This window comes from Alnus glutinosa, chromosome 3 (genome assembly GCF_958979055.1).
Source record: "Alnus glutinosa chromosome 3, dhAlnGlut1.1, whole genome shotgun sequence".
Classification (NCBI taxonomy): Eukaryota; Viridiplantae; Streptophyta; class Magnoliopsida; order Fagales; family Betulaceae; genus Alnus; species Alnus glutinosa.
In genome coordinates this window covers 15,252,636-15,324,343 of record NC_084888.1, presented here as the reverse complement: position 1 = coordinate 15,324,343, position 71,708 = coordinate 15,252,636, and the positions used below count along the sequence as shown (strand labels likewise).

General features: G+C 37.8%; 4 protein-coding genes and 1 pseudogene across 12 annotated transcripts; 4 read left to right on the top strand and 1 right to left on the bottom strand.

The window, feature by feature from the left end:
* The window catches only part of LOC133863217 (GDSL esterase/lipase 4-like), a 5,125-nt pseudogene extending 3,235 nt beyond the window's left edge, over window positions 1–1,890 (top strand).
* Window positions 1,891–12,455: 10,565 nt separating this feature from the next.
* Window positions 12,456–23,246, top strand: LOC133862766 (phosphoinositide phosphatase SAC2-like). Of its 2 annotated transcripts, none has more exons than XM_062298639.1 (16): window positions 12,456–12,986; window positions 13,865–14,069; window positions 14,155–14,320; window positions 15,033–15,255; window positions 16,060–16,136; window positions 16,488–16,675; window positions 16,754–16,851; window positions 17,002–17,135; window positions 17,220–17,348; window positions 17,854–18,220; window positions 18,740–18,861; window positions 18,997–19,110; window positions 20,633–20,812; window positions 21,086–21,262; window positions 22,000–22,101; window positions 22,734–23,246. In XM_062298639.1, the coding sequence occupies exons 1-15, from the start codon at window positions 12,888–12,890 to the stop codon at window positions 22,052–22,054; spliced, it is 2,334 nt and encodes a 777-aa protein (XP_062154623.1). In that variant the 5' UTR covers window positions 12,456–12,887; the 3' UTR covers window positions 22,055–22,101; window positions 22,734–23,246. The 2 variants fall into 2 exon arrangements, with proteins under 2 accessions (XP_062154623.1, XP_062154621.1); XM_062298637.1 differs by having other exon boundaries at window positions 12,458–12,986; window positions 22,011–22,101.
* Window positions 23,247–25,824: 2,578 nt separating this feature from the next.
* LOC133862975 (phosphoinositide phosphatase SAC2-like) lies at window positions 25,825–58,890 on the top strand. Of its 8 annotated transcripts, none has more exons than XM_062298919.1 (17): window positions 25,825–26,013; window positions 26,103–26,305; window positions 41,803–42,007; window positions 42,127–42,292; window positions 43,045–43,267; window positions 43,849–43,925; window positions 44,250–44,440; window positions 44,528–44,625; window positions 45,325–45,464; window positions 45,559–45,684; window positions 46,235–46,589; window positions 47,380–47,501; window positions 47,647–47,727; window positions 56,769–56,987; window positions 57,126–57,178; window positions 57,480–57,516; window positions 58,608–58,890. In XM_062298919.1, the coding sequence occupies exons 2-17, from the start codon at window positions 26,243–26,245 to the stop codon at window positions 58,681–58,683; spliced, it is 2,232 nt and encodes a 743-aa protein (XP_062154903.1). In that variant the 5' UTR covers window positions 25,825–26,013; window positions 26,103–26,242; the 3' UTR covers window positions 58,684–58,890. The 8 variants fall into 8 exon arrangements, with proteins under 8 accessions (XP_062154903.1, XP_062154902.1, XP_062154901.1 ...); XM_062298918.1 differs by having other exon boundaries at window positions 56,769–56,981; window positions 57,126–57,278; window positions 58,608–58,889; XM_062298917.1 differs by having other exon boundaries at window positions 26,136–26,305; window positions 57,126–57,278; window positions 58,608–58,888.
* Window positions 58,891–59,010: 120 nt separating this feature from the next.
* On the bottom strand, window positions 59,011–61,925 carry LOC133862978 (small ribosomal subunit protein uS2-like). Its single transcript, XM_062298922.1, has 5 exons — window positions 61,692–61,925; window positions 60,411–60,673; window positions 59,982–60,179; window positions 59,678–59,891; window positions 59,011–59,291 (listed from the first exon to the last, which is right to left on the bottom strand). Exons 1-5 carry the CDS (start codon window positions 61,834–61,836, stop codon window positions 59,200–59,202), a joined length of 912 nt encoding a protein of 303 aa, XP_062154906.1. The 5' UTR covers window positions 61,837–61,925; the 3' UTR covers window positions 59,011–59,199.
* Window positions 61,926–69,948: 8,023 nt separating this feature from the next.
* LOC133863216 (uncharacterized) lies at window positions 69,949–71,019 on the top strand. The gene is made up of 2 exons (XM_062299182.1): window positions 69,949–70,292; window positions 70,380–71,019. The coding sequence occupies exons 1-2, from the start codon at window positions 69,949–69,951 to the stop codon at window positions 71,017–71,019; spliced, it is 984 nt and encodes a 327-aa protein (XP_062155166.1).
* Window positions 71,020–71,708: the final 689 nt, after the last annotated feature.

Genomic DNA, 71,708 nt, shown 5'->3' with positions numbered 1-71,708 from the left:
TGCTTTTGCAGTTTTTAGCTTCACGCTCGTGAACTTGCAAAAGCAAGAATTCAATTATTATTTTATTTTCTTCTAATAGAAAAGCATAAAACACATGGCGCTTAGGGTGGAGCCGGTTCTAACCGACGTATTATAAATATTGGAATTTGAAATTTTAAGCGTGAATTTAAATGAATTCAGTTTAAACACAAGTTAAATCATAATTATATTTAAATATCCAAATTTTTAAAAATAACCCAAACATGGTAGCAAATTAAAAAACTTTTTCGCTTCGCATCCAAACATACTACGAAACTGACAGTTAAATAGATTCGGAGGGGTCGTAACTTTTCCTGCTTTTTTTTTAATGTTTTATGGATGCCTAGGGCGGTCTATATCTATATCTGGGCATGCATGGACCTGCACTCGAGAGTCAGTAGACACCAGTTAATTATTCACATCGAAATGTGCAGAATGGCTTTTGCTTTAATAATTTACATTATTCTTCTTAAAATAAAGTAAAAAGGTTGAAATGTGCTCTGCCTTTTTATGGGACTCGTTGGGCAAAGCAAAACAGGGCACTTTCAACAGTAACAGTATTGCCCATATTGAACTTGATAATTGATTTCTTTGACATTAATGTTAATTTCTTCAACCAATCAAAATCTGCAGTTCACATATATATATTTTCCAGATAAACCTTAAATTGAGGTGGAGAAGAAGTTAAAGCGGCAACTGGGTGATATAGAACTAGAAGCGAAGAAATTGCTAGCCAAAGCTGTTTATTTGTTTAGCATTGGTGGCAACGATTACATGGCTATCACACTCAACCAGACCAATGCACTTTCTTCTTATTACAAGAAAAAAATACATGGGGCCTGGCCTGTAGGATGCATGCCAGCCACCAAAGCCTCACTGAGGATTACAGGTGATTGCGCCCATGAGCCATCAGTGATAGCAAAAATACACAACATAGCACTACCCATTCTCCTCAAGAAGATACAAAGGCAGCTACCAGCTAGGATTCAAATATGCACTATACGACTACTACACCACCCTGGCAGAAAGAACGCTTTACAGCACTTAATTTGGTAATGTTAATTAGGCATGCATCTTCCTATTCCATAAAATCAAACTATATTTGCTAACGAGTAATGCTATTTAGCAGACTGCTATACGATTGTCATACAACTAGCGTCATCTCTATTGTATGGCGGTAGAGTTGACAATTTTTTAAACGATCCGCGAACCCGACACAAACCCAGTATGAAATTAAAAGAGTTAGAGTTAATGAGCTTAACTCGCTTAATTAAATGAGTATGGTTAGGATTGACCTATATAATCTTATACTTATGTTTCAACACGACTCGCACCCAACAAGCAATATAATGGCAAGCAATTTTTTATATGACCCGCGAACCCGATACGAACCCAATATAAAATTTAAAGAGTTAGGGTTGAGAAGTTTGACCTATTTAATTAAATGTGTCGGGTTAAGATTGGTCTATATAGTATTATACACATGTCTTGGCACAATTCAAACCCAACACACGAACACAAATTGTCATCCCCATATGGCTGTCGTATGACAATATACTAAATAGCATTACTCATTTGCTTTGCTAATAGTATAACTAATCCTTGTTTGTTTACTTGATATTGAATTGAGTAGGTTTCAAGGTTGGGGAAAGTGCATGTTGCGGGAGTGGGGCATACAAAGGGGAGTTAACATGTGGAGGGAAAAATGGGACAGTGAAGTATGAGTTATGCAGCAATCCGACTGAATATGTACGGTTTGATGCAGCTCATCCAACTCAAAGTGCCAACAGACAATTAGCTAAGTTGTTTTGGAGTGGACGTCCAAACATCACAGGGCCTTACAATCTAAAGAAGCTATTTAATATGTTCTAGTGCAGGGACATGGCACAATGTATCCATATTGGCATTTTGGTTCGCTATGAAGACTACAATGTCTCTATTTGGTTTAGCGGTTTCAAGACATGTTGTTTGAAATAATAGCGCTTTAAAATGCAGTTAATAAAAATATAATTTTTAAAAGCACAATTAAGTGTTTGATAAAATTACAGTTCAGCTTTTAAAATCGTGCATATCTTGTCTACGTTTTTAAACCGCCATTTTTTCAGCTTTATTCTCAAATAGGACACTTTACGTAATTTTGTTTAAAATACATATTTGACCTGCAAAATCACAGGGCAAACACATAATTAGTTTCTCAAATAAAAATTTTGTAGCAATATTTTGGTGATGATGCATTATGTACTAGATTCACGAATCAAATTTAAACCAAATCTCAATCCGATGTAAGACTCTATATCCAAGCTCTACTCATTCAAAAACTTCGGGTTGGCGGAATTGAATCAGCGCAGTTGATACAATTGTGTATGTTGCGCCTAACATGTAGAACACTTAGGGCTTGTTTGGGTATGCGAATTTTTTTTTTGTATTATATTCTACTATTTTTTATTATATTCAAAATTGTCTATACCAAAAAAAAAAATTGTTTTTTAAAATTATGTTTGGATGGTTTAAAGAACGTGAGACAAAATTAGAAAAAGTTGGATAAAACTTGAGTAGAATTTTAATTCAAAAAACAACCCCCAACATGTTTTTGAAAAGTAATAAAATATAATAAAAAAACAAGTGTTACCCAAACATGCCCTTTGGATCGTACCATTCTCCATCGAAAAGATGAATAAAACAAGGAGAAACTTACACTCTCGAACTGTCATAACTTTTGCAATGTGTGGTTAAAGTTCAAAAGATTGCAATGTGGGTGTCCTTTCAATCATCTCCTACCATTAGAGTTTTTAGTCAAGAGAGCAACTTCTATAAGATCATGGCATAAAACAAGGCTTTTGTGCCTGCCAATAACAAATTGACACGTCATCGTAAAACAAAAAAACATAAGTGTTGCTGAAACACCAAATCATTTTGCCCCCATTTCCCTCTGAGACAAGTTGAGAAAAAAGAGTTCCAGACGCACCACCACAGCCAGGTCAGACGCTTCCGACACTGCCCAGGCTGGACCACGCCGCCACAGCAGGGTTGGAACATGCCGCCACAGCCAGGCCAACCCAACACCACCAAACTCTACTCCTCCGACGTGGGCCTGGACGTGGAGGAGCACTTTAATCAGCCGTGCTCTTGCCAGTCGATCCGTCTTCCAACGCTACTCCAGTTGTGAGTCGGCTTCCACCTGGGCGGAGTCGAGCAAAGAGCCTTCGTAGAAGATGGACATGATGGTGGAGGAGTAGTGGATGGGTACAATGTTGGGGTTGGAGACGTGGATGGTGAGGATGAGCTCGACGTCATGGATTGGGATGTTGAGCTTGAAGGGTGTGAGGTTGATTAATATCAAATGGAAGGTTGGGTCCTTGGGCTAGAATGAGATCAGAGTTGTCACTACCACAGCCGATGCCGCTCTGATCAGAGCAGGGCCCAACTCTATTGTACTGTTTGTACCATTTTGCCCATGCTCTCTTGATGAAATCACTATCTTCTTCTTCTTTGTACTGCCGACTTAGTTCAGAAATGGAGTTACAGTGAAGGAAAGAGATCTAGGGGTAGGCGGAATATTCTGGGGCTTTCTGGGTTGGATTGGTCAGGGGTGGACAGCTCAATGAAATGACAGGATTTGGTGAGATAGGGTGTTTTCAACCTATAGGGTTTTGGTGTGCTAAACCGATGTGGCATGTTATTGTTGGAGGGCAGAAAATAATCCTTTTATGCCAAGTCCGGATAGAAATTATACTATTTAGTTAAATCAAATAGCTAACAAGTGAATTATCTCTTATCCTACTGTAAAATTTATAAAATTACCAATATAGCCTTAATTAAAAAACTAAAAATGAAAATGAAAAGAAAAGAAAAAAAAAAAAACTGTAAAAAAAGATGACCCACAGCAAGACCGTAGGTCACACACATCATTACCTTTTTATTTTTTATTTTATAAACAGGGTATTTTAGTTATTTTTGCTTTTTTCGATAAGATTTAACAAAAAAAAGACCTAATAGAAGAGGGTGATCAAAAGGGGTAGAACACCTATATTTGAACTTTGAGGATAATTTTGCAAAAATCGTGATGACAATTCAAAGTTAGGGTGTAAGTAAAGTTTCCGCCTAAAACAATAATTATGAGAACTCAAGCTACACGTCATTTTCCTAATTCCTAATTTATTTTTGAGATATTACATAATAGATATCTACTTTTCAAAATCAATCTATACAAATTACAATCATATCACTTCCCTAAACCATCAATTTTTTTTTAATTTTTTTTTTATTTTTGTCAATTTCCCTTCAATATTTTTAACGCGCCAAAACGTAATAAACACAAGAGCCTTAAAAAACAATAATGTTCCCCTTTCACTTAATGCTCCGTTTGTTTCGACGTAAAATGGTTTCAGGGAAGTCATTTTTCTGAAAAATATTTTTCGCCGAAAACATTTTTCGGTGTTTGGCGCGTACAGAAAATCACAAATATTTTTCATATTTTCATTCAATCATATTAACCTATAAAAATTAATTTTTATTCAAAACATATAAATATTAATATAAAAATCATCGATGACAAGATTTGGTCACTGACCGACAAGATTCTGACCATTTTTACCAGATTCTGACTAATATAGCCAGAATTTGAGATAAAGGCCGAAATCCGGACAGTTTCGTCGGAATCTGGAATAGCCGGATTCCGGCCATCTGGCCAGATCCGTCCGACCAGCCGGCCGTTTTGGCCAGAGCCGGCCTGGAACCGGCCTCTCTGGCCAAGGCGGCCGGGATCCGACCTCTCTGGCCAGATCCGACCAGGATCCGGCCTCTCTGGCCAAATCCGGCCGGAATCCGGCTCTTTGGCTAGATCCAGTCAGATGGCCGGAATCCGGCCGGTCTGGCCAGATTCCGGCCAGATTGGTCGCCGGAATCTAGGCTGATCGGATTCCGGCGAAGGTGGCCGGATTCCGTCGCTAGATTCCGGCGACATTAACTGGATGTTGTCGGATTCCGATACCGGCAATATTTCGATTGTGGTCGACTGCTTGAACGTGAACGTCGACTGTGTCGTTTAAAATAGATCGATCGTATCTAGCGTCTTCGGAAAACGATTTACTCTTTTAAAAAGCATAAATCATTTTCCGAAATTTACTAAGCATTTTTGGTCAAACAGAAATCATTTTTCGGTTGATTATTATTTTCGCCCCTACCAAACACCGAAAAATGACGAAATCATTTTTCAAAAATTATTTTACGTCGAAACAAACGGAATATAGTCCACAATGAAAATGACGTCTTATGTCACCAAATATGTCATATGCGTAATAAATAAGCACACGAAAAAGATGACGACTGAAAACAACTACTCATCTCCCGATTGTCCATTAATTAATTTGCCATCCATGAAAAAGAAAGAAAAATCAAAACAAATTAAACAGGAATTACTTCCACTAAACAACCCATCATGGCTTCAACTGCACAAATCCAACACGAAAGGCTAAATTTTATTATATATATATATAGTTTTTTTTTTTATAGATTATATATATATATAGTTGATCAGAAGAGTATGGGATACAGATAGAGATGGGAGTGTGTGAAATGAGACGTATATTTAACTTTTATGAATAATAATGGCTGAAATTCGCAGCATTCCAGATGAGGTGGAGAATCCAACACGTACAAGTTTACCCGACAAAAGATGATTAGAATCATTAGAAAGCCAATCTTTGACAATTTTACACCCACCACTTGATGATTTCCCACGTTCTCAATTATTGGTCTAAATTCTGTCTTTTTCAATCTCACCACAATCAAAACTCACGAAAACAACTCGCTGCCCATAACAAAGCCTTACCTTTGAATCTTTGATATCACCTGCTCCTTTTCTATCATCTTCATTTTTAATTACGACCATAAATTATTAATTTATTATTAATGGTCTTGTCATTTTTCATGCATCACCTCTAGCTTTTCTTTCAAATATTTCAAAATTATCTTATGCTATTTAATATTATTACCATCTGCGCCTTCTTTTATACGCGATATCTTTTTCTATATTCCGTTTATTTCAGTGTAAAATAGTTTTCGTCGTAAAATATTTTCAGATAAATTATTTTTCAAAAAAATATTTTCTGTCGAAATCATTTTTCAGTGTTTGACGCGTACGGAAAATTATAAATACTTTTTATATTTTAATTTAAAAAAATTAAATTTTATTCACAAAATAAAAAATGTTAATATAAAATAATATAAAAATATTTTTTTATATTTGACACATACAAATTCCGGCAAAAGTGGCCGGAATCTAGCCATTTGGGCCGGATTTCGGCCGCTTCGGCAAGATTCCGGCCAGTCTAGCCGGAATCCGGGACTGATCGGTGTCGGAATCTGGCTTGTCGGAATTCGGTGATAGTCAACTGCTTGAACGTATAGATCGACTGCATTATTTAAAAGAGAGTCAACTGCGTCTACCATCTACGGAAAATGATTTACGCTTTTAAAAAGCGTAAATTATTTTCCGAAATTTATTAAGCATTTTTGTCAAACGAAAATCATTTTTCGATTGACCATTATTTTCGCCCCTACCAAACACCGAAAAATACCGAAATCATTTTTCAGAAATCATTTTATGCCGAAACAAACAGAGCATAAATCTATTTTTGAAATAATCATATATTTATGAAAAATAAAAAGCTTTTTGCACAACAGATTATGCATAAATTTGTGTACAACCAATCACGTTGATGAGACCCTTGTGAGTGGGAGGGTCGCACCAATGTGAGTGATTGTACACAATAATCCCTATTTATGAAAGAAAAAAAAATAAGTAGATAGGATAACGTTTTTCTCTAAGATGGGTTGAAGATATTTTTTTCAATCTAGTCTATAAATCACATAATTTTTTAATATTAAAAAAAAAATTATTTTTACATGATAAGGAACAAATGACAATTTTATATACTTAAATCTAATTTTTTTTTTTTAAAAAAAAAAAATAAATTGTTTATATATAAAAGCAATTCATGCTCTTTAATATATTAAAAAAAGTACGTGAGAAGCACATACTATTAAAAAAATTATGTGATTCTCATATGCATGAAGCATGTGTTAATCTTAAAAGTTGGTTTGTAAGAAATTTTTTATGAATTAGTTTATAAAATATTTTCATGAAAAACTTTTATCCATATATATAATGGTTCATAACTGGATCTGTAGTTGCCACGTGTCTTATATACTTAGCGAGTACGAAATGGTCGTGGACAGGTGCGAGTGCAGCAGAGTGCCCTCTCGGATACTCCATGAGCTGATGAATGATTGTTTTGACCTGTCGAAGACACGAGCCACGAGGCGTCGCTGTCGTAGCAAGGGAGCACATTTCACGTGGGTGGAGATGAGAAGTCTACATAAAGCCACGTCCCCCTTCCAGCTGTCTCCAGCTACGTATAGGATCTGGCCACGTTGAAAATGTCAGCCCAGGAAACCTCCTCGTGCGGTCGTGCCCTCTCCATTCTTTCGCAATCGCTACAACCGATTGATCATCCACGTCACCCTTTGTTTCTTTATAACTACTTAATTTTATTATTATTCCTTTCAAAAAAAAAAAAAAAAAAAATTTATTATTATTATTATTTTATTTTTTTTTCTGGTAAAGATAGAAAAAGGTCGTGGAGGGGTATGGCCAACCATGTTAGGTTCTTAAATTCGCCTAAAATGCCTACCTACATTAATTATTTTGTACATGTGCAAAACCTGCATGAATTTATGAGCAAACGATAAGAAAATTGGAAAAAGGTCGTAGTGGGGACGAAAGGTTGTCCAACTAAAGTACGCAAAGTGAAGCTCATTTTTATGGTGTGTTATTATTATTAATTTTTTATTTTTATTTTTTCACAGTGGTTGCTGTTTTTTTTTTTCTCATTTGAGGCTGCTCACCAATATCTTTTGCCCTCAATTACTACTTTGTACTGTCCTTAAAAAGGCCCGACTCTTTTTTGACCCATTGCCTTATGTGTGTTATTACAATTCTCAAATAATAATAAAGCATGTAATATACCGTACAAATTATGCATGCTTTGCAAGGACCATGCAAGCCACATAATGATGGGGTCAAAGCCTATAGGCTACGTATATTGTAAAATTCAATTGCATTTATGCCCCGTTTGTTTTGGTGTAAAATGATTTCTAAAAAATGGTTTCAGTATATTTCGGTGTTTGGTAGGGGCGAAAATAATGGCCAACCGGAAAATGATTTTCGTTTGACCAAAAATGCTTAATAAATTTTGAAAAATGATTTACGCTTTTTAAAAGCGTAAATCATTTTCCGTAAATGGTAGATGCAGTCGATTCTTTTTTAAACAACGCAATTGACCTTTACGTTCAAGCAGTTGACTATTGCCGAATTTCGACAAGTCAGATTCCGACTTCGGTCGGTGCCGGAATTCGACAAATTAAGCCGGAATCTGGGGACGTCCGGCAGATGTCGCCGGATTCCGGGGATATCATGCCGGATTCCGGCCAGACTGGGTGGAATCTAGCCGGATCTCCGGCTATCTTGCCGGATCCGGCCAGAAAGCCGGAGATCCAGCCATCTGGTCGGAATCCTGGACGGATCCGGCTGTTCTGGCCGGGATGCTGTCCGGAGAGGCCGGATCTGGCCAAAACGCCGGATCACCGGCCAGAACAGCCGAACCCCCGACATCTGGCCAGATCCGGTTGTTCTGGCCGAATCTCCGGCTAGCTGGCCGGAAACTGGCCAGGACGGCCGGTTTCCGGTCAACTGGCCGGGATCCGGCCGTTTTGTGTCGGATTCCTGCAAAGTTCGCCGGAATCCGGCGAAAATGGCCGGATTCCGGCAACTTTTGCCGGAATTTGTATATGCCAAATTTTAAAAAATATTTTTATATTATTTTATATTAATATTTTTTATTTTGTGAATAAAATTTAATTTTTTTAAATTAATATGATTAAATTAAAATATAAAAAATATTTGTAATTTTCTATACGCGCCAAACACCGAAAAATGATTTCGACAGAAAATATTTTTCTGAAAAATGACTTCCCCGAAACTATTTTACGACGGAAACTATTTTACGCCGAAACAAACGGGGCATTAGTTTCCTTTCTTTGTTTGCTGCACTTTTGGTATGCATGGAAAGTCATGTTGCATATAAAGCAATCCCAACTAAATTTATTTTAAGATAGAATTTTCATTTAAATTGAGGTGGAGAAAATTAATTCAACCTAATTTAATAAATGGCATTTCTAAAAACATATATTAGTTTAATAGGTTGAATTAAATAAATTTCTTCCGGTTTAATTTAGAAAAAAGAAGTATCCATTAATTTATGGTTTCATCCGGGGGCGGTTCAATAAAAATTTAGGCCTTTTTCAATTTTACAATCTTAATATAATACAATTTTATATTAAATATGAATTAAAATAATTTAATTAGTTCGGTACTAAAATTAACGACATGCGATCGGAACTTGTAACAACAACCAATTAAAATCAATGGTGTCTTAAAGAAATAAAGAATAATAGAACCGATAACTAAAAGACTAGAAGTGATAAAAGAAAATAAGAAGAAAAAAAAATATAAAAAGAAGGGAAAAATACACACACCTCGTCAAACTACTACTCAATTATCAATGCAAAAAAAAAAAAACTAACAATTATATGTCAGTTACTATCCCTCAAAACTTGCAAGAAGACAAAAATGACCTTAAAATTGTTTTTAATAAGAAAAAATATCTGTATAAATTCAGAAAAAACAAACTATAACTTAAAGAAAAAGGGGGACTTTTTTTTTTTTTTTAAAAAAAAAAAAATTGTATAAAAAAAAGTAATAAAAAAGGGGGGCTCTTTTTCTTTTTTCTTTTTTTGGATTTTTAGTTATATATATATAATTTTAAGATTTTTTTTTTTTTAAAAAAAAAATTATGAAATATTTTTTTGTTATTGAAAATATTGACACAATTGGTAATTTATGAGACATTGAAAATTAAGTGATAGTTTGAGGGAAGTATGTGTACTTTTTCCTTAAAAAAAAGTAAGCCGTGCTTTAAATTTAAATTTTTTGAAGATGTTTTTTAGAATTTAAAATTTAATTTAAAAATGTATTTTTTTGCGACCTTTTATAAACTATAAACTTTAAGCCATGGCCTAATTGGCCTAGGCACATAACCGGCTGTATACATTGAATTATAGAGTTAATAATAAACGGTGTTCATACTCCTAAGACTGGATTGTCCAGCCATATATAATTAATCCAAATGTCCATTATTTGCTAATATAGTTTTTAATTTTAGTAGGAATTGAAAGACTTTTGATTCTTCAGGGAGTCAATCGATCAATTGCATGTTTTGATGTTCACATTGTCTTAAGAAATAACTTAAAATACAAAGTATAATGGCACGGCGTCGTTGTTTATACAAAAATGTACCATTTTACTTGCAGCTTGGTTTAAGTGACAGGGACAGCATATGATTAAGCGATCATGCGTATATAGCGTAATGATGTGTAAGCTTTGCATAATTGAGGAGCCCTTAAACAATTAATACACGTTGTAATTTATAATAAATTCAATTTGGCAAGTTGGCACCACTTATTATGACGGCAATTTGTGAACTACTAATAGTTTATGCATATCCATTACAAAAAGCAAGAAAAAAATGTCATGTCGAATGTCGATGATGGGCATCGCACCCCTTAATAGATTATGAACATCACCATCGATTGGAAACAAAATGTGGTGCTTTTTTTTTTTTTTTTTTGTTGCTGTAGGTGAAATTCTTAAGATGATTGACAGCCAACCTCATTGAGATAACTACAACATCACAAATTTGAGTTCAAAAGTGGTCACCGTTTGATTCCGAATATAGTAAATTCATGTGCAACATTTATAAGGGAAATGTCACAGACTTTTTTTTTTTTTTTTTTTTTTGGAGGTTTGCGCCTTTCGAGAAGGGTTAAGTGACTTTTAGATGTTTGAATTTCTCTATAATCTCTTTATTTTGTCTCTGCTTGCAGCTCTTTCTGACCGTTCTTGGTTACTTTATAAGCCGAATCATTTATTTGATCAATTCACGCTTGTTTTTTTTTGGTTCTTTGCTTTCTACAATAATTTTGGGTTGTTTAGGGCATTTGTTTGGATTGTTTACCTTTTTTGTGTTTTTCTTATGTTCTAATCTCCCCATTTTCCCCTCTCCCATCTTGAATAAAAAAAAATAAAAAAATGAGAGAGAAAGGCCCATATTCTTGTGGTGGTGGAGATGAGGATTCCAGCATAGAAACTTTCGTAAATTCGTATTTTATTTTATTTTTTTAGGTAAAGTAGTAGCATTTCATTTAATAAATTAGAAAAAAAACACATTGTTCAACAAGTATAATATTTATTTATTTTTATTTTTTTGTATGCACCACTTACCATGACCGAAAACTTTTGAAAATAATTTTTACATTTAAAAATCACAAACCTCTACTAAATTCCACAACCTCCCTACCAACATAATATTGAAAAATTATTTTGGAAATCCGTAATTAATTAATTACAAGGTATGAGATGTGCTCCCAATCAAGAGAAGCAACGTATGGTATATTAGTATATTAGTATATTAGTATATTCTCCTCCTCAATATTCGGTCCCCAATTTAATAATATATTCCCCATTACAAGTGAATGATTATTGAAAATAGTCCCCCAACCACAGTGGAAAACAAGATACGAACCATAACTCGCAACCCGATAAACGTTTCACAGAACGCGAGTCAACTCAGAGTTTCACCGGGTCATCTCGGTCCGCATTTCTCATGCTAGCATTCACACGGACAGCAATCATTTTTTATCCCGTAAAAGGTTGCATGAGTTGTTCACATTTAGGAAGATTAGAAATTCTAGAAATTATCAGAATAAATATGTAAATGTAATTATAATACTTTATTATTAAATAATTTTAGAAAACAAAAGAGAGGGAAAAAGTGGATGGATGCAATTATTATACAGTACGAAATTTTTTATACATAAAGAGTGAAAGTGTTTTTTTTTTTTTTTTTTTTTTTTTTTTTTAAAAAAAAGAATTTTGAAGCGATATAAATATAAAAATTATTTTGTATTTTGTATTTTGAATAACGTCTTTTGTTTTTAATTAATTGTTAATTCATTTGTCTTGAAAATAGTCTATACGTCGTTTATTTGAACTGTCTTCAAAATTCAAATCTCGTTTAATACTTTAAGAAATTAGTTTGGATTGTTAATGAGTTTTGGATAATCAGTAATCAGTGACATGATTTGAAAGGGTCAAATAGTGAACCTAATCAGTGACTCGTCCGAGTTAACACAAAAAGAAAAGGAAACAAAACACGAGATTGGAAATTGCTTCTAGATAGAAAACATCGTTATGCGAGTTTGCCAGCATCGATTGTTCACAAAAAAAAAAAAAAACAAAGAAAATAAAGAGAGAGAGAGAGAGAGAGAGAGAGAGGACAAGCAAGAAAAACATATATACGTATACAAAATAAATGTAAAAGAAAAATGTCAATTATTTTCAATTATTTGTGTGGATGCAGTCGCCGAAGCTCTGTGGCCTTCGTTCTCTCTCTGCCTCCATCACGATCTAAAACCGACTCTCTTTGAGCTTCGATTTGAATCGCTTTTGTTTTTGTTCTCCGTCTTTCTATAGCGTCTGTGTCTCATTGTTCGCGTATTTGGGCTTGTATATGTTGTATACAAAGATTGAGCTTTTGCAGTGAAATAGTTTTGTTAGTTTGGAAGTCAAGGATTTGTGTTTTTGTTTTTGTTTTTTTTTTCCTTTTTCGGTGGTTTCTGTATTTTTTTTTTGTTTGTTTGTGTGATTACTGGAAGTGAACCCGGGCTTTTGGGCTCGGGGATCCCGGATCATGGCGATTGAGAAGGAGCTCCAGCTCTGGAGAACTGATGAGGAACACGACCCGAACTCTTCCTACTTGCAGAAATTCCGACTCTACGAGACTCGCTCGGTATATGCATACATACTCTTCAGCATTGGTTTGCGATTCTGATTTGGTTTCTACTGTTTTGTAGCTCAAATTCATGTCCGTTTATAGGCTTTTTTTTTTTTTTTTTTTCCCTATTCAGCTTTTCATTTTTTGGCGTTGTTGAAAGGAAAATATTATGAGGATCCTATCAGTTTTGTTTGGTTTTCTTGAAATCCGGACGTTTTTGCTTTTGTTCATTGGAGTTGAATTTAAATTGTTCATGTCTTTTTTTGTATCTGCGTGATTTATTTGAATTGTAAGTGCGAACTTGCCTACGTATGATTTATTGTTATTTTGTATGTTCGAATAAATATATTTTCTTTTGGCTGTAAAAGGAATTTTCAATTTACTGATTCTTGTCTTAGACATGATTTGGCATGGTGGTAGGGTTAGATTTTGCCTTGAATGAGGACTGTGGAAGTGATTTTAAGTTGATTTTTGTTTGTATATTTGCCACTTGTTCATTAATAGTAGGTAAATGATGAATTTTTTGAGTTCATTTCTGATTTTCACGTTTAGAGTATGCTCAGTTCAGGAGATCCAATGTCTTCATGGTTTCTGGTATCTAATATTTTGGAGTTCAAGTTTGGTGCTATATTAGTTGTTATTAAAGTCTTATAATGTTAACTGGAAAACATATAGATATGATACTGGTGTGAACTTCGAACCTTTAAGAAGCTTGATCATTGACTTGGGCATATACTGAATCACTAATGGGTTTAAAATATTTCTTCTTTCTTTGTTTCTTTTTATAAACCAATCTACCTGTGTCGATTTTTGTTTGTTTGTTTGGTTGTATTTTTTTTTTTTTCATATTGAATATACTAATGTAATGTCAATATGCCTTCTATATGCAACAGAACTATTATATGACAGGAAGAGACAAGAACAGAACTGTCTGGAGGGTGCTAAAGATTGACAGATTGGAAACTTCTGAGCTAAACATTCTTGAAGACTCGACAACATACTCAGAAATTGAATGTTATGACCTGCTAAGGAGGATTCATGAAGGAAACCAGTGTACTGGTGGACTTAAATTTGTCACCACTTGTTATGGAATTGTTGGTATGTTATATCTGTAAGACTTAAAAATCTTGGACATTTTCTTTTTCAATATTTGTGAACTCATGGTATTCTCTTTTGATCATAGGGTTCATCAAATTTTTTGGACCTTATTACATGCTGCTTATTACGAAAAGAAGAAAGATTGGTGCAATTTGTGGGCACACAATTTATGGCATTGCCAAGAGCGAGATGATTCCAATTCCAAATTCTACTGTGCAGTCCAAAATGGCTGATTCTAAGAATGAGAACAGGTCTTTTGTCCATTCTGCATGTAAATGTAATATGAGACCTAAGAGAGTAGCGATCAGAATGATAGATTGTCCATATGTACCTGAATAGAAAATTTGTTATAATGTGGTTGATTTTTTTTTTTTTTTTTTTTTTTTTTTTTTTTTTTTTGTATATATCTTAGTTTCAATTAATCCATTTTGGGGGCAAGTAATCTTGTTTGGTGTCATCGTTAAATAGTAGACAAGTTCTACATTTTGGAGGTAATCTCTGCTATACACTTTTATTCACCCCTCAGGGTGAGATCAATGATGTGGGCTTCCTCGATTCAAACATATCTGATGTTCATCTGGTCTTTTGTAGTTTGTCTTCTTATAATGTGAAGCAAATGATGCATCTTCCATTTTTTTTTTTTGTAATTAAATAGTGTTGAATGTTTTTGTTGGATCCTTCATTAATATTTTTCTATAGAGGCTATTGCCAGTTCGTTTCCTGCAAATGTACAGGGGCAAACTTCATTGCCGTTGTGATGTAAATATAACATGTTGAGTGAGACAAGGTATCATCAGGGTTTTGTGGGGATAATTGCTTTCTTTCCTTTTATTTTTTTTCTTTTCTTTTGTCCTGGTTAAAATTTACAGTTCAAGCAGTTGCTTCATCGACATTTTTTCCTCTTTGTTCAAATTATTAGATGCATATTGATATTGGTTGCCTTTCTTTTCCTGGTGGACATAGATACAAGAAGCTCCTATGCACAGTGGATCTTACGAAGGACTTCTTTTTCAGCTACTCCTACCATGTCATGCGGAGTCTGCAAAAGAACTTATGTGATAATAAGACAGGAGAATTCCTTTATGAAACAATGTTTGTTTGGAATGAGTTCTTAACTCGTGGAATCCGAAATAACCTCAGGAATACGATCTGGACAGTTGCATTGGTGTATGGCTTCTTTAAACAGGTATGCCATATGGAACTTGATTAGTTTTTGTCGGTTTTCTTCTTGTTTTTCTAACTTTTTGTGCTGAGCCACCACCAAGTAGGATGCTGCCATATTGGAACTGCTAGGAGACTTTTAAGTCCCACCAAACCCAACCCCCCACCCCGGGGGTTATTTGTTTTTGATAAGTATTTGTGTAATATAACCATTTTTAAAATTTGTGAATTTGGTTGCTTAACATTCTTTCTTTTTTCCATAAACTAACTGAATTTCATGTTTGCGGTCAGCCTACTGTAACCATCCTCTTTTTGCGTTCACCAGGGTTGGGATGGGCTATGTAAATGATTACGTCACTAAGTGTAGAAACATGCAGAATTTTTATTTGTTTAATTTTTTGATTTTATTCCCCTATAGTTTGCTTGCTGGAGCCATCCAAGGGTTTAGCATATGACACGTCATCTTATATTCGGTATATATGTAATCCATTTCCTGATATTTATTCAAAGTTAGAATAACTTATTTACGAATACACTTTTTAGTGAGTCAAACAGCTAATGTTTGAGGCAATTTAGCGTGTTAGACATTTCTTAACTTAGGAGCATATGTAGTTTCTCAATATTTTATCGAAACTGAGAACAAATCAATATAGGAGTACACATTTTAGTGAATTAAATGGCTTACTTGTGACAAATCTTGGACAGTTTAGTGACTCATGCAGGCTTGATACCTTTCTCATTTTTTTCCTGGATTTATACATATTATTATGTATTAGAATGAAAGCATTGAAGTATGATATTATATAACTACTTCATGTTTTGTTTCCAGGTCAAACTTTCTGTATCTGGCAGGCTCTTCAACTTGACCCTAATTGCTAGACGTTCACGTCATTATGCTGGCACCAGGTCTGGAGACTGATCAAACATGCTTCTTTAACTAGTTATTTGTTTAAGCTACATTCTTTTGATACCAGATGTCGTATACTTTGATGCCCACCTGCGTGACCCAGTGCCATATATATGTGCCTAGAAGTGGTCTACACAGGCCACATGACTGTTTATAGCTGCTTCTTCATGATTTCATGTTGTCTTATAACTGTAACTTCTGATCTTTGCTGGCTCCTTTTGAATGCTTCCAACTTCTATAGTAGGTCACAAAGGGTGATTACACTGCATATGATTTGCTTACCATTTAGCAGAATAAACTTTTCGCCTCTAGCCATAACTCTGACTTTGCCTTACTATCTTCTGGAGCAGATATCTAAAACGTGGTGTCAATGAGAAGGGTAGAGTAGCTAATGATGTTGAGACGGAGCAGTTTGTTTTTGAAGATGCTCCTGAAGGATGCTCTATGCAAATAAGTTCTGTTGTGCAAAACCGGGGTTCTATACCCCTTTTCTGGTCCCAGGAAACTTCACGATTGAATCTCAAACCTGACATTATATGTATGATTTGGGCACATTTTATTCTCTTAGCCTTTTGAGTTCTGTTTATGTTTTGCTGACTTTTCTTTCTGTTTCCAGTATCAAGTAAGGACCCTAAGTATGAAGCCACAAGGCTTCATTTTGAAAATCTTGTCAAGAGATATGGAAATCCCATACTTATATTGAATTTAATTAAGGTTGGCCTCTCCACATTTATTGAAAAATCAATCATCATATACCCATCCATGCTTATTGGTTTGGCTTTTGTATCTGGATTTTAGTGACCTCTGAAACTCAACTCTTTTCACATTTTCTTTTCCTTTTTTAAAATGGTTGGTGATAAATAGACGCGTGAGAGGAAGCCTCGAGAAACTATTCTTCGTGCCGAGTTTGCAAATGCTATCAGATGTATTAATAAAAATTTAACTGTGGAGAATCGCCTTAGGTTTCTTCACTGGGACCTACACAGACACTCTACAAGGTGCTTTGCAATTCTTTATAAAATATCTTTGGTTTCCTTTTCATTTAAATGATGATTGACATGATTAGAACTATATATTTGCAGCAAAGCTACCAATGTGTTGACACAGCTAGGAAAAGTGGCTGCCTATGCATTGGATGTATCTGGCATCTTCTATTGTCAAACAAAGCCAAATTTAATGCCAGAGGGATTATTAAATTATTCCTACTTTGAGTAAGTTTGTAAAAAAGGATGCTACTTTACTGAAATTGTTCATGTCATTTATTCTCATAATATTTCAAAGATCATGAATTAGTGTGCCTGAATTTCTCTGTCTAACCCCTTTATGTGATTGAACTCTAAATGTTTCCCCACACATGGCTCTTATTGAACTCTAATTGTTTGTAACTAATGCAACCCAGATGATAGTACAACGGAATGATATAAAATTCCACAACCCACTTTTTCAAACATTTAAGGGGTTATTATATGCTTTTATTCAAATCTTTTTTGGTAGTTTGTTCGCTGAGCGATTTCTTTGTGATCTATTTATGGTTCATGTTTCCTTGGTTGGATAAATATGTTTCTATGTGTATATGTTGCGGGATTGGGTTTATTATATAAGGTACCATAGCTTGTTCAATTTCTTTTAAGGCTTTGTTGCAAGGATTTTACTTTTACTCCTGCTTAAGGATACTTTCTAGTTAATTAAACTCCTGAACATTCTGTTTTGATGCAGGAAAAATTATGGTGGTGACTGCTCTCCGGAGAACCTTCCCAGCAGGAATGATAACTCTGATAACCTGGCAAAAGAAGTTAGAAATGATAGTGCTAGTGGTAATGCAAATGGAGACGACAGTATCAAACCCCCAATGTTTCAAAAAGGAGTCCTAAGAACCAATTGTATAGATTGTTTGGATCGCACAAATGTTGCTCAATATGCCTATGGGCTAGTTGCCCTTGGACGTCAGCTGCATGCTTTAGGATATTTAGATTCACCAAATATTGATTTAGATAATCCACTGGCAGAGGATTTAATGGGAATGTACGAAACTATGGGTGACACACTTGCATTACAATATGGTGGTTCTGCAGCACACAATAAGGTAATCCTTCGAAATTCTAGTGTTAGGGAAATTGGATATCGATATTGGAAAATTTGTGGTTATTTGATACTAAAAGATAAGGATTACAATTGTTTATATATCCTTTAAGGCAATGCAGTAAGTAAAGCTGGTTAGAGGGGAGATAAAAATTGTTTCTTAGTTATGATACTCTTGTCACCTTGTAACAATTCTGGATGTCAAACTCCAAAAATCATTGGATCCCTCCCTCTAGGCATTTTTCAGATCTTAACCTGGCCTTTATTAGTTCGTGAATCCGTGTGACCAATTTTTTCATGTCTTATCAAGCAGGTATCAGACCCTTGGCTCGACTGTAACTGGATCCAGCTTTTTATTGAGTCAATCTAAAACCTCCCATTTCTTGAAACTACCCCTACTGAAATGGTCTATGGTGTATCAATTGATTGTTGTTTGTCTTTTCAAGCTGGAAGCTATTTTAATTTCTGATTAAAGTTTGACATTTTTTTCATTCAATGATTTTGTAAATGTGATGCTAAACAGATATTCTCCGAGAGACGAGGCCAGTGGAAAGCAGCAACTCAGTCGCAGGAGTTCTTTAGAACACTACAAAGGTTTTACAGTAATACCTGCATGGATCCTGAGAAACAAAATGCCATTAATGTGTAAGTCAAATTATCCCGTTTGTTAACCATGTTTTGTTTCTGTGAGAGATTATCCAATCCTGCAAATTGAATTCATTATACTTGTTGGATTGGTATGGGAGTTGTACTGTATAATTTGACTTGATGGTTCTGTAGGTTCCTGGGTTACTTTCAGCCACAGCCAGGTAAACCAGAGCTGTGGGAGCTGGATTCAGACCAGCATTACAATGTTGGGAGGCATGGCCCTAATTTTGCTGATGAGAATATTAGGTATAAGTTTTTGTGTTGCCATTATAAGTTCTTTAAATTTGGAACTTTTGAGGGAGACTTTGTATTACTGATAAACAATAAAATCAATTTTTTTTTATTTTTATTTTATTTTATTTTTTTAAGAAAGGAGAAAATATGTTTGTGCAAAGAATAAGTCAGAAATTTCTTTTGATAGGGGATTTTCTTCCATTTTTTCCAAACTGGTTTCTTTAGAGGGAAGGAAAGAAAAGATTCTGCAAATTTTGGGAAATGTTCTGAAATTCAAGGGAAATGCTTTGATACTGCTAACCTTACTAGAATGGTTTGAGAAAGCCTGGCAATTCATGAGAAGCGTGTTTAATATAATTTCATTTATTAAAGTTTTCTTTTAATAATTTCAAACATCTTTTTCTTCTAGTGATTGGCCATGTCTTTCTCACAATTGACTTTCATTATACAGTTAAGAGTTTCATCTAGGTTTGTCATGAACCACCCTATTTGTTTCGCATTTGCATTCTTTTCTTGTTAAATTTAAATTGAAAATGTTTCAACCATATTCCAGGTTTACATATCCCAGCTCATTGCTCTTTCTTAATGTATGCGTATATCTTTGTTAATTAAAAGTCTATATTTGATTTACGTGAATCGGATTGGAATCATTGGATCCTAAAAAATGAATTATTTTCGTATAAATGAACTTTAAAACTTTCAAATTTCTTATTGTTTTATCAACTGAACACTATGTTTCGCAAAATGGAGGTGGAGGGAAAATAAATCAAAGGGAGGAGAAAGGGGGAGGGCCCGGGAAGGTTATCTGGATTATGGGTGCTTGGTTGCCTAGAGGAAATTGGATCGAAGAAAAAATATATTAGTGGGTTGCATAAGGATTAAAAATTGAACCTCGTCTTTCCCTATTCACATCCCTCCATTTCCTTCCAAAAGCTTAAGCTAAAAAAGTTTAAGCTGAAAAGATATTGTGAATGTAATCATTTAATTAATAATCTAGCACTCCCCCTCACGGGCTTACATTTCCTCTCAATAAATTTTGTTCAACAGCTGGAATATTTAAGGTTTGAACTTAGAACTATTGTTTTGATACCATGTTGAATCACCACTTATCCCAAAAGTTTTTAGGATAGCTAGTGATTTAACTGGGAAAAAAAATAATCTCTCTTGAAGGAAAGCGAATTCCACCATCTCCTTCCCCTCCCCTCCCTTTCTACCCAAACAAAGGAAAGACAGTCTCCTCCCTCCCTTTTCCATCCTCTTCCTTTCCACCTTTTTACTGCTATCCGAGCACAGTGAATTTTTTTTTGTGTTCTTTTGTGGGAATTGGAATGGGTCATATATATCATTGGTTTCCACTTGGATGATATTATACGAACAGTTGTTATTCTTTATTTTATTTTGTGCGGGGATGGGAATAAATCTACACTTTCAGTCTTTTTGATGATTAAACTTCATTTAAATGAGAAAAAAAAAAAAAACAAAAACGCATGACTTCTTTTACAAATACCATAAAGTCTTATTTCTTAATCTATAGGTCATTTATCAAAAGATCACTATCAGATGGCAATATTCTTTGCAAAAGTGACTCACCTGCAGTGAGCACAGATGTTGGACACGAGGAACATTTGTCTGAGAAATTGCAAGGAGATAACACAGGTCTTTCAGAATCCACGCCAGAGATCTCGACTTGTGAAAGTGATATATCTTATTGCAGGTCTGTTAGTTTCACATTTTCTACACTTGCTGCCTTGAGAAACTGCTTCTATAATTTTGGTTTTCCATTCCAGAACTTTTTAGGCTTTCATTGTCGGTCTTCCTCCAATACTATCGTTCTTTCCTTCAAGTAACATATCATTCTAATAAGATGAAACAAAAGGTTGCATACTTGCTAGTAGAATATTTAGATTTTTTGTGTCCTTGTCTTTATTTTTGATCCTATGGACCTTCATCTGCAATTAATCTAATCAATGTTGGTTGTCTTTTGTAGGTTTACTCCTTCAATGTCTCGTAGGCAGCTCTTTAGAGATATGCTAGAGGACCAATGTCCAGAAAATGATCAAATTTGTTATTATGACCATGGGGATGCATGCACTTGCTCAAATTTTCCTAATGTGGACTGGCTTTCTTCGTCTGGAAATTCTTGTGAAGAAGAAATATACGAAAGGTAGTTCTCATAAATCTGTTATACTCTGATGCAGTATACAATGATCAAAAAAGAAATAGAAAATCATTTTTTACTTCTTATAACATTCATTAAATGGTGCCAAATTATACGCCTTTTTTGTGTTGTTAATTGTTATTTTTTCTTGAAAGAGTGGGGGAAAAAGACACTATGGCTAGCCATTGATTGATAATCTTCGAGTGAGATATAAAGAAGCTTTATATTGAATTTACAGTGTAAGAAAAAAAAAAGAAGAAGAAAAAACTCGTTATGTAAGCCTTGTTCTTGTAGCACGTGAGATGATGTGTCCTACCTAGACTTCAAATCAACTAATCATGCTGAATTTTCGTGGTAACCCAGAAAGTAAGATCATTCCACTTAATATCTGCGTCTGAACCTATTTGTTGAACTGGGAATCTCTTAGATGACCGAAGTTTGTAAAGAATGAGAAATTTGCATTTATTTGGTGTGGAGTCTGACAATTCTGAAACCTTGGTGTTAGTCTTTTAGGTTAGAACCCTTTATTAGCTTTTCTCTGCCTGACCCCAGGGCTTAAATCGGTTTAGTGTTCAACTGCAAAGGTCTGACGACTGATGAATCTTTCCTTTTTTCTTCTTCAATTAATTGGTAAAGCTCACATGCACCATGTGGGTCTTGAACCCATGATTTTACCCTCCACCCCATGAACATGAGAAGGTGTGGTTTGAATTAGAGTGCATTGGCAACTCAGCACTGGTTAGTTTGGATGCAGGTCTATCACCAGCCTTTCATCAGAAGATGTTTTGGACGGATTAAAAGTTGACAGTATCACATCTTCAAGTGAGACTAGATCCAGCATGAAGGTAATTATTTTATTGTCTTGCTGATGGCATTTTTATGAACTGTTGTATTTGAACTTTTTGTTAAGAAAGAGCTTCTAGTGTCTACCATTCATTGTATGTTTGAAAGATATGACTGGTCTTGTGACAAAACAGTTTTAATCATTTTTTAATATTTATGGATGGGTGACTTCTTGGGAAGTCTTCATACCCCTTGTTTACTTATAAAAAAATAAAAATAAAAGATCACTTTTTAATATTTATACTGAAGTTGGAAGCAGGTGCATTTCCTTAGTTCTGATGTAGGTTAATACACTGTTTGGGCTCCTTAAACTTTGTTCATATCACCCATTCTGACTTTGTTCATATCACCCATTCTGTTGTCTATATACGCGCGCGCGCGCGCACACACACACATATACACACACACACACACATATATACACACGCATCATGTGTACATAATATACACACGCATCATGTGTACATTTGCACTTCTGTACATACACGCACGCTCACACAAACACAGAAAATTCATTATTGATAGAGTGAATCACTTGGGATGCTTTTTAGTGTTTATAGAATTATGAATTTGTTTAATACTGCATACTTCTGGTAAGAAACAGATAATCAATTCCATTGATACTTCTCTTTAGGAAAGGGAGCAGATTGGGAAGGAGATCAGGCACAATGACATCCGTGCTGAATTTTCTGACAGTTTTGCAAACTGGGTAACTCGTGGTGAAATACTGTTCCGCTAAAGTTCACTTAAAAGATTTTGTCATTACATTTATCCTCACCATGATCAGATTCAACCCGTCCGAAGGATGTGGTTTCCGTACAGAATAAATGGTTAGATACCAGTCAAAAGAGATCGAATAGTATCGGCATTTGGTGGCAGATATAATTCTCGAGTCATGTAACATTTGTAGCATTTATTCAATCCCCTAAATTATCCATGTGGGCACGATATAGGAAGTACAGGAGTAAATATGAATAGCTACTTCCTGTCTGGAGCTCTCAACTCACCGCATCTTCTAGGTTCTTAACTGGGGCGATGTTTATATGAATAACTCTCCACTCCACTGATTCCTGTAGGTTTTTAGACACTGAAAATTTTTGACCTTGTAAATATTTATTAATAATAATCTACTATTAATTCTGAAACATTCAGCTTTAGAAATTTTTAGCTTCTTACGATGCTGTGTTTGTGTACGACGTGGAAATTAAATACAGGTCTATGACTATGAGAATCAAGTTGGGATAACACGAAATATGTTTGTAAAATTGTATATACTGATTTTCAGGAGACCAACTTTTTATTGCAATGGTGATCTTCACAAGTTCAGAGACGCCATGTGAAAGCTCTCCTTGGAGGTTGCAACTTAATACTCTCTGTTTACTAGCTGTGAAAATATGTTATAAGATAGATTTCCTCTCTAGATTTCTCCGTGAATTCCGTAATTCATAACACAGTAACCATGCATCGTTACACAACTTACACGTTATAAGAAAGGAAAGTAGCACTGCTAGTGAATTCAAAAGAAAAGGAATACATTTCTGTACATCACTTAAATATTTTCCTTAAAATAATGATGGATTATAGAAACAAATATTACATTACTCGCATTAATTTATATCATCCATTGAATTACAAGTCACGTCAGTTCATGTACATTTTTGTTTTGTTTTTTTTTTTTTTGGTCTAAAAAAGTAAAAAAATCCTAAAAAAGTTATAATGCGAACTTTTCATATGCTTTTCGTAATAAAAAATTTTAAAAAAATCCTAGAGAAGCTGTATTGCGAACTTTTCATATGCGTTTCGTAATAATAATAAAAAAAATCCTAAAAAAGTTATAATGCAAACTTTTCATATGCTTTTCGTAATAAAAAATTAAAAAAAAAATCTTAGAAAAGTTGTAATGCGAACTTTTCATATGCATTTCGTAATAATAATAATAATAAAAAATCTTAAAAAAGTTATAATGCGAACTTTTCATATGCTTTTCGTAATAAAAGTAGCAGAACGTGTATAACTTGGTGTACTTATAAAGAGAATAAGTTTCTGTCCCCAAAAAGGGTAGTTCAATGGATTGGAGATCACGCTTCATGAAGTGGAGATTACTAGTTTGAATCTCCTCTTCCCCTTTTGTGTGGACATGTCAAAAAAAAGAAAAAGTTTTTATTTTAAGATTGAAATCTATTGTCTTAAAAACAAGGGATAATTGCACCGTTGGTTTATGGGGTTAGCAATAATTATTTTTCTTTTTCTGTGATTAAAAAAGTTCATAGAAGGTCCTCGTGGGAAACAATAATTACAAATCAGTTCCTGAAAACACTTTTTTTTTTTTTTTTTTTTTTTTTTTTTTCTAGAAGTTAACAGATTCTATTAGTCAGCTACGTCACACTCAATAAGAAGTAGACACGTGTCCATTACAATAAAAAAATAGAAAATCTAGTAAAAATATAAATAAATAAAAGAAAATATTAGTTTTTCTTTAAAAAAAAAATAATAAAAAGAATATACTGGCAGCCACCCCTTTGTTTTATTAAAAAAAAAAAACAAATATTTATATTTATATTATATTTTATATTTTTTTTATTGTAATGGACACATGTCGGCTTCCTATTGGGTGTGACGTGGGTGACTAACGGAATCTGTTAACTTAGTGGATGAGAAATTGGTCTTAGGAGTGATTCGTAATTATTGTTTACCACGAGGATCTCCCATGAACTTTTTGAACCACATGGAGTGAAAAATAATTATGGCCAACCCCAAAAACCGACGATGCAATTATCCCTAAAAACAATAAGAAATTATAACTTTATATTCGATCATCTATTTGAGGTGTTTTTTGCTTTAAGTTTAAGCAAATTTTAAATATAAACAGCCTAGAGATTTTTTTTATTTTTATTTTTTTTTAAATAATAATAAAAAATTAAATAACGATCCATCATAAATGAGATGAAAACTGTTGGGACAGTTTTCGGTACAATGACACAAGCTTTGGTAAATCCTTCCTTCACTCCTGCGAAATAATAAATATCAACCAAAGGAGCTCGCCGGGGGTGTCAGCTAAACCCACTCTAATGCCTAAGCTAGTCTTTTGGGGAGAATTCAAATTAAGTCTGTATATAAAAATTCATCTGAGAAATACCGGGTGGTTTGTAATTATTTATAGATGGGATTTCAACCGTTCACTCCAAATCAGGTGAAAACTGATTCCTTGACTCCGAGATTTCTTCCCGGCCTACCTGGGATCTACACGGTCCGAATATCCCAAGATTTGATGCTTCCGAGATACTTATGGCTTCTTGTGAAATTCTTTCTTGATGAGCATTAGCCTTAACCTTCTAATGTAGCTGATTTTTAATATATGTAAATGGGCTTGAATGAATTATAAGCCCATTTACTAACTATCAAGAATATTTCTCAACAAAAACTCATAGAGATGTGATTGCTGTCACTCTCTTTTACATCTTTTTTGCAAATCTATTCGGAATATACATATATTTGTACGGAAATACTCAAGAGAATGAAAACAAACATTTTTCAAATTCATGGGCGGATATATAACACTAAAAAAAAACACTTGAATAAATTGGCAATTTGCACGACTTTGACCGAGTAAGGAAAGTCTGTACTATCTTTTTCTAATAAGGGTGGCACCGGAATTTGAATATTAAAAAGAGAGAGTTTTCCGCTCAACTTATTATATATATTATTAGTTGTAAATGAAGCGCATGGTGAAAGAGTTACGTATAGAGAGAGGCGAAGCAACAGAAGTTCAAAACTTGGAAGTTTTTGGTTTCCATTGTTGTGTGGTTTTAAACGCGCGCGGAAGTTTTGCCTGCCTTCCTTAATCCTTACGACCTGACCCTCTCTCTGTCTTCCCTCTGAGATTAACGTACACCCACAAGAGAAAGCTTCGACAAGTGATCTCTAGCTCTGAGCTTTTGCATGTACTTTTTATTGTATTCCTCTGGAAAAGAATAAGAAATCCTAATCAATCCGTTGATCGCAGGCTCGCTGATGTCTGAAGGTTTCTGGCTTGCAGTGATCATCTCAGGAAAGTGACGAAGGTTCTTCTGCATGTGTAGATGAAGCTAGGCGTTTGAAAGCTAGCCGAGAGTTTTTTGTTGTCTCTTTGGATCGATCGGGATCATGGGTTCAGAGCCGACTGCTTGCTACTACTTGCAAAGCTTCAGGCTTTACGAGACCTTTTCGGTAAACTTTTTTCATCATCGATCAAGTATATATGCAATTTGTGATCATCTTCACATATATATATATATGTGTGTGTGTGTGTGAATTAAGCTCAGGGTTTGAATTTTGCATTGAGTTTCTTGTTCGATCATATGTATGAAAGGAATATAATATATATGCATTGATGCTTTTGTGGCCGCACTAATTAATGAACGTACGTGCTGGGCATGATCAGGAATATCGAGTTAGACTTTGGCTTTGCAAGGGGTTGCGTGCGGGTCATTACAATTTGACTATTAAAACAAATTAATGTTTGAGCTTTGAACTGTCCGCGTTTGTTTGCTCACAGTTTTTGAACAAATGATGGTTAATTAATTTGATGATCGAATTTACACGTATGCAGATCTTAAATAATTTGATCTCAGTCTGAAGTGATTTTTGTTGTCAATTGATAAACATACTGGAACTAAATTGTTTGCCTTATATTTCATTTTCAATTTTTACTATAATTAGTGATATCAATTATCTATTTATTTATTTTTTCACCCTTTTTGTTCCGTACTAGACAACAGTATTGAATTAATTCTTATATATTGCATATAGGAGTGAAAACGCGGGCGAATAATAACCGCATGCATTGGCTATCTATCATCTGCAAAAATTATTATCTGCATATGCGAATAGTGATTTTAGGGAATATTGCGGATGCTGTTAATAACTGCATCTACATTTCCTTTATATAGATAATTAAATTCACTAAAATGACGTTGTTTTGAATTTAGTAAGTTTGAGACCTTTAGGTTATGTTAGGTATTTTCACTATTATCTCAAAGTTATACCTCACTACATTTACTCTATGGGACAATTAATAACCCTCTATATATGGTTGATAATCGTGATTTTCTTTTTTTGTTTTTTATTTTTTATTTTTTGTTTTTATTTGGGTTATCCAAATCCTGATTACTCAATGAGATAATGACTTTTTATATATGGCTGATAATCGTGATTTGTGTAACAAGTGAAATCTTAATTTATTTAAGCTTGCATATAGTAATAACCGCATTATTTAATCTTGCATATAGATTTTAATAGTAATCCAAAGCTCCCATTACCTCATATGTGGATAGCAGATAATAACCGCATTCAATAACCACATGGATACGGTTACCTAAAGCAATAACTACATTATGCGGATGCGGATATGGCTAATAACTACATCTGCATCAACATTTTTACTCCTAATTGAATATTGATAGGGACCGAAGGATGAAGATCAGGCCTAGCTAATTCTAAATATCAAGATTAGGTGATCATAACTTGGTGTCTTGCCAAGGTTATATAAGTCTTTGCCTTAATTAGATAGGTATGTTGTTGTGAGTACCCTGATAAGGTCAAATGTTAGTGTTTATTGTTTGGGGGTGACATGATATATATATATATATATATATATATATATATATATATATATATATATATATATATATATATATATATATATATATATATATATATATATATATATATATATATATTTTATGTACATTTCTTTTTTAAATCAGTCATTAAATCAGTAGGATCCACGTATAAGTCCTACAGATTCAATGATGATTTAAAAAAGAAATGTACAAGATATATATAAAAGATGTAAAAAAGATCATTTATCTTATGTAAGATTGATGATGAGAGCAGAAGGCCAGGGAATCATTGAGAATTATCTTCAAACACCTTGTCAGCTGGTGAGCCCTTACCCGAAGTGGAGTAATTTACTAATAATAAACCTTTCATTTTCTACAAATTAAGACTAAAACACTAACCAAACACAACAGAGGCTAGGCCTATCAACCTGGTATTAGAGTCTGGCTACAAACAAAGATAGGATCGAAAATTGGAGGCTGATATGTAAGAACTCCAAGAAGGGATGCAGCACATGTAAGTCAACTCTCAAGGAACCTAGTCAAGGATGCAAGGAATTGCCGGAATGTACCTTGTATGAAAATCTAGGCATGATGTCCAGAAGTCACGAAGGGAGCCATCGCCATTTGGAGAGAAGTACATGCGATCAAAGTTCTGCATTGAGACAAGGCCATACACGGGAAGACAACCAAATTTAAAATACGGGTCGACCCATTAAAATGGAATCCCCCTGCTTTGCTGGAGAGGATCTGTCACATGACCCGCTTGGTGGACAGCTGGAAGAAGCTGTGGGTGACACATGGAAGTGCGGACACCTGGAGGGTTCTAGTCTAAGTTTGGCTAAGTGTGCGTTCCATTGTAAATACGCTGTCGTTTAATAAGGAATTGCATGTACAGTTGTCATTTTACTTCTGTTATTCTGTTGCGTAGGCGGGAAGGGGAGTTGTTGAAATAGGTTGGCTTTGGGCTGATTATCATTCATTCAGTTTGTGGATTAACATATTGGATACTGGAGGTTTTCCTTGACTCCTCGAATTGTCAAGGGTTTCAATACAATTGTTCTTCATTTCTCTTGAATATTACTTCGATTCTCTCTTAATTCTTCTCTAAATCCTCTAGTTTCCTAAAACAAGTTCAGGACTGTATCAATTGGTATCAAAGCCCTAGATCTACGGGGAAATTTTCGTTCTGTTTTGTTCTTGATTCATTGTAATGGCGAAGACTCGATCCACAGCTGAAGATTCTGCGAACGCTGAGGGAATGCGTGCTGCTCTACAGGAAGGTTTATCTCGGTTCCAAATCGAGATTGATGATGTTCAACGAGAAGTCCGTCAACATTAGCTCGGAATTCATGAAGAATTACGGTCTCAAGATGAAAGGATGCGTTAGCATCAAGCGGAAATGCAACGGAGTCAGGCAGAGTTGCAGAGGAATCAGGCCGCAATGCAGAAGAATCAGGAAAAGCTTCTTGCCATGCTCAAAGGCAAAGCACATGAGACGTCGACTGCACGTGGTGAGACTAGTCGCCATACTGGTGCCCCGCAGGATCCAGAAACAACTGTTCTTGAGAATTTCCACACTCGTCAGGCTGCAGAGCAAGCTGATCAGTTCCATACTCGCCAGGGGCGGGAGCATGCGGATCCGTTCCACACTCGCACGTTGCCCCTGGATTTTCCACGCTTCGATGGCGAGGATCCTGAAGGTTGTTGTTATAGAGCTTCTCAATTTTTTGAATACTATGTAATACCTGATCCGAAGAGATTTACTATTGCTAGTTTTCATATGGAGGGTAGAGCGTTGGTATGGTTTCAGGAGTTATGTAGTGGAAATGGATTAACCACTTGGAATGAGTTTCTTAAGGCTCTCCAAGCTCGGTTTGGTACCAGATCATATGATGATCCGATGGACACTTTGGTTAAGTTGAAACAGACCGGTAGTGTTGAAGAATTCAAATCTAAATTTGAGACTCTAGCAAATCGTGTGCATGATTTGGCTGAACACTTGAAATTAAGTTGTTTTTTGGGAGGTTTAAGGGATGAAATCCGTCTTCCTGTACGGATGTTCAATCCTAGTCGAATGATTGATGCCTATTCTTTGGCAAAAATCCAGGAGGAACTACTTTGGACCAACAAGAAGCCTATTAAACCTTCCTGGACCTCTGTTCAATCACAGACTTCTCGGATTGTTAATAGCTCCTTTAGTCCTAAGTTGCCTTTGACTGGAGGCAGTAGGTATGTTGGGGAAAGTAGTAATGTCGGGGGTGCTAGTAAAGCATTGGTTCCAGTGTAGAAGATATCCCAGGCTTAAATGGAGGAAAGGCGTCGGAAATGCCTTTGTTATTCATGTGATGCCAAGTGGTCTAGGGGTCATGTCTGTGAGGGTGGACCAAAGCTCTTTTTGTTAGAGGAGATGGAAGAGGTAGAGGATGCTGATCCTGCTTCTTTGGTGGTTGAAGAGCTGGTTAGCAATGCAGATAACACGGAGACAGATCCAGAAATCTCCCTGAATGCAATCACTGGAACACCGACACCTAAGACAATGAGGTTAATTGGTGTGTTAAAAAATCAGCAAGTGATTATCCTCATTGATTCAGGAAGTACGCATAATTTCCTGGATTCCAAACTTGTTGCCTTGCTAGGTCTGATGCCTAAAAGTGAGGAAGTGATTCGGGTTAAGGTGGCTAATGGGCAGGAAATTGTGAGTTCAGGAAGAAATGACGGTGTGCCCCTTAAATTGCAAGGTACTCAGTTTCACATTGATTTCTTTGTGCTTTCCTTAGCTGGTTGTGATGTGGTGCTAGGGATACACTGGCTGAGAATTTTAGGACCCATATTGTGGGATTTTACAGCCCTCACTATGGAATTCACCTATTTTGGTAAGAAATGTTTGTTGAAAGGCATTCAACCGGGCTTCAATTGGTGTTTGGAGGATCCTTCCACCTTCAAGTTATCTTCACAGAAGAGTAAGGGAGTGTTGTTGCATTTGATAAGTGCTCTCGCAGACGTTGGTCTGGCTTCTGTAACTATGGCAGATTCTGGTCCTCTAGCTGACCTTTTGCAAAAATATGCAGCTGTGTTCCAGGAACCAAAGCAGCTGCCTCCTCCAGAACAACATGATCATTCTATTCCCTTGCTGGAAGGGACTCAGCCAGTTTCCGTGCGACCTTATAGGTATCCTTTCTACCAAAAGGAGGAGATTGAAAGATAGTTAAGGAGTTGTTACAGGCTGGGGTCATTCGGCCTAGTAATAGTCCTTTTTCTTCTCCTGTGTTGTTGGTTCGGAAGGCTGATGCCACATGGCGCATGTGCATGGATTATAGATCCTTAAATAAGGTCACAATTAAGGATAAATTTCCTATTCTGGTAGTGGATGAGTTGTTGGATGAATTGTGGGGTGCTCAGGTGTTTTCTAAGCTAGATCTTCGATCTGGTTATCACCAGATTCGAGTTGTGGAAAACGACATACTTAAGACAGCCTTCCGGACCCATGAAGGCCACTATGAATTTTTGGTGATGCCTTTTGGCTTAACCAACGCACCCTCTACTTTTCAATCCCTTATGAATCATGTGTTCTGGCCTTACCTCAGGAAGTTCATTCTTGTATTCTTCGATGATATCTTGGTGTATAGTCCAGATTCTCAGTCACATTTAGGCCACCTTGAGATTACTTTGTCTCTACTTCAGCAACATCAGCTTTTTGCTAAGCAGTCCAAGTGCCGATTTGGGTGCAGTGAGGTTGATTACTTGGGGCATATTGTCTCGGATATGGGAGTTAATGCTGATCTGGAGAAAATCAAGGCTATGGTTCAATGGCCTTTTCCTATGAATATCAAGTCCTTGAGAGGCTTCCTCGGACTCACGGGATATTATAGAAAATTTATACGTGGATATGGTTCAATTACAGCTCCTCTCACAGCTATGCTTAAAAAGAATGCCTTTCTTGTGGACTGAGGATGCTAAAACTGCCTTTCAGAAGTTGAAGGCTACTGTAACACATGCCCCAGTGTTAGTCCTTCCAAATTTCAACCAACCCTTTGTGGTTGAGTGTGATGCTAGTGGGGTGGGCATTGGCGCCGTGTTGATGCAGGATCACAGGCCCATAGCTTTCTTGAGTAAAGCTTTGAAGGGGCGAGCTCTGCACATGTCAACATATGAGAAGGAATTATTGGCTTTGGTGACTGCAATTCAGAGGTGGAGACCTTACTTATTGGGGCAGACTTTTGTGATCAAAACTGATCAACAGAGTCTTAAGTATATCCTTGAGCAGAAGGCGGGTACACCTTTTCAACAGAAGTGGATAACGAAGTTATTGGGTTATAGCTTCAAGGTGGAGTATAAAAAGGGAGTGGATAATAAGGTGGCCGATGCTTTATCTAGGAGGGAGGGTTGGGATGACGAAGTCAGTATTTCGGTTTTGTCTATGCCAGTGGCTAATTGGGTGGATAGGGTGAAAGAGCAGTACTTACTGGATAGCATGTTTCAAGACTTGTTACAGAAGTGGCATTCTAACACCTTTGATCCTCAGAAGTACTCTTTCCAAAATGGGTTATTGCTGTACAAGGGTCGAATCTTGTTGGGCACTGATGAACAGCTCAAGCAGGAGGTGCTGCACTATCTGCACAGTGATCCTTTGGCTGGTCATTCTGGTTATGAAAGAACCATGCAGAGAGCTCGTAAGGACTTCTATTGGAAGGGTATGAAGAGAAATCTGAAGTCTTTTATTCGGGAATGCCTTACTTGTCAGCAGAACAAGCATGAAAATTGCTCTCCTGTTGGCCTTCTTTAGCCGCTTCCCATTCCCACCAAGATCTGGACTGACATCAGCTTGGATTTTGTTGAAGGTTTGCCTTGCTCACGAGGGCACTCAGTTATTTTGTTGGTTGTCGATCGTTTATCCAAGTACAACCATTTCTCCTCTTTGGCACACCCTTATACAACAGCTTCGGTGGCTAACGTTTTCATTACAAACGTCTTCAAGCTGCACGGCATGCCAAGTTCCATTGTCTTTGACAGAGATCCCACCTTCACAGGTGCCTTTTGGAGGGAGCTTTTTCGGCTCCAAGGTACTTCCTTAAACATGAGTACCAGTTATCATCCATAGTCAGACGGTTAAACAGATATAGTCAACAAGTGCTTGGAGAATTACCTGCATTGCTTCACTCAGGATAGGCCTAAGCAGTGGACTGCTTGGCTTCCTTGAGCAGAGTATTGGTACAATACTACCTAGCATTCCTCAATTCGCATGACTCCCTTTGAGGTGGTATATGGTGTGGCTCCTCCTCATCTCCTATCTTATCTTCCTGGGACTACAAAGGTTCATGCAGTGGATGGGTTGTTGAAGACGAGGGACCAGATTCTTACTCTGTTGTAGCAGAACCTTCAGCATGCCCAGCAGAGGATGAAACGCTATGCTGACCTCAAGCGCAGTGAGAGGACTTTAGCGGTGGGACAGCAGGTCTATTTGCGCCTACAGCCATATCGGCAGAATTCAGTGGTGACTAGAAGGGCTCTGAAGCTTTCTCCACGCTTTTACGGACCTTTCACTATTCTGAAGAAAATTGGCTCGGTTGCTTATGAGCTCGATTTACCTCATTCTTCTAGAATTCATCCAGTATTCCATGTTTCGCAGTTAAAGCCGAAGCTAGGTTCTAACTCGTTTTGGTTCAACGTACTAGTAGGGTTGTAAATGAGCCGAATGGAGTTTTAAGATTTTAAGACTGGCTTGTTTATGAGTCAAATTTTAATAGTCGAGTTCGATTTCGAGCTGAACTTTGAAATGTTTGTTCAAGCTCGGCTCGTTGAAAAATCGAGCTCATTAAAAATGTCATTCGAAGGAACTCGATAAGTTTGGCTCAACTAGAGCTCAATTCAAGACCTCAATTCCATATTTGGGCTAATTTGCGGAAGGCCAACATAGAAGAAGACCCTTACCTCTTGGATCTCAAGGAACGGGTCAATGTCTAGCCCGAAAGCATTCACATTACCAGCTTTGAGAAGGCTTGATATTTTACAAAGGGAGAACAGTGGTGCCACCTTCATCATTGCTTAAGACCAAGCTGCTATAGGAATTTCGTGACTCTAAGATCGGAGGTCACTTTGGGGTCTCTAGACTCATAAAAGATTGGCCCAATCATTTTACTGAGAGGCCATGTAGAACGTTAGGCAGCATGTGGTGGCGTGTGACGTCTGCCAGTAGATTAAAAGCGAAGCTCACTCGCCAACGGATCTCCTGCAACCGTTGTCAGTGTCGTCGCATGTGCAGGAAGGAATCTCCATTTATTTTATTGATGGGTTGCCGCCATCTGCAGTGAAGATGTCAATTTTGATGGTTGTTGACCGCCTATATAAATATGCCCATTTCACAGCTTTGTCTGATCATCTATATTCAACAAAAATGGTGGTAGAATTATTTGTAACCAACGTAGTACGATTATATGGGGTCCCGAAAGCAATAGTGAGTGATTAAGACCCAGTGTCCCTTGGCTATTTTTGGCGTGAATTCTTCAAGCTCCTTAAGATCGATGAGCACCGCTTACCACCCTCAGTTGGAAGAGCAGAAGGAAATGGTAAATCAATGCCTCGAACAGTACCTCTAGTGCCTCTATAGTCAACAACCAAACAAATAGGAGCAGTGTTTACCTTCGGCAGAATATTGGTACAACACCATCTTCCATCACTCTATTAGCACCACCCGATTCCAGGCCTCCTACAGACCTCCTCCAAATCACCATTTATCTAATGGGAACCTCAATAATAGAAGTTGTAGATCAAGAACGATATGAGCTCCTTCGACAATTAAAAGATAATCTGCATAAGGCTAACAATAGGATGAAGCAACAAGCAGACAAAGGCCGCCATGACTGTGAACTAAGGTCAATGATTGGGTCTATGTAAGGCTCCAACCATACCGTCAACGCAGCATCTTTCACTGAGCACATCAGAAATGGGTCATCCAGTTCTTCGGGTCATTCCAGATTATTGAAAAAAGTAGTGTTGTCTCCTACAGGTTGGCAATGCCGAAGCAATCCAAGCTTCACAGAGTAAATTAACTCGAATCTTTCTCCATTCGAGATTACCATTGGGTCGAGAGACGTGCCAAGTACATTACTGACATTTTAGTTTAATGGAAGGATTTGGAACCTGAAGATGCCATGTGGGAGGATGTTGAGTCCCTACACAAACAGTTTCTTGAACTCGACCTTGAGGACAAGGATTGTGTTGAAGGGGGGAGGGGGCAGTTGATAGGGACCAAATAATGATGTCAGCAAGGTCTCAGCCAATTTGTTTTCTTTCCTTGACAATCATATTCCCATACTCGAACTCTCTCGCTTCGAGGTTACCATTGGGTCAAGAGAGGTGCCAAGCGATCCCCACTTGCACGATGAGTGTTTTCTGACTTCTCAAAACCTTGCTAAAGGAGATTAATTCCTTAATGGGCGTTTTGGTGGGTTTTAAAGAAAATAAAAATAAAATAGCCTGGATGTCCTTGAAGCAAATGGGTCGGAGTAGACCTTGGGGGGTTAGGATGCAGAGAACTGGATTGTTTTAATGTGGCAATGTTGGCAAAACAGTGTTTGAGGTTGTTGTAGTTTCCTGAATCCCTAGTAGCACGAGTCATGCGAGAAAAGTATTACCTGGGATTAGCTTTTCTGGGGTTTGTGTTAGGTAAAAGACCTTCATATGCCTGGAGGAGCATTTGGCTAGCTAAATCTCTTATTGAAGAGGGGATTGTGTGGAAAGCGGGTAATGGCTTAAATATAAAAAACTCTGGGAGGATAAATGACTCCCCTCTATTTTATCACACAAGATACTAGATCATATCAGAGTTTTGAATAAGGAAGCTAAAGTTGCAGAAATTATTGATTTGGATTCTAACTGGTAGAACATACCTCTTGTTGAGCATGTTTTTTTGCCAGAGACGGTTGAAAGGATTTGCAGTATCCCTATTAGCCCTCGTACTCAGGAGGATAAACTGGTCTGAGCGGGGACAAAAACAGGATCTTTTTCGGTACGCAATGTGTATTATCTGGAGGTTGATCGTAGGACCAGGGAGATGGGGTCTTCGTCGATTCGTCCATTAACGAGCCCTTTCTGGCGTCACATATGGAAGTTAAAAGTTCCACGATCAATTATTCTATTTCTATGGCGAGTTTGTAATGAAATTCTTCCAACAAAAAACAATTTATTTAAGAGGAAAGTGGTTACTGACCCTTTATGCCCCATGTGTAGTTGTGAATTGGAGACCACTGGCCATATCCTGTGGTTGGTGATGCGGCCCGTGCTGTTTGGGGATTATGTGGGGGACCCATTCAGAAGAGCTCTATGGTGGCGGACAATTTCTTTAGCATCTTTTGTTATCTCTGCAATAGGTTAAGTGACAGTGGTTTGGAGCTTTTTGCCATGATTGCCCGCAAGATCTGGATTCGTCGAAATAGACTTGTTTTCGATGGTTCAGTGTAGCCCCCTCACTGTTTGCTGAAAGGCATCATAGAAGAGTTGGAGGAGTATCGGAAAACCCTTGGAGATGTGGTAGCCTCATTGAATGGTGGTCATAATTCCCCTTCTCAATGGTCCATACCAGCTGTGGGCAACATCAAAATAAACTGAGATGCGGCCTTGGATGGGCGTAAGAAGCTTATGGGGGAGGGGATTGTGGCTAGGGACTTGCTGTGAAGATTTGTGGCTGCTATGTGTGTGTTTTTCCCTTATATCAGGGTACTATGGCCGAAGCTATTGGGGCTCGGAGGACTGTTGAATTTGAGCGAGAGTTGTGGTTCCATTCCATTGAGCTAGAGGGAGATGCTAGGGAGGTGGTTCTGGCGTTGGGGAGTTCTGAGGTGTGTGGTGCAGCCTATGGAAGCATTATTATGGAGACCAGGTTGTTATTAGGTTTTTTTCACTTTTGGAAGGTCAACCATATACGACGTGAGGGTAATTTGGTTGCACAACACTTAGCCAAGTTTGCAATAGCTCACCAATGTCATCATGTTTGGATTGATGTTTGTCCCTCTATTGTGTTGGAGTTTGTATGTGCTGATCAGGTTTTCTAATGGAAAGCTAATTTCCCCTCAAAAAAAAAAAAAGTACATTATAGAGGGGTTAGTTCAATGGAATAATTTGCCACCTAAAGATGCCACGTGGGAGGATGTTGAGTCCAAACACTAAAGTTTCCTGAATTCAACCGATTCGAGAGTTTCTTGACGATTTCGGGCTCGAACCAACAAGAATCAAAAGGCTTCATGACTTCCTCTACGTCCTCTTCCCATGGAGGATGTGAGATGTGAAGGAGGAGAGAAGGATTTCTTAATTGTGTATAGCAAAATCAATCTAAATTGAGGGCAAAAGTGCAAGAGAAAATGTTAAAACACCATTTGAAGCGCACGTGATGGGTTGACCGTCTGATTTAACGAGGTTGATTAACGGAAATGGGGTTTGGGTAAGTAAATGGTAGTTCGATGTGATTGGGTGGTGAGAGTGTCAATTCATGAAAGTATATTGATAGAGGCTGATAATTCATGAGAAAAAAGGTAATTACCCCCAAATTTTATGTTCTTTCTCTTCTTGGGTGGATGATCGATGTGCAAATGAAATGTTGGTGGCTTTATAGTTTGGTGAGTGGGGGCACAAAATGAAGATGATGGAAAATGTTTAATAACAATAATAAAGTTTCGTCTATAGTGATATTCTATTTTTCCTTATCTCTCTCAAAACGTGTCATTAATCTGGTAGGAGAAAACAATTTCCTTTTACCATTACATTTAAATACACTTATCATCCTCAAACTACCATTCAAATTTTAATATATCCTATAAACTTTAAAAAGTTGCAATGTCCCCCCACAAAACTACCAAACCATTTACTTAACCTCTTTCTGTTAGGTTTTTTTGTTAATTTGGACACCAAACTCATAAAATATCCATTATATGGCTTATGAGATGTGTGAAAATACAAAAATGCCCTTAGATTTAAAAAAAAATAAAAATTTGGTTGTTCATGGAGTTGACCAATGGCTTGGTCTTGGATATGGCTGCGACTCATGGCTAGTCAAGGGTCTCCTCCTTTTCTTTTTCTTTTTTCATTTTTTTTTTTTTTTTTTTTTTTTTTTTTTTTTTTTTTTAATTTATATGAAGGGTATTACTGTCATTTGGATCACGTGTATCTCACATGACCCATTTTCTGTTGAATTTAATGAAAACCCCTAATGGAGGGGGTTAAGTGAAAGGGCTTGGTAGTTTGTGGAGGATGTTGCAACATTTTAAAGTTTATGGAAGACATTACAAATTGAGTACTTGTAATGCCCCAAAAATTAGGTAATTGTTTTTACTAATTTGGCGAATTACTGTTAGTACCTTTAGAACAATTAACTGATAATTGCTTAGTCGAACTACCCTTGTGAACTAATAAGAGTGAAAGAAGAGTAAAAATAGAAGAATATGAAATCAGAGAATCTAAAAGTAATTAAACCTTAAGTAGTAATATCATCAAATATAGACCAAGATTTATCCAAAAATGATTCCAATCTAAACAAACATGTTACCAAGGGACCATTCACTCGGCATCTTCATCTTTGCGAACTTCTCAACTCTAACCAAGGTCGACCTGATAATTACTAACACACTGAGGGATTTTGAGACAATGGAGAGCACTAAGTAAGTTTATGACTTAGTAAATAAATTATTACAAGACTAATTATGAAATAAGCCTTAAGTATCAACTTTTATTTGGATAATCATAAACTTGAGTCTTTTGCAAAAATGGTGTGTATTGCCCCCGTTACTATGCCCTCTTTAAAAGGTAATGGTTTGTTTTGAAAATATTTACGAAGGCATAATTTTGGTGACAATACTTATAGTTTAATGCAGGAGAAATCATGCTAGAATATATTTGTTTATGTATATGTCATAGTTCATCCTATATGGTATACCCATGATATTAATCCCTTATCGACAGGGTTAGCATTGTCCTGAGAGACTTGTAATACAAAACCAGTGCCCCGGATATATACACATACTGTCATATACTAGCAACCCGACCGAGTCTGACTTCGGGTAGTTTACGCTATTAGAAAAGCCGTAATGGTGACCCACATTCAAGCATAGTGCGCCGGTCACAACATAGTCATTGGATCCAAAGACCTTCATAACACATTATAAACATTTGACCATAAAGAATAACCCATATAATAGTAAGCTCATGACCGTTCTACTGTACGTATTAGTGTACCATGTCATACAATGCAATAATATGGTTTATTTACTATTTTTATAAAATAGAATACTCGTCTTGGAACAGTTATCAAATACTTATGGAAATTTAACAGGCTTATAACATATCGTTTAAGAAAATTAAATCATGCTTAGTCAGCGGACATATCACATCTATTATGAACTCAATTTTGTAAGTATTTTACTTACCTTGTTTGCTCATCCATAAACTGGGACATCCTGGGTTCCTGCTGTTGTGAAACATAACCTAAGATTAATAACTCTCCTTAATTTATAACTACAACTCTATTTTAAGCATTTTTGGCATACTTCAGACGTTTGGCAATAAGGACGATCATTCGTCTCACGGGTGACGTTTGTGCAAAGCTCATAGAATATTCGGTGTTACCAGAATCTCTGAATTTCTTAAGACAACCTAATCTATCGTGCTAGCTCTTAATTTAAAGCTTATAATAGCATAATAAAACATATCACCATGACCATTTATGAAAACTAAGAGTGTGTATAAACTTTTAGTTAGAAAATGACATTTTCTTTTGAAAAGGGAAAAATAATCTATAAAGATTGCATGTAATGAAAATTGTGAAGACAAATAATGAGCCAATAAGGATTAATAAAATGGAAGAAGAGTTAGTCAACAAGGGTAACCTCAAATCAATGTGGATTATCAACTCAACTTCTTCTTCTTACTCTAGAACTTTCCTCTAATAAAAAAGTGTGATAGAATAAGTGCATAGAGAAGAAATGGTACTGAGTGACGTAGGGTAAAGGGTTTATAGGGGAAAGAATACAGAGGATAAGGTTTAACTGATTTGGCCATTTTGCGAACGTTCGTGTTAATTTTAGGGTTTTAGGCGATCGTTCGGCGTACGGCCATGATCGTTCGTAGTACAATCTGACACACATGCTTAAGGCTTGGGATATATCTTTCGATACACAGTACAACACATCAACGATCGTTCATGGTGGGGACCGCGATCGTTTGCAAAAGGATAAGGATGACTAGCTGCTTTAGCTCGAGTTTCTTTCGGTCGTTCGCGAAAGAATGACAAACGTTCGTCAAAGGAGTATCTAATGTTCCAAGAATCATGGAGAACATTTGGAGAGGAAAAATAAATGAATTAACTAAGGCATTCTCTTCAAAAATATATTTTTGATGGTGTGTGATTGAATTAATCTTTTATAAAGAAATATTGATTTTTATGCGAAGCATTACATCGCTAGTTTAAGGAGTAAACATAGTTTCCCCTTAATTATACTATGGCTTTCTCGATGGTTAAGGTAACACCTTGCTTATTGATTAGTACTTGTAGTTGTGCTATGCACATTCTAGTTAGCTATGATGTGGTACATAAATATAATTTTAAATATAAAGTAGACACTTTGATATTAAATATTCCTAAATTTTTGGACTTACATAAAATTTTAACTTCCAATATTAATCTCTCCATTATAAATGTTGTGCAAACACTTTATTTATTTTATTTTTTTTTTGGTGATAACTTCAATAGCAATAGGTCTCAAAACTTGCTACAATGTTTAAATACAAAACGATAAAAAGCAGTGTGAAATTTGTGGGGGAAGAGAAGCCAGATTGGAGGGAGGAGAGGGGGTGGAAGGTTGGGGCGATGTGGTTGCGGGAGGGAGGGAGGAGAAAGGATAGGAAAAGGGAGAAAAATAAGGAGGGGAAGGTGGCGGTGATGGACGGAGGGAGGGAGGAGGAAGTAAAAAGGAGAAAGAAGGAGAGGAGTAGGGAGAAGTAGAAGCAGTGGAAGGTGATGGCAATGGATAGTGGGGGGAGGTGCCTGCGGGATGGAGGGAGGAGGAAGGAAAAGAAAATGAAGTAGTTGACTGCAGAATCTCCGAGTCAAACTGCGTGGTCTTGGGCAGCGTAGTAGTTGTCTTTCTTCAAGCCTTTTGCTCCGAGTGCTAATTACAACTAAAATTTGAAATCAAACCAACCTCAGTCCCGAACTATTTATGTTAGCCCATAATATTCATCAGCATTACCATGAAGAAGAAGAAGAAAAGACAATGCCTAGTTCAACTTTACCAAACTAATTAACTACCTTTCATAAAGTAGTGGACAGTGATATAGGGTTGAAGAAGTTGTTGCATGCATGGGTGTGGCGGACGATGCCAAGTTGCTAACGTGAATCACCCACCTGTTGCCTGTGGCAAGTGATCGCCAGGTACTGGTAGGTGTTGACACAAGTCACAAGCGCAGTTCACTCTATGAATGACACGCACCCACTAGCACCTGACTGTCAGTTGCTCAGTTGGCATGCAAGTCAAATGACATGTTCCATCGTACTACTTTGCTTGCAATATGCTTGAGCGTTTGCCTAGCTGAAACTGCTTTCCCGTGTTGTAATTAGATGGCCTACGCAGAAAATTTGGCAATATGGTTGAGCGTTTGCCTAGCTGAAACTGCCTTCCCATCACACTAAGTACGAATATTGAACATTTTGATTTCTTACCCTTTTCTATCGTAGATTTTTTTTTCCCCCCTTTTAATGCTACAAACTATCAGTGTGCACTTTTGGAGGACGAGAACGGACAGTAAATTGCTCAGTGGTTATTTGTTGGGCTTTTTTGTTCATCTGTCAAGCTTTATTGCATGTGAATCTATTAAATTTGCAGGAGTCTTAAATCCTAAATGACAGGGTAGTTCTATAAGCACAATTTTGAAGTATCGGGTGATTTATGATTATCTTCTCGATGGAATGCTTTTTTACGTGCTATACTTCGTCTCTTGATCATATCTACTTGGCTTTATCTTTGCTTTTTTGTATAAACTAAATAACTTGTGCCGGACATTGATTTCTTCTCTTCTTACTCAATACAACTGCTATATTCATATAGCTTTTATTTGCAACAGAAATATTATATTATAGGAAGAGACAAGAAGAAAACCTTTTGGAGGGTGTTAAAGATTGACAGGATGGAGTGTTCTGAGCTAAACATTATTGAAGATTCTACAATATACTCTGAAAATGAGTGCTCTGACCTGTTGAAACGGCTAGATGAAGGAAACAAGATAACAGGTGGACTTAAATTAGTCGCAACTTGTTATGGAGTTGTTGGTATGTTATATCTCCAAAGTTTTGTAACTATGCACACACACACACACACACACACACACACTTGTATTTTCTTTTTCTTTTATCATTTGGGATCTCATGGCCTTTTCTTCTGAATTTAGGGTTTGTCAAATTTCTAGAACCTTATTACATGTTGCTTATAACAAAAAGAAGGAAGATCGGTGAAATTTGTGGCCATAAGATATACGCCATCACAAAGAGCAAGATGATTATGATTCCAAATCCTATTGTCAGGACCTTAATGGCTTATTCCAAGAACGAGAGCAGGTCATTTGTCTCATTATGCATCTAAATGTAATATGACCTTGGTACCTTTAAGGAGACCTAATAAAGTAGCATTCAGATTCATATGTTTCTCCATTCTGTTTTCATGATCTCTGATAAATTTAGGTTGTTCTTTTTAGAATGAAATGGATAATGCATCTTCCAGATCTTTTAGATTAAATGAAATATTCTTATTGTATCCTTGTAAATACTATCGTTATGAAGGTTTTGGGAGCCAAGACTCCGAGCTTGGGTACGTTCGTTTCCTTGCAGAAGCGGCTCTGAACTAGGGGAAAGCATGGAATCGGTCACTATATTGGGGGGGGCATCCATGACCGTGACTTAAGATTCAAGTACTGTTGAAAAGACTAAAGGAATGACGGGTTCTCTTAAGAATAAAGAAGACGAATAGAATTCAATTAATGTTCATTCTAACAAAAGAGCCCACTAGTAGATAGTATAATAATCTCTTTCATGCTTTTAGGATGTAGCTTCATTTCCTTCCCTTCCTCACTCATATTACAAACCTAAAAGTAAGAACATAGTAACATACGTCAAGCTTAGAGGTGCACACCCATTCAAACACGTAGGGTCAATAAATAAGGCAATGTATATATCCTCAGGGTTTCCAAATCTTCCCTTTTCCCCTGGTCAAAATTTCTCATTAAATGGTCTTCATCCCCATTATTTCTCGTTGGTCAAATTATTAAACATGTATTAATATATTTTGCTCTTTTTATTTCGTTTTTATGTAGGTACAAGAAGCTTCTTTGCCTAGTGGACCTTACAAGGGACTTCTTTTTCAGCTATTCATACAATGTCATGCGTAGTCTTCAGAAGAACTTTGGTGATTATAAGAAAGGAGAATACCTCTATAAGAAAATGTTTGTTTGGAATGAGTTCTTAACAAGTGAAATCCGGAATAGCCTCAGCAATACTCTCTGGACAGTTGCCTTGGTGCATGGCTTCTTTAAACAGGTATGGGATAGGGAACTTTTTGTGTACTGATTATGTATAATATTTAGAATTACTAACTGGAACATGATTGATTTTATATAGGTTTTCGTTTTTCTTTCTATCCTACAGTAAGCCGACTATTGGGAACCTGGCTGCTGTAATGAACTTTGTGTGCAATTTAAGTTCCCTTACTTTGTCAACTTTTTGCCTACTACTTGGCTGATGTTTTTATTCTTGAAATCTATTATTTTGGTTGTTGTTATAGCATGTCTGGAGTTGCTTTTTCTTTATCTATTTTTATGTTATCCTGACTAGTAGCTTGCTCATTGGAGCCTTCAAGGCTATGAGTATGTCAGATGTCCTTTTTTGTTGGGAGTGTATGTAATAGTAAGAATAAATGAACTAGGAAGATTTCAACAAAAATAAATAAATAAGAAAAGGGGTAACCTCTCTAGTAAGTTAAACATGTTACCTGTGAGGTAATATCCATAATTTAGGGATTTATGGAAGCTTGTGAACTTCCACAAATATTTCTAGAAACTTGGTGTATTTTCTTATGTATTTTAACAATGATATTGATGGTTTGAGCTTTGGTTATCCAGGTCACATTTTCTATATCTGGCAGGAACTTCAAGTTTACCCTCATTGCCAGACGCTCACGTTTTTATGCAGGCACCAGGTATGAAGGCCACTCAAACGTGCTTTCTTAATTAGTTAAGTAATTAAAGCTAAATTATTTTGGTGTGCATCTGGTGTACATGATGCTCAAATGGACCATGTGGACCACATGCTGAATTGTAACCAGTTCTTCCTACTTTAAGTCGACTTTCCACTGTAACTTCCAATTTTTGTAGGCTCCTTAATGCTTACAAATTCGTCATAATTTCATTGAGGATGCCTAATTCCCAAAATATTGCTTATCTTATTATTCCCCTTATTTAGAATAAATTTTTTTATGCTACATGATTATTACTTTTTTTTTTCTTCGTATTTTCCAATGCAGATATTTGAAACGTGGTGTAAATGATAGGGGTAGAGTAGCTAATGATGTTGAGACAGAACAGATCGTGTCTGAAGATACTGCTGAAGGGTACCCAATGCAAATCAGTTCTGTGGTGCAATTTCGTGGTTCAATCCCCCTGTTCTGGTCCCAGAATACTTCAGGATTTCGGAAATTTAGACCTGAATTTTCTTGTATGACTCTTGCACAACCAATTTTTGCATTTTCATTTCTCCTTGGTAACCTTCATTTATTCTGCTGACTTCTCTTTCTGTTTCCAGTGCCAGCGGAACAACATAATTATAAAGCCACAAGACTTCATTTTAAGAATCTTGTTAGGAGATATGGAAAGCCAATAGTTGTATTGAATTTGCTTAAGGTAGGCCTTTCTACATCTAATAAGGAAACCAGAGGGGGAGTCGGGATATTTTTCTTTGAAAGACAGGATGGTTATAGTTGTAGTTTGTCAAATTTGATTATTCTGTTTCAAAAATTGGAAATTTATCTGAATAAGCAATAAAAGAAGTAAACATAAAGAGAGTTCAGCCAATGATATATATGTTTTATCAACATATCCAAAGGTTTAATTGAGAATATTGGAAACATCCTAAGATTTATGTAAATGATAAAAATTGACTCTCCAAGTTGAGTCATAAATTTGGCATTCGTTATACTTGGGAAACAAATAAAAACATAATAGAGAGGAAAACTGGAGTTTTGCGAAGTGGAATCTTGGTGCAACAATAAAGGATTAAACATATCAGAACATGCAGGATAGCGTCTATATGTTGCTAATTGCAATAACCTCTCACGTAGCCCAAAACTAAAGCTTGTAGTTGCCTCTTTTTTTTTCTCTTGCATTCTTTCCCTTCTACTGTGAACTGCAAATTTCAGTTTACCCTTTCCCAAAATATTGATAAGCAAATTTTCAAAGGACTTCTTTAGATGCCTTTTAATCAATCCTTGTTGAATGGTTGGGCGTTCCTTGTATCTCGAATCTAACAACCTCTAATGTGTTCTTCCTGCAACTCTTCTTTCATTTTCTTTACCTTTTGTCTTCATGTTTTGTCATTAACAGACACGGGGGAAGAAGCGTGCTGAGAAAACTCTAGGTGCAGCATATGCAAAAGCTATCACAGCCATTATTGATAAATTACAAGAGAAGAATTACCTACGGTTTTGTCGATGGGATCTACATAGACACATGTACTATAGAAGGTAGTCTGGCTTTCCCTTACATATATGGTAACGATGGATTTTGTATTATATATAGTATGATTGACATGAATAGAAACTGAATATTTTTCTGCAGGGCTATGCATGAGTTGCAACAGCTAGGAGAATTTGCTGCTGATACATTGGACTTAACTGGCATCTTTTACTGTCGAGTAACACCAAATTTATGGCAGGAGGGATTTTTAAATGTCTCGTACTTTGAGTAAGTATAATACATAATGGATTCTATCCTTTTAAAACGGTATCTCATTTCATTTCCTTCCAAGTATATGGACATGAAGTTTTTAAGATATAACAGTAATAATCATGTTGTCCTTACACTTGATGGAATTGCAGTCTAAAATGTTTTCCCATACCAACCCACAATGGTTTTCTTAGTTGCAACTAGTTAAATCCTAATAACATTATCATGAATAAAAACTAAAAATTCCACATTGGCCTATCTTTCATATGTATATGTAAATTATGGAGTTATTTCCATGCTCTCATTTCCAAAACAATTTAGAGTTTGTTTGCTAAGACATTGATTTATTTATAATCTGCAACTGAAGAATACAAACACATAATTTGTTGTACGTATGTCTGTGTATATATGTATCTACATGTGTATGTATGCATATAACTGTTGTTGGATCAGCCTGCTATAAAAAGCTTCTAGGCTCTCAGAGGCTTCATTACAAGGATTTACTGTTGCTTCTTCTTTAAGGTACGTGCTATCAGTTCAGATTGCTGACAATTTCCTTGTGCTGCAGTAAATATAATGGTCATTGCTGTTTAGAGGACCTCTTCAATAAAGATGGTGATAACCTGGAAACAAAAGTTTCTGCTGGTAGTGTTAGCAATGGTGCAAATGGAAACTTTGGTGCCAAATGCACGTCTCAAAATGGGGTCCTAAGGACCAACTGCATGGACTGCTTAGATCGCACTAATGTTGCGCAATATGTGTATGGGCTAGCTGCCCTTGGACGTCAGCTGCATGCTTTGGGATTTATAGAATCCCCAATTATTGATTTTGAAGACCCTTTGGCAGAGAACTTAATGAGAGTTTATGAGGCTATGGGTGACACACTTGCACTGCAATATGGTGGTTCTCCAGCACACAATAAGGTAATCCTTCTAAAAATTGGTTCAAGGTTATATCTTACATTATTTAGAATGATTAGATGTGAATGGAAATGGAAATTCTTATGAGTTTGCTGGCCAAAATTATTGTCACCTGGGAATCCTAGTGCACAATACATACCAAATTGGTTTCATGAAGGGTGTATTACCAAAATCTGATAGAAGATTTCAAGTCGAATATGGAAAATAAAATAAAACGAAATGAAAAGGCACACACATAAAGACATACAATAATATGTAATAGAAGTGTTATTCACTAACTAACAATTGCAGGATCAAATGGAAGATCCTGTTGAACCTAATACAAGGATGCTACTACTTTAGGACTCTTGTTCATTGGGTCAGGGGTGTTGCAGAATACAATGAATTTGAAAACGAAAAAAGAAAAAAAAAAAAAAAGAGCTAAGCGAGTGCAGATACTATTGTCCACCCCCTTGTGAAAATACTGGATTTGATACTCTTCATCTATAGCTATGGCATTTTGAGATCTTAACTTGGCCTGGATTGGTCCAAAGCTCCAAGCTACCAATTTTTTCATCACCTTACTTAGCAAGTTCCACAGTCATAGCCAAGCAATACCGGATCCCGTTTTTCAAAAGAGAATCAAAATGCACCTGTTTTCATTATAACCTGGCCCTACTAGATGGCCTATGGTGTGATACTATACAATTGATTTTTATCTATTTTTTTCCTAGCTTGGAAGTTCATTTATGATTCTGGATTACATTTCAACAGTCTCTGCTCTTCAAACTTTTGCGTTGGTGATGCTAAACAGATATTTGCTAACATCAGAGGTCAATGGAGACCAGCAATTGATTGCCAAGATCTCATTACAACTGTACAAAGATATTATAGCAATGCCTTCTCAGATTTTGAGAGACAAGACGCAATCAATGTGTGAGTCAACTAATTAATAATTGATATGATAGGTGCTTCAAACTGGAAGATCAAAGAGCCTGTAAATTGAATCCTTCAATATTATGTACATGAACCATGAGAATGGCCAGCACCTAATCTTCTATATGACTTGATATGTGTGCAGGTTCTTGGGGTACTTTCGTCCACAACAGGGTAAACCAGTTCCATGGGCATTGGATCTAGACCAGTGCTACACATTTAAGAGGTATGGCCCTAATTTTCTACTGAGAATGTTAGACTCAAATTTTTGTGCTGCCAACATTTTATCCTTTGATTAAGCCAGCAATATGAACGTTAGTGATGATGAATAAAATTATTAGAGAGTTCCAAACTTACGTTTGAATGAGGTTCAGATTATCTTTAAGAAACTACCCTAAATTACTTTGTTACGAACTTGATATTAAGGTTTCTAATAATTGGTAACAGAGTTAGGTTGCCATAACCCACAGGTCCTAGGTTATGGAGGATTCACGTCTAGATCGTATAGAGGAATAACTGGCCAGTCAAGGGCAGCAATTGAGTTACATCAACGATCTCATGAAAAAATCGTAAAAACAATTGGACCAGATGATTGCTAGTGGTTCGGCTGAATATAATGATCGAGTCCAATGTTATCAACAGCCACAAACGGTGCTACCACCGTATCCTTGCAACCAAGAACATCAATTGATCATAGCCACCACCTTGTCAAACCATATGACCCACCACCACAAAAACAGACCCCAACAAAATTTCCCTTGCAACAGTAACTCTCAGATCGAAAATAACTGCCACATGTCCACAACAGCAACGTCTTCACAAGTAAAGAGCACGGAGAGGCTAAAGGAAGAACCAGACGCAGAGGTACCATAGCACTGTGTCGCCATCTACAAAGGAGTGGAACTTAACAGCATTGTTTTTCCATGATTGCTCGTCACCGTGCGTGGCCAACCCGGATGCTCCACCACCGTGAGTGGAAATGACGGCACAATATTGTTTTCCTCGTCACCAATGCTATTAAACAATGTTGTGCGACACAGGTCATCTGAGGAAGAACTGCAATGGAAACATTTGAAACTTCGAGAATGTGTAGCGGAAGAAGAGGGGTTGGTGAAGGCTCGTAACATTGGATCTTCATTTGTGTATATGTATTCAAAGTGTGGTTAGGTGGAGGATGCATCTTCTGTGTTTGATGAAAAAAAATTGTTAGAAAAGTGGTTGGTTGGACCGTGCTTGTGATTGGGTATGTGTAGAATGGTGAGAAACCAATTGTGAAGCCAAAGCTGAGCTCTCTATTGACCCCAAAATCAAGGCGTACGATACTCTCTAGTGCATCCTCTCAGAACACCAACCCAGAGAAAAGTTCAAGTGGTTCGCCACGACAGGCCTTCTCCGTTGCGCTGGCGCTCTCCTCCATCTTTCTCTCAGGCCCACTTTCCGCCATGGCTGACATCTCGGGCATAACCCCATGCAAGGAGTCCAAGAATTTTGCCAAACATGAGAAGCAAGTGATCAAGAAGCTCAAATCCTCGCTGAAGATGTATGCACCTGATAGTGTGTCGGCCTTGGCTGTCAAAGCCACCATAGAGAAGACATCCGGTTACGATTTTTCAACTTTGCCCTTAAGGACAAGGGCCAATTCAATGGGGAGGGAGTGTTATGGGAATGAAATAAACGGGGAGTTGCATTGGCTTTATGGGATGAAGAAATTGGGCATGAAGGATAACGTGAAGATAGGTGAGTTGTTGAAGAGGTTGGATAAAAAGCTAAGAACGGTCTCTTTGAAATCAAACACATGCAACCTTCTTTGACTCCAACACATGCAGCCAGCCACTTTTTGTAAGATTAAAGACCTCAAATGGCGAAAATAACAGCTCAATAGGAAGGAAATGAAGTGATTTTTGGGAAGGAGATGAAGAAAATGCTCTTGGATAGTCACTATTGATAGCTATGGGCACTTGAAAGAGGCCCAATCTCTCAGAAAATAACACTGTTCACTATTTCTTTTCTTACATTTCTCCTCAAAGCTCTCTTCTTAAATACCCGCTAGAAAAGCATCAACCGAGAATCTATCCTTAACCAAAAAACTATAGCTGTCCTAACAGCAAGGCGAATAATAAAACGGTCTACAGCTGGATGAATGCTATACAAGGTATCAAACGCCCATAACCGAAACATGCAAGAAAACAATTAAAATGACTGCTGAAATACCCAAAACGCAAAGGAAAAAAGCCAGCTCACTATTCTACTAGAAGCTTCTGCACTTTCAACTTCACCATACACGTCATTCCTATTACCCCACCGTATTCCACCGTAGGTAAGTGGCACCACCACCCTTACATTGGCAGGCCCATAACAGGCTCCCCCCCTTCAAAGCACCGTTCCCGCAAGGTGGGGATATTGTTCCTGTAAGCGGTGAAGGAGCTCCCAGGAATCATCTTCCGGCAAAGCACCCTTCCAGCGAACCAAGACTTCGGTAACAGCCCGATTCTGACGTTTAACCACCCGGTGAGACAAGAGAGTCTCGGGTTCCGGCTTGAGTTCCCCATGACAGTCCACAGGGGGAAGTGTGGGCAAGACCGTGGTGTTGTGACCCACCTTGAGCTTCAAGCAAGACACATGAAAAACTGGGTGTATTTGAGCAGAAGAAGGAAGGTCCAACCGATAAGCCACAATACCAATTCGCTGGAGGACTTTATAAGGACCAAAAAATCGCGGTGATAACTTCAGACTCTTCCGCATGGCCACAGTCTTCTGTCGATACGGCTGTAGCTGTAAATAAACCCAATCCCCTTCTTCAAATGTTCGTTCCGTGCGGTTTCGATCAGCATATACCTTCATCCGATTTTGAGCCTACTGCAAGTGCTCCTTAAGAAGATTCACTATGGAGCTACGATCCTTAAGCTGGGAGTCAACGGCTAAGTTAGCCGAAGTGCCGGGAACATAAGAGAGCAGGGATGGCGGAGGATAACCATACACAGCTTCAAAGGGTAATTCGGGTGGCAGAGTGATGGTTGGTGTTGTACCACCATTCCGCCAAAGCCAACCAACGACTCCATTCTTTGGGCTTGGACCCGGAGTAACAACGGAGGTACGTCTCCAAGCATTTGTTTAAGGCCTCCGTCTGACCATCTGATTGCGGGTGATAGGCGGAATTGAAAGCAAGCGAAATGCCTTGCAATTGGAACAATTCACGCCAAAACCTGCTAGTGAAACAGGATCGCGATCAGAGATGATGGACTGTGGCATGCCGTGGAGTTTGAAAATGTTGGAGAGAAATAAGTGAGCAACCGTAGAAGCCGTGTAGGGGTGAGCTAGAGGGAGAAAATGGCCATATTTTGAAAACCGATCAACAACCACCAGAATGACAGTGAAACCATGAGAGGGGGGCAAACCCTCGATGAAATCCATGGAAATGTCAGCCCATGGACGGGTAGGAATGGGCAGAGGGTGGAGAAGGCCCGCAGGGTGAACAGTTTCATGCTTGTTAACCTGACAAGTCTCGCATTCACGAACAAATTTCTTAATATCATTGCACATTCCCTTCCAATAGAAATCACGTTTAGCACGATGAACCGTCTTATGGTAGCCTGAATGCCCAGAAGAAGGGTTATCATGGATATACTCCAGGAGCTGAAACTGAAATGAGGAACCCTTTACAATCCACAGACGACCCTTATATAAAATAAGACCTTGTTGAAGAGAGTAGCCAGGGGGAGCCGAGAGGCCCTGTTGAAGAGCTTCCAAGAGAGCAGAGGTCTCTGGGTCCAGAAGATAAGAAGCTTGTAAGTCCGGAATCCAGGAAGGAGTTGGAAAAGAAAGCAAGGACAGGGAGAAATCCGTAGCATCCAAGTGATCTTCATGTTGCCGAGACAAAGCATCAGCGACCCGGTTTTCTTTTCCCCGTTTATACTCGATAACAAAATCGTATCCCAGCAATTTGGACAGCCACCTTTGCTGAGAAACCGTGCCCACCCGTTGCTCCAACAAAAATTTCAATGCCTGCTGATCCGTCTTTATTTTAAAGGGACGGCCTAAGAGGTAGGGACGCCAGCATTGCACTGCTGTAACCAAAGAGAAGAGCTCCTTTTCATAAGTGGAAAGGTGCAAAGCTTTTCCCTTCAAGGCCTGGCTGAAATAAGCAATAGGATGACCCTCTTGCATTAAAACAGCACCCATGCCAGTAGCACATGCATCACACTCTATGGTGAACGTCTGAGAGAAATCCGGAAGACGTAAAACCGGAGGAGATATGACAGCAGATTTAAGCTCTAGAAAAGCTGCAGTAGCATCCGGAGTCCACACAAAAGAGTTCTTCTTGAGAAGGGCAGTGAGAGGAGTTGCAATGATCCCATAGCTGCGTATAAACTTTCTGTAATAACCTGTAAGGCCAAGAAACCCACGAAGTGATTTAATGGTGGTTGGGAGCACCCATTTAGACATAGCATCTAATTTAGCGGGATCAGCACATACACCCTCCGCAGAAATTATGTGGCCGAGGTAATCAATCTCCGAGACCCCAAACCTGCATTTGGAACCTTTAGCAAATAATTGATTAGTATGAAGTATGGTCAAAATAGTATGCAAATGAGCCAAATGATCCTCCAAGTTGCTGCTGTACACCAGAATATCGTCAAAGAAAACCAAGACGAACTTCCGGAGGCAAGGTTTGAAAATGTCATTCATTAGAGCTTGAAAAGTTGCAGGGGCGTTAGTTAAGCCAAACGGCATAACAAGAAATTCGTAATGCCCCTCGTGCGTGCGAAATGCAGTTTTGGAAACATCCGCTGGGTGAACCCGGATTTGATGATAACCCGAACGTAAGTCGAGTTTGGAAAAAATGGTAGCCCCATGCAGCTCGTCCAGCAACTCGTCTATTACCGGAATGGGATATTTGTCTTTAATGGTGACCTGATTCAGGGCCCTATAATCGACGCACATGCGCCAACTCCCGTCCAGTTTACGAACCAACAACACTGGAGAGGAAAAAGGACTTTGGCTAGACTGAATCACACCAGACTGCAGCAAATCTTTCACAATCTTTTCAATTTCCGACTTCTGGAAGTATGGATAACGGTAAGGACGAACGCTGACCGGCTGATCAGTTGTCGTGACAATTCTATGATCCTGAGTTCGTTGAGGGGGCAGACTTGTAGGTTCCTCAAAAAGATGATGAAACTGCTGTAACAATTTTTGAATAGGGCCAAGGGGGCAATGAAAAGCAGATCCATGCTCCTGAGAGACTATCTGCAAAATGAATCCTTTGGTGGCTGCAGTAGAGCGAAGGAAATGTGTTGCGTCCTCCATAGTGAGCTCAGAAGGACTAAGACCTGTGAGGGTAATTGGCTGTGAATGAAGAGAAAATTTCATCGACATAGCAGCGAAGTCCCAAAGGATAGGACCCAACGTCCTCAACCACTCAACTCCTAAAACAACATCACACCCACCCAGAGATAACAAAAAAAATTCTGAAGTAAAGGATGTGCCTTGAACTCGGATTGTCACAGAAGGGCATTTACCCAAACAAGACAGGGTATCACCATTAGCAACCCGGACCTTCATATTCAAAGGAAATATCTCACCCAAAGACAACTTAGGCATAGCATCTAAATCAATAAAATTGTGCGTACTACCGGAGTCAATGAGAATGACTACGCGGTGAGTGCGAATCCAACCAACCAATCGCATAGTCTTAGGAGCTACAGAGCCTGAAATGGCATGTAGAGAAATTTCGGGTTCAACAACCTCCTGGATAATAGGTTCTGTCATAGGTTCTAGTGGTTCAACCATTTCTTCAGATGGACTATCCTCTGAATCCTTAGAAGGACATTCATGAGCATGTAACAAGTAAAGCTTAGGAGACTTACACACGTGACCTTGGTGCCAGCGCTCATCACAATTGTAGCAGAGTCCTTTGTCGCGGCGTTCGCGCATTTGGGCCGGGGAGATGCGCTGGACAGTGACAGTCGGATTAGGACGAGAGGAAATAGAGGAATGGGGAACTCCACTCGTCAAGCTGGGAGAAGCAGCTTGCTGACTCCAGCCCGATTGCCTACCAAAGGAAGTAGAAGTAAGTTGTGGCTTGAAAGGCTTCCGACCACTAACCAAATATTCCTCCTGGAGCTTTGCAAGCCCAAAAGCGGCCACTAAATTTTGAGGAACAAGCATCCGTAATGGTAAACGAATTTCATCCTTGAGTCCACTGAGAAAACAACTCAGTTTATACTTATCCGAGAGACCCCGGAGGCGGTTGGATAATGACTCAAACTGAGAAGTATACTCAACCACTGTGGACGACTGTCGTAGCTTCACCAACGATTCCATCGGATCGTCATACACAGGCCCAAACCGAACCAACAAAGCCTGAGTAAAAGCCTCCCAAGTAGGAAACTGGCCGTCCTCATCTGCATCTTGAAACCATACGAGGGCCTCGCCCTCCATATGAAAAGAAGCCATGCGGACCCGCTGGTAAAGGGGAGTATGATAATAATCGAGAAACTGGTTCACCTTATATGTCCAAGCTGCAGGATTATCCCCATCAAAGCGAGGGAAGTCAAGACAAACAGGGCGGGGGTGCATGGGACGGTCATGCCAATGATTTGCAGCAAAATCATCATCCTGGACCCAACCATCCTCTCGGGCATCACGGCGATCCTGGTCAAATCGTCGTTGGTCCTCCCTGTTGAGATGGTCATCATGACGACCATGCTCAAAACGACGACGATCCTCCTGATCATCACGTTGTTCAGGGCCCCGAGGTTCCTGTCGTTCTGGCAAAAGATGAGGAGGAGGTCCCCTATCGTGACCCTCCTGAGGGCGGTCAGGAGGCTGACCATTTTGGATCTGGAGAACGGTATGGAGAAGGTTAGTGAGGTTGTCAAGCTTTTGTTCTAACATTACGTTGAACGTTTGCTGCTGGCCATTAACAGCCTGTTGAAGTGATTTTTGGGAAGGAGATGAAGAAAATGCTCTTGGATAGTCACTATTGATAGCTACAGGCACTTGAAAAAGGCTCAATCTCTCAGAAAATAACACTGTTCACTATTTCTTTTCTTACATTTCTCCTCAAAGCTCTCTTCTTAAATACCCGCTGGAAAAGCATCAACCGAGAATCTATCCTCAACCAAAAAACTACAGCTGTCCTAACAGCAAGGCGAATAATAAAACGGTCTACAGCTGGACGAATGCTATACAAGGTATCAAACGCCCATAACCGAAACATGCAAGAAAACAATTAAAACGACTGCTGAAATACCCAAAACGCAAAGGAAAAAAGCCAGCTCACTATTCTACTAGAAGCTTCTGCACTTTCAACTTCACCATACACGTCATTCCTATTACCCCACCGTATTCCACCATAGGTAAGTGGCACCACCACCCTTACATTGGCAGGCCCATAACACTTTTCAGTGTGGTGCCTTATGGAAGCAGAAGACTTACGTGATTATCAAGACTTGGTTGTTTATCATTTATTTTGGTTATTCTTGCTATTAGGATGAGTTTGTCATTTTGTCCTTTTATTAGCCAGCAATGTAAACGTTTGTTTAAATGTTTGTGATGATGATAAAATTATCAAAGAGAAAAAATTAATTCCAGACTTTCATTTGAAGGAGGTTTAGGAGCCTATAAGAACCTACCCTAAATTACTCTGTTATGGACTTGATATTCAGGTTCGTAACAGATTAGTTGAGTTGACTTTTCTTTTTAGTCACAATAATATGTAAGTATTGGATTTTCTTCTATATTTTTTCTTCCCAGTTTATCCTATTTAGATCCTTGGTTACCAGACAATTTTTAGATGTAGTTTCCAACACATGAAGAACTAAGACGGTTTTGTAAATTTCTTGGAAATGTTTCAGTAATAGTAGGGAAATGTATGTACTTTGGAAAAGCATGGAATTTCATGAAAAGCAATTTTGCTATGACATTCACTTTGTAGTTATCTTTATATGTTTTTAGAGCCCTTTGTGATAGTTCTTGCATGCCTATGAGAAGTGCCTGTTCTTCTGAAAGTGAAGGTCTTCATCTAAGCTTCCTGTGGTTCTTCGAAGTTTCAGTTTAAGCTTCTTGCTTTTCCACTAATGCTCCATTTGTTTTGGCGTAAAATGTTTTCTGTCGTAAAATATGTTTAGGGAAATCATTTTTTAGGAAAATGTCTTTAGCAAAAAACGTTTTCCGGCGTTTGGCGCGTACGAAAAATTACAAATATTTTTTATATTTTCATTCAATCATATTAACCTATAAAAATCAATTTTTATTCACAACATAAAAATATTAATATAAAATAATTGCTTGGTGGTGGTCCGGGGATGGCTTGGTGATGGTTCGAAAGTGGCTCGGTGGTAGTCCGGGGATGGCTTGGTGATGGTCTAGGGTGGCTCGGCGGTAGTTTGGGGGTGGCTCGACTGTGGTTTGGGAGTGGCTCGGCGGTGGTCCGAAGGTGGCTCGGTGAAAGTCCGGGAGTGGTTCAGTGGTGGTCTAGGTTGACTCGTCAGTGGTCCAGGGTGGCTCGGTGGTGGTACATCGGTAGCCCGAGGGTGACTCGGTGATGGTCCGAGGTAGTTTGGTGGTGACCCGGGCCTATCTTAGAAAATGTTTTACGGAATTTAAAAATGTAATTCATTTTTCGAAACTAAATAAGCTTTTTTGGTCAAACCGAAAATATTTTCAGTTTGACTATTATTTTTGGTCGCACTAAACACTAGAAAATACAAAAAATATTTTTCAGAAAATATTTTAGGCCGAAACAACAGAGCATAAGTTTTAGATTTCCTGCTTCCATCACCCATGTTGTTTCCCTCTTTCAATGTTTCTCTTCCAGCCACATCAAAATTTCCTAAAAGAGAATAAGAAACTTATCAGATCTATTATGAAGTTTCCTTACACATGCACACAGGCACGCACATACACATATATATACAACATTTTTTTTTTTTTTATTCTTTTTAGTATTCTATCACTTTTGGAGAAACACAATTTTTTTTCCATGAAGCCCAACTCTTGCTTTTGAAAAACTAATATGATTCTAAAGCTTTATGTGATTCTTCGAAGATTCAGTTTAAGCTTCCTACTTTTCCATTAAGTTTTAGATTGGTCTCTATTTCCTCCTGTTTTACTTGTCAAACATTATTTCCTGCTTTCATTACTATATTGGAAGATGAATACACTAAATTGACAATTTTTAAAGTTTAAAGATATGATTGCAAACGTGATGAAAGATCAAAAGTGATAAGTGAAGTTTTTTCCTTTATTTTTTTTTTTTTGTAGGTCATCTTTTAAAAGGTCACAATCAGATAGTGATATACTATCTAGAAGTAACTCAACTATGGCGAGCACAGATGTAGTGCATAATCAGCCTTTGTCTGAACAAGTGAAAAGGAGCATAAGTGTTTTGGATTTCATGCCAGAGATCCCAACTCAGCCTTTGTCTGAAGCACAAAGAGAAAGCACGAGTATTTCAGAGATCTCAACTCCTATCAGGTCTGGGTACGTCATATCTATGTACTTTGTTCCCAACTGGTTGGACTGGATTTGCTTAGACCAACATGCTGATATTGGTTCTGGAAGTCTTTATTAAAAATATTAATATTTGTTTGTAAATTGACATCCTCGGTGTCTTAACAGGCTGCTTCCTGGACGTAGGCAAGAGGACCAAAGTCTCAAAAGTGATGACATAGGTGACAATTATGAACATAGAGATGCATCTAACAACTTAAGTTTATTTGATATGGGCTGGCATTCTTCAGCTGGAAATTCTTTTTATGAAGCAGATGAAAGGTTCTTATCATTTATCTGTTGCCCCTCTACTCTCTCACTGAATGTGAAAAGCAAATATGTCATAGTCTCATGCTCAGACTTTTTTTCCTTTTTTCTTCTTCAGTAGAACTAGTCTTCTAGGCAGGCCCTTTTTGTTTACATTTAACTGCCGATGTCTTCTGAATGACCCTGTTTTTTTTTTTTTTTTTCTAATGATTTCAGGTGCCTTTGTTGTGAGGATATGGTACATCAAACAAAGGTCAGCATATGATTTATCTCACTGTTGACCATTGCGTATAATCGTATATCTTCATAATGAGAACTGCTATATACCATATTCTTATTCTATAATTATCACACAATGCTAACATGACAGTTTCAACTAATCATTTTTTTATTTTTTTTATTTTATAATAAGGACTAATCCAGGGTTGGTTAAAATTATCACATCAATATTATGTGATACTTGTGAGATAAAAATGTGGTTTCTAACATTACTCCTTCCTAATTAACAAAAATCAACTGCTTAAGTTATGGTAATCCGGAGAAAATACAATGAGTTGAGTTTATGTGACATTACCCCCATTGCCTCGTAAGATTCTGTTTCTTTCAACAAATATACAAGGATGTCTGAGAATGCCACTTTATTCTTCATAGAGAAGTACGAGATTGTTTAATGTGCCTTGTTTGGAAACTGATTTGTTTTTGTTTTTAGAACAAAAATCAAAAATCAATGTTATGGATGTTTTCATTGCTTGGAATTTGTAGCGAGTGAATTTTATATAAAAATAAGATAAAACTTTGAATTTGTTTAGATATCTGATTATTTTTCAAACAAGGCTACATATCTAGCAATGCTACAATGCCTAGTTGGAGATAAGGATCCTCTCAATTTCAAATGAAATTGAGTATCAATTTCATGGTCAAGATTTAAAATTGGTGCATCTAAGGATATATATAAAGTCAATATTAGTATGTGTACATGCACCAACTTTAAATCATGACTATTTTTAAATCATGACTATGAAGAAATAGATTTCACATCTGGATCCAAATAATGTGAAATTATGTACACCTTTAATGCACTAACTTTAAATCTTGATCATGAAATGAACTCCATCCAATTCCCTTAGTTGGGTGATTGTGATTGGTCTCTCCCTTCACCATAGCCATGGAGTTCCTATATTTGTCTTTTCAAGTCTCTAAAGCAGGGCCTGAACATATGACATGAGGGAAATGGTCATTAGATGTTCTTTCTTTTATCTGGTCAAATTCTCATTTCTTGCTGAATTATTATTTGTTTCCCCTCAATGCAAGTGGTTAAATTGACTGCTTTCTCGCCTGTCTCAGGGATTGTCGCTTGGTGAATATTCTGAGAGCTTTGTGCACTGGGTTCTTCATGGGGAGGCACTCTTCCTTAAAATGACTAAAGATTAACCATAAAATGCTTTTCTTGAATCATTTAATTTTAATCTATCCAAACTCCGAAGGATTTGATCCTTTTTCTTTTTTTTTTTTCTTGTTAGGTAATATCAATAGCTCATTCTTTGTACATCTGACATCTCTCAACTGCGCTGCCTTCGCAGTGTTTTTAAATCGGCATTGTGAAAAGTATAGTCTTTCTTTATATGTTCACTCCATTTTTATGCACCAAGTTCAATTTTGAGATGATCATGGACAGCATTTCATTTAGATGGCAGTTGACAAAATACGCAAATCACTTCCGATAATAACTAATAGGATCAAAATTAAGTGAACGGCGCAAACAATATGAAATTCGATGCATATAAATTGAAGTCAAAAATCTCTGGAACCTCCATATCTAAAACTAAGCTGTTGCAATTAAAAAGTTCATTCCCAACAGAAAATTGACCATCCTTTAAAAAACTAACTCAAAAATATGGATGCAACAGCTTTGACGTAAAATGTTTCAAACTTTCATTCACTCCCAGCCAGTGGCGGGAGGAACAGCACCTTCAATAACAGCACTCGTTGGCGGTGCCGGAGCCATATCCCAATCTGCTGTTGAAGCAACTGCAGTCAAACAAAAAGGCATTAGAGATTTGTAAAACATGTCTGCGAATATAACAAATGCCATACTAGATGCATGATTTTATCCATAAACAATTATATGTTAATAAGCACATGTTCCAAATGGTTCGATTATTACCCAAGAATAATGTGAAGGCAGCATTTTCATTAAACAATTGAAGAATTGCATCCAAAGAACAATGAACAGCACAAGGAGTAAATTATTTAATGCTGATACACAGGTTACTAAAAGAGGGCATCTATCATATGATTCAAGTGTTACGAGGGAAACTACCAAATATGATTAGATGTACCACCTAAATGAGATCGATTTACATGATCTTGAATTTCAATACACAAAAGCAAAAAAACATGTAACTCAGTTCTACCTGGTTCTGGGGCGGCTGCCCAGGTGGTGGTAGGAACTGCTGAAATAGGTGCCTGAACATCAACATTCCACTGGGCATCACCTTGAACAGGCCATTGATCAGACGCAAGGGCCTGAGCAGAAAAGTCCGTATTTCCATAATCTGGGATAGCATTCGTTTCGTCTTCATCTTGTTGCTTAGCCTCCTCAGGTTCCCGATAGAAAAACAAATCCACCTGCAGATACAAATGACAAAGCCGATTTTACATTAGCAGTTTTGTTTTCAGAGAATCCACCAAAACAAAGACTTGTAGTTTCTTCCTCACCATCACATCCCATTTATGCCCAGCACGGATAGTGCCACGCATCTGCAGAACCATCCTTGCCAAAAGCCAGAAGAGACATCCTATGCTATGCTTTCCCTTGTTGTTGGCAGGGATACCAATATCAACATACCGCATTGGCGAATCAGTGTCACAGAAAGCAATTGTTGGGATATTTCCAAGAGCAGCCTCCTTAATAGGCTGCAAGCAGCTTTTGATTTTGAGAAACAAATGGAAACACAAGAGCAACACGAGCAGCACAAGAAAAAATAATGCATATAGATCATAAGAATAAACATAACCCTTCAATAACATCCAAAACTTGGAACTCTATAAAAGTACTCATTACATTAGGAAGCATCTAAAACATGTAACAACTGTCAATAGAACTTAAACCAGCCACCACATGAAATTGTGAAAGGTGGTAATCACCTGGTGATCTGTCCTTGGATCGGTAAGGATGAGAAGACGGGGCTCACTAAATGAGGTCTGCAGCTGGTTGGTGAAGGTACCTGGAGTGTGCCTTCCAGCAATAGCATGGGCACCTGTGTACTGAGCGAACTTCAGGACTGCTCTCTGACCGTATGGCCTGGCAGATTGGACAATGATGTCCTGAGGGTTCTCAATGGCAACAATAACCCGGGCTGCCAGCTGAAGCTTTTCCCAAGTCTTTCCCAGGTTGATTATGTATATACCTAAGCCAAAGCACAGTAGATAAATTATTAAAAAAATATATGGGTAAATTTCCTACCATAAAATATAATAGCAATTTGTATATGCAAATCAAACAACCCTAACCCATGAAAAAGGCATGCATAAGCAGCTCCTAATAGCATTTAATTTACAGCCGATTTACCTCCAAAGTACTCTTCGCTGTCAGAACTAAATTTGAACACATCATTCAAAATTTGCAATCACATCAACAAAAAAAAAAAAATACTGTAGAAGTAAAAAATACCAGAGACTACATATAATCAAGCTTTAAAACCTATGAATATGCAATAAGAGATCAATTGACATGGGAAACCCCTAACTAATCACTCTCTGATGGCTTTAAAGAAGATACTATAAAATAAGCATGACATAAGCGTTCAGCAAATTCAAGTGGATTTCCTTTTTGCAGTAATTAATATAAAAAAAATCTCCAAAACATAAGTTGTTTCCGAACACAGAAGACTTACGAAAACAAACAAACTACCATTGACAAACTTGCCCTTTTACATGTTTTGACCAAACTACAAACCAGAATTTTAGAATTCTACGAGGATCATAAGCAGATAAAGCCCCAAGAAAAGAATTAACATAAACACAAAGCACATTCAACGATATAGAAAATGAAACACAATGCACAATTAAGCCCATTATTCTCAATAGCCCAGATAAGTACGAATATAACATGAATCAGATTTAACTAAGAACAAACTAAACAATTCTGCAAATCAGATCTCGCAATAACACCGAACAAAGTAATGCATTTCTCGTTTGGTTACCCAGAAAGAGAAAACCACACAGTCGCCAACCCCACGTAACTTTTTGCTCTCAATGCAAAAAATTAATAATACCCATTATTCGAAACAGCAGAAGAACCATTAACCAGAATCGAAATCCATCCTGTCTTTCTTTCCTACTCAAATTTCTCACTGTCCAAACAGACTAAAACACACGCAAGAAAAAACTAAAGTGGGAGATCTGAGAAAGTGAATCGAGAAATACCATCGTTACGTCTTTTGAAGACGTAACGCTCCATCTGGAAGTCGCAGTTCTTGGTGCCGAGGTGGACCTCGGCAGCCAACATCATCTGGATGTCGGCCTCCTTCTGCGAGAGCTGGCGAGGTGGGGCGGCGGTGTTGTTAGCCATGCTTGAGGAAAAGAAGTTGGAGAAGCACTGAGAAAACCCTAGCTTCAAATGCGCGAGAGCTCCGCTGGGTTTTGTAATGGGAGAGAGGCTAGTGTTGAATTTATACGATGCACACGAAAACCTAGCTTGCTCACAATGACTTAAATGCCCCCATTTAGCGGTTGCAATTTACGTTTTAACCTTCGTCATGAAATCACTCATTCTAATCCGTATATATATATATATAATTTTTTTTTTTTTTTAATTAGGGTCCGTTTGGGTTTGCGATTTTAAAATGTGCGATTTGAAAAAATGATTTTTAAAAACGCAGTTAAGCGTTTAACAAAATCGCAGTTTAGTCTTTAAAATCGCGAATTTACCTTTAAAATTCTACGTTTTCAAAAAAAACACCATCTTATCTGCGATTTGAAAAAGTAGATTTTTTTGCGTTTTCAAATCGCAATTTTTAAAAACGCAATTCCCAAACGATCTATATTCTGCGATTTGGTTTAAAATCGCAATCCCAAATGCACCCTTAATCCTACGTGATTAAAGCTTCATTTGGTTTACTGAATAATTATTTCATTGTCTCAAAGGGGTAGCTCAATCGGCTGGGGACCACGCCTCATAAAGCGGAGGTCACTAATTTGAATCACCTCTCCCCCTCTTGTGTAGACATGTCAAAAAAAAAAAATTTAAAAATTATTTCATTGGAAAAAATAATAGTTATTCCCAATAATAAAATAGAGTGGAATTGAATGATTATTCCTATAATCTTTAGTTTGATAACAACACGTACACTTTAATTAGAATCCAATCAAAATTACTAAAAAAAATCCCACGTTATTATTATTATTATTTTTTTTTTAAAAAAAAAAACTTAAATTATAAGAAAATAAAAACAAAAAAAGAAAATTTGAAAAATGGTGGGTGACCGGCCACCCACCAAAAGAGGCAGGGGTGGCGCGACCACCCCCGACTCCTGATGTGGTTGGTTGACCACCCATTGTGTAGGGGGTTGGGTTTCTTTTTTTTCTTTCTTTTTTTCTTTTTAAAAAAAATGAAAGAAAATAAAAAATAATAGTGGTTTTTTTTTTTTTTCCTGAAAATTGTAGTCCATTCCTATTGGAATAGCTATTCCTATAATTTTTTAGAGGAATTTGCATTCTTTTTCATAAAGAAATAGTTATTCCAATGTGAATAACTATTTCAAGGAATAAACCCTTATTAAACAAAAGAATAACTATTCATATCATTCCATTTCAAGGGTCTATTCCGCGAATCAAATTAGACATAAGTTTTTTTCTTAGAAATACACCAAAATTAGGGTAGAATCACATATAAGAAAATACAACCAAATTTGGAGGGGAAGATGGGATAATTAAGCTCGAAAGATTACTAAAAGAAATGTGTCAGTTTAAGTTGTGATTAATCGGAGTAATTCTAGGCGTTATACACATGCCCCCCTTTGTCCTTCTAATAATTATGTGGCTTTTAAAATTACCATTGGACTTTTTAATTGATTATTATTGAATTTTGATCAAATAGTGATTTTAAAAGCCACATCATTATTAGAGGGACATGGGATATGACGTCTAGAATTACTCGATTGATCACTATTAAATTTTAATCAAGTGATAATTTTAAAAGTCACTTCATTTTTGGAGGGACGTAAGAGAGATTTCTAGAATTACTCGTTATATATATATATATACATACATACATACATACATACATACATACATACATACATACATACATATATGTATGTATGTATACATACATATATGTATGTATGTATACATACATATGTATACATATATATATATATATATATATATGTAATAAATAACATTAATAAATAACTCAAATACAAAACACTCCTAAAAATTACAAAAACAATATTCAACTTTATATCACATCAAAACATTTTTTTAAATAAAAAATATCTTCTAAAACACATTAACAAATAGAGCTATTATACAATCTATGGTATCCATCTTTTTATATGAAATTCAAAAAGGATGTTAACCACTGTTGGTGCATTTTTCCAGCAAGAACAAACGATCATAACAGTCTTTGAACAGGTTGGACCGGGATGGGGCTTTCCTTGGTTCGAGAGTGATGTTCCTGCAAAATAGAGAGATCGTCAAAGGGTCCCCAGCCGGAATCGGAGACACTCTGATTCTTAAGTTAAGATACTTCTTTGTTCTTAAAAGAAACAAGAGTCTAGAGCCCCTATCCCACAAATCTTGGGATTTGTCTCCCTTATTTAGGGGATCTTGTACTTTGCCCATACATGAGAAGATTGAGCAAGACCCACGGTTTGACTTTATTCCTAACAGTTCCTCGATTCCCATGGCTGACTTGTCCAATTAGTCGGACATCGGGAATCTTTGGTGTACTTGTGATCGGAGCTGCCTATGTTTTTCTTGCTAAAAGGGGGGTGTCAATCGTTAGGTGCCTAGTAGTGATCTTGAATGTTACGGTACCCAACATGCTGTGTAGGTCTTACCCCCCCCCCCCCGCCGGAGTTTGTGGGTCAGTTTTTTTTGTCAATCCTAACAGGTGGGGACAAATTGCATCCGCGACTGGAATTGTCCCGTGATGCTTGAGGGGAGCTTCATACTTTCAGGTGTTTCTTGAAGGAGCTCAACATAGAGAAAATATATGCGAGTAGCTTTGTTGTTGGTTATCTCAAGCATGATTGGACCATAGTCCATGTAACGTCCAATGTATTAATTAATGGTTTAGAACACAAATTAGATTAATTAAGGGAGAAATTATGTAGAGTATGGAGAAAAACACTTAGAAAAGCATTTAGGTGAATTTTTGAGCTGTGTTCGGACGGACCCATTTGGTGTCCGAACGGGCTTGGCAAAAAGTTTGTGTCTGCTGCCTTATTTAGAAATCTGCTTTCAGCAGAGCACTCAGTCAACACAGCCCCGACACGGATAATTCCAGGGCATCCCTCACTTTATTTAAGGATCTCCAATAAGAAGTTGAAGGAAGGCTGAAAAACCCAATTCTATCTTCTGAGATCTTTTCTACCTCTCAAATATTGTGACCTATTTCTCTTAAAAATCCCTAGCTTATCATGTATTCATCAGTTATTTGATTTCAAATAGTCAAACTAAGTAATTTGTAAGTATTTGCTCATCAATAGATTATATATATGTTCATTTACGAGTATACTATTCTATTACATTTATCTGCATTATCATATGTTAAATTATAAATCTATTTACCATTGTCTCAATTGTCTTGAGTGAGTTGAAAAACCATCATGCTTGTGAAAATTTTGTGCATATTGTACACATTCTGATCACATTAAGTGCATCCATTAATGTGATTGTCACATGTGTTTTGAGTGTCTTTAAATAGGCATGTGCTTGATTTGAAAAGAGATAAATTCCTTTTAAAGATTTGATTGATTTGACTCCCTCTCTTTCATAAATCTCGGTCTCTCTCTCACAAAAAGATGTGTTTATGATTCAAAACGTTTTTGTTGATTGTTTGTTTGTTTGTTTCTTGCTTACATTTAGATTCTTTACCATGTTTTGCATCTCTATTTCATGTCATTTCAAACCTAGGTTTGTATTCACCTTGTTTTCATATCCTTAGACTTACAAATTCAATTTTGGGGACTTTATAATCGTCGTTTCTCTCTACCTTGAATTTGTGTTTGCATTGTCATTTCATTCTAGGACATGATAGTATGTATTAGGATTCCACATTGTCTTTTTCTTAGCCATTTGGCTTTGTGTGTCTCATTGTGGTTAATGTTTGAACTTTTTGATGTGCATTAATTCAAGTTTAATGCATGTTTCTTGTGTTCTCATTCATTGATCTTCTCATTTTCATGCATTGATTTCTAAGCTTGGTGAGTGAATTTGAGTTTGGGAGGTTGTCACACTTAGGGTATGTCTTGAACTAAGTTCTAGGTATGTGGTTAATTGTCCACACATATGCACTCTTATGGTTTGTGTATCACATTTGCTATGGTGATTAGATTGTATTTTTGATTGTGTTGTGTTGTGTTTTTGCATGCTTCTAGTTTTGTTAATACTTCATTAATGTCAATTGCATTCTCATTTATCCCTTTGATTATGTTCTTGAAATTTGGATGAACTTATGGTTATTCATTTTCGAATTTGTGATCCTTCTTCTCTTGACATGTTTGAATGCCTGGAATTGTGTTTTCACATGTTGTGTACCTTGTTAATCTATTTTTCATGTCAATTTGAGTTTTTGTTCTTCCATTGGTTTCATATATTTTGGTCAATGGAGATGCTCTCATACTCCCATTTTTTTTTTCCTCATGAGCATTTTTGAAGTTCAAACTTGAGGTTTGTTCTTTTGTGGTTGCTTCCACTTTGTGAGGATGATTTCCTCATCTATTTGAGTCTTATTTTCTCTACGACCAATATGTGTATTCATTTGGAGCATTGTTCAAGCATTTCTTACATTATATCTCCTTAGGAGATAGGTTGTGCGTTCGATCATTTGCATTTATTATCATGCATTATGCATTGACCTTTTCTACTTCCCTTTAGAATGTTCCTTCCCCATGATGCAAGAGAGACTGTTTGAGTTCCTCTATTGTCCTTTTTGACAAGACGGTAGAGAATGTGGACAACAATTTCTTATTTTGAAGTTTACATATTGTTTATTTTGTTTTGATGTTCTCATTATACATCTCTTGTATTCATTGACCTTTGTTTGATGAGATGTACCTTTTGAGGAGGCAAGTGATGCTGCTTAAGTTCGTCCCTTTGTCATTTGTTAAAAAAAAAAAGAAAAGAAAAGAAAAGAAAAAGAAGAAGAAGAAAAAGAAAAAGAAGGAGAATGTGGGTAGCAGTGTGTGACACCTATTAGGGAGAGGTTGCTATGTTAAGGAGGAGTTAACATAGAGCAATTTTGTTATTAGTGTATCTTATATATCTCATATATTCTATGACTTGCTTTATGTGATGTATTGATACAATTTGTTTTTAGGACACAATTGTATGATTTTTTCTTTATTTATTTATTTATTTATTTTTTGCTTCATTTATTATGAATGTTTCTACTTGTGTTGTAATGCCCCCAGTCTCAAAGATGCAAAAATCATAAGGTTTGTCAAAGCACTCAATTAAGATGCATGATTTCTAAAGTGAACAGAAATGGTTTAATTCAAAAACTTCAATACATGCGGAAACAATTATCAAAAATAAAACATTTAAGTCTGACAACATAGCTAAAAGCCCAAAGGGACATAAGTTTGTGCTAGTGCATTTGTGATAACAAAATCATGCAATGTTCCTATTGTTAGCCTAAATCCCCATTCCGGCCACCTAGTTCTCACTGCTCAAAACTTGAAAACAAAAACAAAGTAAGGGTGAGCGAAAAATGCTCAGTAAGGAAAACCTCAACCATAAAACGATTTAGTTAAATTCTTTTCTTTAAAACTGCACTTATAAAATTCTTAATTTCAAATCTCAGAAGATATAAAATATAAATCCAATGTTATTCATAAATCATATGGATATAGGCTTATAATTAATGTTGGGGAAAATATCGGCCTTCTCGGTAGTCAGGCCCATTGGGTCCACCCGACCAGGTCCAAGTATTAAAGAGAGAATAATCCACCCGAGCCCGTTAAGACCACTTGGGCCCAATCTGTTCAACTGGCCCAAATTGCCGACCCAAATACTAGTTGATATCCATGTCCGCGTATATCTCGGCAGTACCCGGAATCTAAGGTACACGACGCACGACATGAAACTTGATTGTGCTCCCGAGGTAAGCGGAACCCGAAATATCCGTACACCCGGGCCACGTCTCCTCCAACCGCCTCGTGCATTATTCTGCGCATTTACTCTTAGAACCATACACTCATTTAAGCATCGGAGCGGGGTTGTTGGAACCCCCCGACGCAGCCTTCTTTTTCAGGTGGACCAGGAGCATACAAGACAAATATCTGATCGACACGTCACCTATCGGAAATTGTTTTAACAGTTTGGCGCCGTCTGTGGGAATGACTTGTGTTGTTTCTCTATTACAAATCCGCTATGGTGAACACTAGATCAGAAGCGAACAGAGTGTCTCGGGATGATAGAAACGCCCGAAAGGAAGGAAACTCAAACGATCCCCAACTCACTCGCATGAACGAGAAAATCAAGCAAATGGCCAAAAGTATCGAGGATTTGGCTACTATGAATGCTATTCTCCAGGCTCGGGTTCCGGAAATCCACCGGGTAGTCACAGATCCAGAAGTCCAAGAGGTCCACAATAGTCATATCAGAGAGCGACAGGAGGACGAAAGACCCGGAGGCAGCCGAGTCGAGGAATCCGAAGAAAGAAACAACCAAGAAGAAGAAATTCCTGTGCACCTTCCCCCTCCTCAAACAGAGGCCGAAAAGGGCGGTGCAAGGCATGATCACCCGACTAGAACTAGGGTTGGCAATTTTTGACATGACCCTCGAACCTGACACGGGGAAATAGGGTTTGGGTTTTATATAATCGGGTTCGGGTCGAAATCGGGTCAACACGATTCTGACCCGATAATTTTTTATTTTTTTATTTTTTTTTTAAAAAAAAGGAGAAAAGAGCAAAATGCCAGAACCCGAACCAAAAGGTCCGAAACTACGCCCAATTGCCCATTCTTCTTTTGCGAATAGCGAACCCTAGCCGGCTAGCCCACTGCCCAGTAGCCCGCACTCCGCCAGCCCGCACACCGCCAGCCCGCACGCCAACCATCCGGCCTTTTCCAGTTTTCCCCCTCTCTGCGCCAAACTTTTCCCTACCCCCTCTCTTACGATCTTACCCACCACCATATTCCCGAATCCCGGCCACACCACCGATTACCGATGGGAAATCTATGTAAGGACAACGATTTCAACTGCAGTGGACGGATTCGACGGAATAACTTGTTCAATCTGTTCTCCTTCACCTTCCCATATGGCCATATTTCAGGTAGTGCTTCTTTGATATTGTGGATACTAGTGCTACTTAAGGCATGGCCCGCACCAGGTACCAGTATTGATCAATTATGAACCGAGTGGAAAATGAAGAAAGAAAAGAAATATCAAAGAAAGAAACCGACAATTGAAGACATGAAGGTAAAAACTAAAATTGAAGGTTGAAACATGTGAAATTGATGTCGGGTCGTGCCTGGTCGTGTCGAGTTAACGAGTTACACGATTATTAGTCGTGTTTATCGAGTCGTGTTCGGGTCACGTGTCACAACCCGATTAATAATCGGGTCGGGTTCGTGTCGAACCCGTTTATATAATCGGGTCAGTCGGGTTGACACGAACCCGACCCGAATGCACAAATTGCCAAGCCTAACTAGAACAGAGATGCAATGTTCTGACTGCAGCTATAGAACGAAATGACAAGGGAAAAGCCTCCCTAGTCGAGAATCTTCTACAAAAAACCACTTCTCCATTAACCAAGGATGTGGCCAACATTTGTCTCCCCGAGAAGTTTAAAATCCCGAAGATTCCGTTTTATACAGGCCTTGAAGATCCCGTAAAGCATCTGGACAATTTCCGCGCCCACATGCACCTTCATCGAATGCCTGAGATGGTAGCTTGTCGAGCCTTCCCTCTGACCCTCTTGTGTAATGCTCGTGATTGGTTCCGGAAGCTTCCTCCAAACTCCATCCGTCACTTCGATGACCTCGGGAGGATGTTCCTGACGCAGTTCATGGCCGGGAAGGTTAGAAGGAAGCCATCTGGATCCTTGATGTCATTACACCAGGGACTCGAGGAGTCTCTCAGAAACTTCTTCTTGAGATTCAATTAGGCGAGGCTCGAAGCTAAGATCGCAACCGACGACTTCATATATGGAGCCCTCTTCCAGGGAATACGGAAAGATAGAGCTCTTATTGCTGATATAGTCTGAAAGCCTCCACAGAATCTAGATGGCTTCATGAATAAAGCCGAGAAGTACATCAACCAAGAGGAAACGCTCCGAGCCCTACTAGGATTCGAGCAGAATCGCACTTCCACCTCGGAGAACAAAAAGAACAAAAAGGATGATCGGAAAGAATAGCGCAAGCGTGTTCCGGAAGAAGAGGAGGCTAGGCCAAAGCAAGATCAGGAGTCGTTAAGGGGTCGTAACTGGACACCCTTCAATGCTCCCATCATGGATGTTCTCCTGGAGATAAAGCGAGACCCCATGTATCGGAAGCCCAGGTCAGTGCTGGTGAACCCGAATTCACCCTATGCAGATCAGTATTGTGTTTTCCATGATACCACCGGGCATCGCACCGAAGCTTGTATTTCCTTGAGACTTCTGATAGAACGTTTTATAGAAAATGGAAAGCTCGTACGTTTCCTCTCAGATCAAAGAATTCAACAGGATCCGGGGCACGGCAACCGCCCCCAGGAAAACTACAATCAGTTCCATCAGAATCGGAACAATCCTCGGAATGACCGAGGAAGAGATCAGGAAAGGGGCAGGGAACCAGAACGCAGGCCGGACCCTCGGTTCGCATGAGAAAGAAGCAGGAGCTGAGCTAGACCAATACCACAAGAAAACCTTCTGGAGATACAAACGATTTCGGGGGGTTTTAGAGGAGGAGGAGAGTCTAACTCGGCACGGAAGGCATATGCAAGGCAGTTACAGGATTTTGAGGTATACTCAGTGCAGAAACCTCCAAAGTCCCAGAAACGAGACGCCCAGGTGATCGGGTTCTCGGATGATGATTATGAGGGGCTATCTCTTCCCCATACCGACGCTCTGGTACTAAGTTTGGTCATTGCCAACCATAAAATCCATCGCATCTTGATTGACACAGGAAGCTCGGCTGACATCCTATATAGGTCAGCCTTCGAGCAAATGAAGATAGATCGAGACAGAGTGATTTCGGCAAGAAATTCACTTGTGGGTTTCACAGGAGAACAAGTGCTCCCGCTTGGTTCCATCAAGCTCACAGTGACAGCAGGAACGTACCCGAGGCAGAGCACGATAATGGTTCGGTTCTTGATAATAGATCGACCATCGGCTTACAACTCCATCCTTGGAAGAACAGCTCTCAACGAGCTTAAGGCAGTAACATCGACCCCCCACCTAAGCATGAAATTCCCCACCGAAGAAGGAGTTGGTGTCGAAAAAGGAGACCAACGGATGGCTCAAGAATGCTACAACACAAGCTTGAAAAAGCTCCCAGAAGCTGCGAGACTCGGAGAGAGGAAAAAAGACGACGAAAAATAGCAATCACCATTGGGGGAGCCAGTAGAGGAGTTGGAAAGTTTCAAGCTCGGTGACTCGAAGAAGACGATCCGTGTAGGCTCGCAGCTTTCCCCAGAGATAAAAATGGCGTTGGTAGCATTCCTTAGACGAAACCAAGACGTTTTTGCGTGGAGCCATGAAGATATGACAGGAATATCCCCATCTGTGATTGTCCACAAACTAATGGTCGACCCGAGTCACTGACCGGTTAAACAGCGAAGAAGAAGTTTTGCTCCTGAGCGGAATCAGGCTGTAGCCGAGGAGGTATAGAAGCTCCTGAAGGCCGGGTTTATCCGGGAAGTAGATTACCCGGAGTGGTTGGCCAACGTGGTGTTAGTAAAAAAAACCACCGAAAAATGGAGAATGTGCGTCGATTTCACTGACGTCAACAAAGCATGTATCAAAGATAGCTTCCCTTTGCCTCGGATCGACTTGCTGGTAGACTCTACATCTAGGCATGAACTACTCATGTTCATGGATGCTTTCTCGGGGTATAATCAGATTCACATGGATGAGATCGACCAAGAAAAAACATCTTTCATTACCGACCGAGGCCTTTATTGCTACAAGATGATGCCGTTCGGTCTAAAAAATGCAGGGGCCACGTACTAGAGGCTAGTAAACAAGATGTTCAGAGATCAGATCGGGCGGATCGTAGAAGTTTATGTCGA

Bases quoted from the DNA above. Each gene is read 5' to 3' on its own strand.
- LOC133862766 (XM_062298637.1), top strand. From the start codon at position 12,888: ATGGCGATTGAGAAGGAGCTCCAGCTCTGGAGAACTGATGAGGAACAC. The intron at 17,136-17,219 runs GTGCTTTGCAAT...ATATATTTGCAG, and splicing joins CTACACAGACACTCTACAAG to CAAAGCTACCAATGTGTTGA. The intron at 18,862-18,996 runs GTAAGTCAAATT...ATGGTTCTGTAG, and splicing joins AAACAAAATGCCATTAATGT to GTTCCTGGGTTACTTTCAGC.
- LOC133862975 (XM_062298917.1), top strand. From the start codon at position 26,243: ATGGGTTCAGAGCCGACTGCTTGCTACTACTTGCAAAGCTTCAGGCTT. The intron at 42,008-42,126 runs GTATGTTATATC...TTCTGAATTTAG, and splicing joins AACTTGTTATGGAGTTGTTG to GGTTTGTCAAATTTCTAGAA. The intron at 43,268-43,848 runs GTATGGGATAGG...TTGGTTATCCAG, and splicing joins TGCATGGCTTCTTTAAACAG to GTCACATTTTCTATATCTGG.
- LOC133862978 (XM_062298922.1), bottom strand. From the start codon at position 61,836: ATGGCTAACAACACCGCCGCCCCACCTCGCCAGCTCTCGCAGAAGGAG. The intron at 60,180-60,410 runs GTGATTACCACC...AGCTGCTTGCAG, and splicing joins ATCCAAGGACAGATCACCAG to CCTATTAAGGAGGCTGCTCT. The intron at 59,892-59,981 runs GTGAGGAAGAAA...TTGTATCTGCAG, and splicing joins GGCATAAATGGGATGTGATG to GTGGATTTGTTTTTCTATCG.
- LOC133863216 (XM_062299182.1), top strand. From the start codon at position 69,949: ATGGATGTTCTCCTGGAGATAAAGCGAGACCCCATGTATCGGAAGCCC. The intron at 70,293-70,379 runs GTTCGCATGAGA...GGGGGGTTTTAG, and splicing joins GAACGCAGGCCGGACCCTCG to AGGAGGAGGAGAGTCTAACT.